This window comes from Watersipora subatra, chromosome 11 (assembly GCF_963576615.1).
Source record: "Watersipora subatra chromosome 11, tzWatSuba1.1, whole genome shotgun sequence".
Taxonomy (NCBI): domain Eukaryota; kingdom Metazoa; phylum Bryozoa; class Gymnolaemata; order Cheilostomatida; family Watersiporidae; genus Watersipora; species Watersipora subatra.
In genome coordinates this window covers 33,064,867-33,122,083 of record NC_088718.1, presented here as the reverse complement: position 1 = coordinate 33,122,083, position 57,217 = coordinate 33,064,867, and the positions used below count along the sequence as shown (strand labels likewise).

Genomic DNA, 57,217 nt, shown 5'->3' with positions numbered 1-57,217 from the left:
GAATGTGTGCTACATAAACCATGATGTTTTGTTTGAGTTTGTTGCAGTAGATGAATTTGTCTTATTGTATCAGCTAAAACTATGTGTGTGGCCACGGCTTGATGAATATTTTTAAGAAAAGCTGTATGCCGAGATGAAAATCTTTTTGCTTGTAAAAATTATATAATAAAATTATATTGTTGAAGATAATGCAAAACATGATTTGCAGAATATTGTAGTGAATTGAATACGGTATATGGATGTCCGCAGAACTGGAGAATGTGAGTTCAAATCCAGTTTGCAGCAGACTTCTCATCCTTAAAACTCTACCCCTTTGTATATTCTTTTCAAAGGCGCAGCTGCTTATTTTACTTACGGTAGTAAGAAACTAGTTTTCGGTGTGGGCAATGATATACAGCCCCGCCCCAAGGATAGGCGATGAGCATAATGTGGGCGGGGCTTTTTGGAGGCTGTATATCGTTAGTGTGGGTAGCGGCAGAACTGTGCTGATACAAAGACCTTATTCTACATAGTTTGCTTGACAGAATTACTTGTAGTCGGTAATTAATTTAATTTGTAGTCGGTACCAGGGCCGTATCCTCCTATACTGCAGTTACTGCCATGGCAGTACCATTTTTTGAGGCTCAAAATCCCGGAAATCACGTCATTTTTGCTTGATTTTAACACTTTGCCTGGGGAAACGACCAAACTGTTGTGTATCGGTTGCGTGGGGAAACGACATTCATGATGCTTTCGGCAGACGTTTATAAAGCCGCCATCTAGTAACCTTAAACAAAAGATATGAATGCTAGTAAGTTTTAAATATCATCAACAATATATTAGTTGATAAATCACAATATGAAACGATTATCTAAAAGGCGTAGCTTTGTGCTAAAAGCTAAAGAAATCGTGCCTCCTTGGAAAAGAATAAAAGTTGGAAAAACCAGTCAACATCGGCTCGACTTTCAAAACGGTAAAATAAAATATTATTTGATTATGCGATCGTTAGTGATTTTTGTGTGATCAGAATAAAAATAATTTAGATGATACAACTGATGTAAACTTTTTAGACTTTTATTATACTTGGAATATACTGAGAAAACAATCGTTGTGGTAGCTCGCACGGCAACGTTATAGCGTTTGACTCTACCGAAAGGAATGCTTCCAAGCATTTTATACAGAGACATATGTACATGGTAGTATTTTTGTAGTAGTAGATATGTAAATGAATGCTTATGTACAAAAGATTTTGTTCATAGAAATAAATTTAAGTTTGAGCTATGCATGTAACATCCATAGCTCAAACTTAAATCTACTACTACTTGCTCAGTATTATAGACTATAGTATAAGTGCATTATTTTTAACATGGTGCTCTATTAATTTTACTTTTTAACTCCACAATACTATTTAATTAAATTATTTCATAGGAGACTACTTGTCTCCTACACCATTCAGCATTGTACCTGATGATAATTCTACCTCATGCTAGCTGTGGTCAACCCCTTTAGCAGCTCTCATTCACATTGTATTTTAAATAAACGTTGTTAAAGACAATCTCAATAAACAGTTTTATATTTAGAAAACTGGATTATAATGTCAAATTTGCTGTTAGAACATGTGCCCCATGAGGAGCCAAGTGTGCTAGATTTGCACCATTTTGACTAGTTATACTAAAAAATTCCCGGGGGAGAGCGCCCAGACCCCCCCCCTCCCACCGAGAGGGCACTCGGCACCCGTCCCAGACTCTCCCCGCAGTACCATTTTCAAACAGGTAGATACGGCCCTGGTCGGTACTCAAATGTTTACACAGCATTTGGAGAAAGTGAGTAAGACAAATTTTCAATTTTCGTTATTTGAGGCCTTTGAAACATTCATAATAATGTAATAATAAAAATATTTAAAAACTAAATTTTTGAAAAGTGTTCAAAAATTCTATATAAGTTTTAGAACATTTCATGCAGTTCTTATAACCACCAGCTGCCAATGTTTATGTCCATTGTTCATAGTATAAACTAATTATGCAAGCATTGCTCACACTGACATTTTTTGGTGAGATAAAAACTAGTGTTCTCCGAGGGCAACCATGAACTCTTTGTACCAATCACAGAGTCTAGTTTCCGAGTCCTTCGCGATCATCTCATGGACCGTTTCTCTTAGCCTCTTCTTGCTTATCTATGTGAATAGATGAAAGTAGATCATTTTCACCAAAAATGCTAAGCGCAAAGTTTTAACGATAACTCTTTGTGAGCTAGAGTAACTTTATGCAGAGTAACTTTATGGAGAGTAGCTCTATGAAGTGTAGCTTTATGCAGAATTACTTTATGAAGAGTAAAGTTTATGTAGATTAACTTTATGGATAGTAACTCTATGGAAAGTAACTTAATAGAGAGTAGCTTTATGAAGAGTAACTTTATGTAGAAGTACTTTATGGGGAGTAAAATTTATGTAGAATAAGTTAATGGATAGTAACTCTATGAATAGTAACTCAAAGAATAGTGACTGTAAATAGAATAACTCTATGAAGAGCATTTTAATAAAAAAGAATTCTTGTTGATTAGTGTGATCAAGTTTAGCTCTTTCTTTATAATCATTAAGAATCAGAATGGTTTCATAAATAACACACTTGGCTTTAGAACACCATATAGAGAGAAGACAACTTGGATTTCAAACATAATCTCCTATTTAAAATAGTATTTGTCTTTTTATATAATTGCCTTTATTAACATATCACAGTCATAGACTTACCTTTATTAGTAGGTTGCTGACATAGACTTACCTTTATTAGTAGGTCTCTGACATAAACTTACCTTTATTAGTAGGTCGCTGACATAGTCTTGCCTCTATAGTAGATCACTGGAAAGACCTACCTTTGTTAGTAGATCACAGACAGACCTACTTTTATTAGTAAATCACATACATAGGTCTACCTTTATTAGTAAACAACAGACATAGGTCTACCTTAATTAGTAGATCACATTCATAGACCTGCTTTTATTAGTAGGTCACAGACATAGACCTACTTTTATTAGTAGGTCGCAGACATAGACCTGCTTTTATTAGTGGATCACAAAAATAAACTTGCCTTAATTATTAGGTCACATACATAGACTTACCTTAAGAGAATTTTCTGTATATGGAAGCTTTTCCATGTATATCAGTCCCCTGGTCTCTGCATCTCATTTAACTGTAATAGATAATGGAATTCAATCCAATAAAATGTAAAATATTATTTTATACATGAAACAATGTTCCCAAATACTTACAGCTGCACCGTATGTTTAATATTCAACTTTCAATGACACAAAGGGCAAAATTTGTGTCGTTTCGTTTCCCGAATCGTTTCGTCCAAATTTCGCCGATTTCTAGAGAATTTTGTCTCGTGTGGCCCTACCTTAAGACATGGTGAATCTTTTAATACCAAATAACTGTAATGTGAATGTTGTTGCAAGTCAACCTTTAAAGGTTGACTTGCAACGAAATTCCCATTACTGTTTTTTGGTATCAAAAGATTCACCATGTCTTATTCCAATGCGTTATAGGTGCAAAACAGGTGGAATATTGCAAGCTCAAAAACGAACAGTTAATCGCAGCCATCACGAAAACACCGTATTTTGGAATTCCACTGCAAAACGACTCAAATGTGACGTAGTTGAACACAATGTGCTTCTGTTTACACTTTCATGCAACCTCATTCGTCGAAATCTTTTCTCAATAATGCTTCACACATTCAATAAAATCATGTCTATTGTCCTTACGCGGTTATTTCATCATCATTGTGATACTGTCACTTTGAGCACTAGTATCTCAAAACCTAGCATAGAAGTTAGTTTTATTTTTTAACCCATCTCGAAAGAGTGCATATCATCCTCTGATAAACATGAGAAGCCTTGTGATAAACATGGTCACCTATGATAGTCAAAAAAATGCTGCAGAAACTGTTCGCGCTATTTGGCTGGAAGTGCGAGTCACATGATCAGACTACGACGAGATGATTAGACCAAACTGAAACGAAACTGTAAAGTAGTGAGCATCTATATTTGATGAGGGCTTTCCGGTAGAACCCGAAGTGTTTGTCATAAATTAGTACTATGAGACAATTTATATTGAGCCTTTTATTGGCTTTTCAATTTACATGATAACATCACATGTCAAAACAATAACCCCGTCAAGTTGAGTACGTTTTCGAAATAAAGGGATTCCAACCTACGGCTTTTCTGTGATGGCTGTGATTAACTGTTTGTTTGTTAGCTTTTAGAAGCTTTTAATCACATTTCCACATATTTTGAACCTACAACACAGCGGAGTAAGACAGGGTGAATCTTTTGATACCAAATAAGTGCGATGTGAATTTTGTTGCAAGTCAACCTTTAAGTTGCCTTGCTAAGTGTGGTTGCTAAGAGCTGTGGATGGAAGACTGTTTCAATAAAGCAAACTCCTATAAGAGTTGCCTGCACGCGCTGCATCCTGCGGTAAAAAAACAGCTCTTAAAGGTTGACGTGCAACAAAATTCATATAACAGTTGTTTGGTATCAAAAGGTTCACCATGTCCTACTCTGATGTATTGTAGGTTCAAATTATTTAGGAATAAGATTTCAAGCTCTTAAAAGCTAAAACGAACAGTTAATCACAGCCATCACAAAAATGCCGTAGGTTGGAGTCCCTTTATTTTGATAGCATACTCAACTCATAAATTGAATAAAGTAGAAGAAAAGTGAAACAACTGTAAAGGTGCTCAAATGTGAAATAAATTGCGAGTAAATAGTTTTTTTTGATACAATGTTTATGAGGAAAAATGATTTGATATTGATATAATTATTATTAACTGAGAAATCAAACTAAAGATCATGAATATGTTGAATTAATGTAATGTACGTAAAAGTATGTTTGTATAAAAAAGATTACTGTTCCAGCAGAAGATATCTATCCAAGCTTTAAATACGACGATACTGGTACCTCTTGATACCGATACAAACCTAAAAATGACTGTTTTTGTTGATGCTATGTCTGACCGAGTGGAGAGATAATGTTAATGATACTCTTACTTGAGATAATACAAGTTTCCACATGTAAAAGTTTTAAATTTAGTGGTTCTTAGCAATCGTGTTAAGGAAGGACCAGAAAATGGCGTCGGTAACAGGACATTTGAAATTGAAAAGGTCGCATTTGAAAATTACGAATTACAAAAATAGGTCATAAAAGTTTAAATAGCTTCTAAAATATTTTAAAAAGCAAAACAAAACAAATGCAAGAGGTGATATTAAATAATAATAAAATGTACATCGCCATTTAACGACAAAGATGCTGTGGATAAAATAGCTGACAACAATAAGAATGGTCTAGCTTTATCATTACGTGTGCGTGTTGGCAAACTTGCGGTTGCGATCTGTGAGTTCAAGTCTAATATAAATTGAATTTCTCATTCCTAAAATTTTATCGCTATAACGGACAGTCGACAAACATTGAAATCTTTATATATAGATTATATATCAGTTACTACTGTAATTTCATTCAATTATTTTAGACAGTTTAGTTCTCTTCTATAATTAGCAGCATGTCCCATTGAGTTAAACTGAGCAACTTGAGAAAGATTAAATATACATGCATAGCATATTTATTAGTCCAACTTTCCTTATTGCCTTTGTGTAAGTTATTCCTTAGAGCAAGTGGAATATGGTGAACTAGTCTGGTTGAGTAGTTTAAACCTCCTTACAGCATGAATGCTATGCTAGCTATGGGCATACTATAGCTATACTATATGTCCCATTGAGTTACACTGAGCAACTTGATAAAGTTTTAATATACATGTATATTTTTATTATATTATATATCTATAAATATATTTCTCAAAGTTGGTCATCATATGTGTATTCGTAGGTTGATTGTTCGGCTAATATACAGAGTGACTTAAAGTACTTTGTGTTATCAATCAATTTTCTAACCCAGAGAGTTCAAATTTTTGTGCTCTTTACAACTATTTGAGTGCAAGAAGGATATAAATTTTAGAGTTGCTGGAAGCTCTTACTGTGTTTGTATTATATGCAACCTGTTTTCAAAACAACCACCAAAGCATTCAACTTTGTAATTGATAATCTTTTTCAATCGAATTCAAAGTTGGAAATCCCCTATCATTTCAATACACAATTATGACTATTTGTTAAGTCTTTTTGTCATGTGACCGACCGTTAGACGTAATCAATAATTTTTGCTTTTTTTAACACGAATGAGTGAAGTTTCCCTGTTTTTTTCTGTGAAATTTTCCTTTTACATCTTTTAAAAACACACAAGAGAACCAAAGAGCATTCCTTTTTTATAAATATACACATATTTACATGTTTTGAAATTTCATACTATTACCAATCTAAGCTCAAGTTGATGAAACCAACGATAGTTTTTCTATTACCTTTTACAACTCATCAGTTTGTCAAAATTGAGTGTCTTTCAGAAAGCAATGATCTTGAAAGTTTCATGTTAAAAATATTAGGCAAATAATTATGATTCAGTTTAATAGGAACAACTTACAATTTATTATTTCACAAATCTTTAAAAACAAATGGTTTCTCATACTTAGTTGCGTCTTCATTCAGATGCTATTTTAAACCAGGAAATGCTTAAAGTAATTTGTATACCAGATCTATGATAATAGGTTTATGATACCAAGTCTAAGATAATAAGTCTATGGTAACAATTTTATGGTAACAAGTCAATTATGATAGTTTAATGATTGCATTTAAAATAATAGTAAATAATAACTAATAGTTTCATGTATTTTATGTGTATAGCAATTGTCATATAGAACAGCTTTTCTGATAATAAAAATATTTAAAAACTAAATTTTTGAAAAGTGTTCAAAAATTCTATAAGTTTTAGAACATTTCATGCAGTTCTTATAACCACCAGCGGCCAATGTTTATGTCCATTGTTCATAGTATAAACTAATTATGCAAGCATTGCCCACATTGACGTTTTTGGTGGGATAAAAACTAGTGTTCTCCGAGGGTAACCATGAACTCTTTGTACCAATCACAGAGTCCAGTTTTCGAGTCCTTCGCAATCATCTCATGGACCGTCTCTCTTAGCCTCTTCTTGCTTATCTATGTAAATAGATGAAAGTAGATCATTTTTCACCAAAAATGCTAAACGTAAAGTTTTAACAATAACTCTTTTTGAGCCGGTGTAACTTTATGCAGAGTAACTTTATGAAGAGTAGCTCGATGAAGTGTAGCTTTATGCTGAATTACTTTATGAAGAGTAAAGTTTGTGTAGATTAACTTTATGGATAGTAACTCTGTGGAAAGTAACTTAATGGAGAGTAGCTTTATGAAGAGTAACTTTATGTTGAAGTACTTTATGGGGAGTAAAATTTATGTAGAATAAGTTAATGGATAGTAACTCTATGAATAGTAACTCAAAGAATAGTGACTGTAAATAGAATAACTTTATGAAAAGCATTTTAATAAAAAGGAATTCTTGTTGATTAGTGTGATCAAGTTTAGCTCTTTTTTTATAATTATTAGGAATCAGAATGGTTTCATAAATAACACACTTGGCTTTAGAACACCATATAGAGAGAAGACAACTTGGATTTCAAACATAATCTCCTATTTAAAATAGTATTTGTCTTTTTATATAATTGCATTTATTAACATATCACAGTCATAGACTTACCTTTATTAGTAGGTTGCTGACATAGACTTACCTTTATTAGTAGGTCGCTGACATAGTCTTGCCTCTATAGTAGATCACTGGAAAGACCTACCTTTGTTAGTAGATCACAGACAAACCTACTTTTATTAGTAAATCACATACATATGTCTACCTTAATTAGTAGATCACATTCATAGACCTGCTTTTATTAGTAGGTCACAGACATAGATCTGCTTTTATAAGTAGGTCACAGAAATAAACTTGCCTTAATTATTAGGTCACATACATAGACTTACCTTAAGAGAATTGTCTGTATATGGAAGCTTTTCCATGTATATCAGTCTGCAGGGTCTCTGCATCTCATTTAACTGTAATAGATAATGAAATTCAATCCAATAAAATGTAAATTATCATTTTATACATGAAACAATGTTCCCAAATACTTACAGCTGCACCATATGTTCAATATTCAACTTTCAATGACACAAAGGGCAAAATTTGTGCTCATTTTGTGTGGCAAAAAGAGCTGATGCTGACAAAACCTGCGGTTAAAGAAATTTTTAAAGCTTTAATAATAGATGACTCAATTCAATTCAAGTCTCATCAATAAATTAACAATTCAATTTTTCATTCTTTTGCATGATAGATTGAGTAAGAACTGGCTCAAATCAGGATTTCAATAAGTTGATTGCAATTCAATTTTCATTTTTTAAAGCAATCCTAACTTCAATGAATCAATTCACTATCATTTTGACGCGTGTTCACTAGCTAGCCTAGATGTTGTTGCTAGTAATAGTTAAATATTGAATAAATTACTCAAGTCACCAAACTACTTAACAAGCAAGAAAAAATTTCACTAACAAAACTATAAATCTGAGAATGACTAAACAGGTGAACTAACTAACCAACTACTGACGGGTATAATTGAGACAACCGCGCAGGACGAGATCTGGTGCTCGAATGACGCTGTTACAATTGTTCGCATGGCAATCAAAACAGCATAGCTAAGCTTATTGCCAAGACAAAACATAAAACTATGCTTCAATGTAGATTGGTTAGTAGTTCACATTATCGACCAGTAAAATATACACAGTGATATCGAGGTCTATTGGAAACATGTGCAGCAGGCAACACTGCACTTACATTTTTGCTTCAGTGCGCATCCAATAGCATTGGTTTACTTAAGGTTTACTTAAGGTTTACTTAAGGTTTACTTAAGGTTTACTTAAGGTTTGCTCGGGGTTTACTCGAGGTTTACTCGAGATTTACTCGAGGTTTACTCGAGGTTTACTCGAGGTTTACTCGAGGTTTACTCGAGGTTTACTCGAGGTTTACTCGAGGTTTACTCGAGGTTTACTCGAGGTTTACTCGAGGTTTACTCGAGGTTTACTCGAGGTTTACTCGAGGTTTACTCGAGGTTTACTCGAGGTTTACTCGAGGTTTACTCGAGGTTTACTCGAGGTTTACTCGAGGTTTACTCGAGGTTTACTCGAGGTTTACTCGAGGTTTACTCGAGGTTTACTCGAGGTTTACTCGAGGTTTACTCGAGGTTTACTCGAGGTTTACTCGAGGTTTACTCGAGGTTTACTCGAGGTTTACTTAAGGTTTACTTAAGGTTTACTTAAGGTTTACTTAAAGTTTACTTAAGGTTTACTTAAGGTTTACTTAAGGTTTACTTAAGGTTTACTTAAGGTTTACTTAAAGTTTACTTAAGGTTTACTTAAGGTTTACTTAAGGTATAACTGTCTGTGATAGATAATAATAAGCATAGAGATAATATTAACAAAAGATGCATTGATGCATTTTGACTCGAGTCGTTTCGCTTTTTGAAAATAAAGAATCAAGTCAATTTGTGATGACAGTGAATAGCCGATTCAATTCAATTTTGCTGATGGGATGTGGCAAGCCAATTTAGCAGTAAATAAAAGATACCAGAGAATTGATTTAATTAATTTGTGAGTTGAGCCTTCCTCAAGCAAGCTGTTAACTCAAGTGACCAGCTCCACCTGTTGCAGGTACCTTTCTGACGGTAATCATAGATATTGTATTGTACTGTATTGTAACAGGTGCTTCTGGCACTTGCAGTAGGTGTTTTTCCTATTTTTAAAAATGAGAGATTTTAATATAATAGTATCAGTTAACTTTTTATGATTCATTCTATTTCCCTTCATCTCGACAACTTATAAGTTACATTTCTCTGCGTCATTTGAAACTTTTCATCTTTATTTCTCACAAAAAGTAATATGGTAAATTCTTCTGTGATCTGTCAAAAATGCTAAAAGATACACGCGTTGACAACCGAATCCGCCAATGAGATTAGAGAAGCAATTTGATCAAGCACCAACATGTCAGCGCTACTGAAAATATGTTGAGAAAACATTGATGAGTAAATTGTTGCAAAACATTTGCCTTTGTAGGTGGTAATACGTTGATGCATGATTTCTGGTCAAGACTGAGTGATTTTACACTGCAGTTACATGGCACCAAATGTGAAGCTTTTGAGGTCGCAAACTTCAGTTATGTAAAGCAGTCAAAGTGATCAAAGAGGAAAAACTTGCAACAGAAGGGCTTAGATAATGTTCCATTTGATTTACCCAATTACCACATATCTCCGGATATATGCCTATCGTGTATATAAGCCGACCCTCGGAAAACAGCCTTGAAATCGTGGAATTTCAAGAATTGGAATATAAGCCAACCCTATAAATCGTAACAGGTCATAAAATAACCTATAAAAGCAAAAAAGTTGTGAAAATGGAAGGTTGTGGAAATGGAGCATCTTTTGCACATGTGTGGTACAAAACGTTTCTGATGATCCGTTTGTATAATTAGCATATCAGGTTTCTACTTAATCGAGAGGAAACAATCATCTGTTTACATTGAGCCAATGGAAAACATGTTTGCATCTCACGCTGATTTTAGTTTCGCTTGTCAAAAGCACATATTCATAGCTATTTGTTCTTCGCGATGATTAGAAGCATTACAGCTATGTAGGTTTAACAAATTGTAGATCAAGGAACTTCTGATGATTATTTATTGAGCACTAGTAGTAGTGATAGTGAGTATTTATTTTTAACAGTGATAATAATGCCGTGGGCTATAGTAATAGTGGTAACTCGTCTGACTCAGAGCATGCTTAACTTGTCCACCATGATAGTATGAAGAGGACAAAAAAATGTCTAACTCATTTTGCAACACATTTGTCGCCTTTTTATGGCATCGGGTGATGTAAAAATATTTACTCAATAATTTGGTCAAATGTTATGGCAACATATATATGTGCCAATGTCAAATATATAGTTTCACCGAGTATTTAACTGTCTCCGTAAAAAAATTTATTTGGTAGTAAATGAGTTAATGGAAGTGTTAACCATTATTGTTATGTTACACATGTACTTTTTCAATAAAATTGAGTTAATAAAGGTTCAAGTTGTGGTTGTTAATATTAAGTTACCATAATATCATATTGTTTGTGTTTAACCAGAGTTAATCAAGAATAAGTTTAACTCCTTAGTTTGGTAACTTTTTGCGCTCTAGAATCGGCTTATATGCGGGGATATACAGTAGTTTATTTTCTTTATTTGCTTATATTAGCATTGGCTGGTAAGATAAGATGAAATAAATCAAAATTGAAATCAGGAATCTCATTTGGTTAGACTACTTGTTATTATTGACTGATAAATTACAATCCATCAATTTGACCACAATTTAGAACACAACAAAAGGAAATGTTAGAACAGGAAACAGTCACAATGACCTCAACTTAATGGCCTTGGTTTAGACTTGAGTAACTTTGCTTGGTTCAGCTAAAACATGTTTGAGAAACTCCAAATTGGCTGTCGAGTACTCATTTTTATATTCTACCAGCGATTGTTTAAGATAGGCTTTAAAAATTAGCACTATGTATTTGGTTTTTTCTCTATAATAAGGTGAGCTATAAAAACGAGAAACTATTGCCTGAGTTTTTACAAACCTCATGGGCTTCTCCGTATTCCAGCAAATCTTCTTCCGATGGCTTTTCTACACCAGCTTTCAACCTACAGTAAATATAAGTACTTATAACTTTACTCAACTTTCTGTCATGCAAATCTTTTTATGTAGAACCTTCTGTTTTATACCTATATACAAATATTTTACTGTCATGAGCCTTGTAGATATGAAAATTACTCTCATCAATTTTGTAGAACTCAGCCATTTGACATTAATTCATTCTAGTGTTAGTATCAAAAGGCAAAAATGTTGTACAGAGGGGTTTAAAAACACATAGTAATTATCTAATGCAAACATCCCCCTGGTAAAAGACATTAAAATTTTATATACGTACAGCACATATAAATGATTAGTAACAAAATAGTATATTAACCTACAGTAATTTTAGGGTATTTAGTGGTTATGATCTGCTTGTGATTATGGTTATGATTCTTACTTCCTCCTTAACTACGGTCATCAATTTTAGGGTCCTTAGGCTAATGAATTAAAGTTTAATGTATAGTTATCTTTGTATAATAAATTAAAGGTCATAAAAAATATTATATTAAACACTAAAATGCACAATAAATTTTCACTTTCGCTTAATTAATTCATTAATTAGTTAAATAATAAATTAGTTCATTAGTTCATTACTTAATAACTGCTTAATACAAATCAATCACTTTCGGATTAATTTGTATTTAGTCAGTTATATTGGAACTATTGCATTGAGATGCAAACACATTGACGTTCGAGCTAACGACTGTATAAGAGAATTTACTGATTCCCTTACCATTAAAGCCAGGTACAAACTAGCCCGGGCACATTAGCCGATGATCTCTTATTAGCTTTCTTTCAAGGTTGTGTCTGTCAACTCGCTTTTAAAACGAGCAGACCGACTGACCCACACTATTGATTGATATTATGGATCAAACATTTATATATAATGTATATACTAAGCATGCTTGTAATGCATGTATATTTAATATCATACTAGCTGTGCTACCTGGCATTGCCCGGGTATTAAAAATTAGCTTATAAACAATGAGAAGTAATGCGAGTTGCCTGCCACTTGCTATTAGCTTGGCACAATGCCAATGGATAGTTTGAGTAAGCTTACTAATAAGAGCTACAACTTCTCATGATGTTATGCCATGACTTTGTGTTGTGACGGATGGCAGTAGCGTATTTGCTCCCATATAGCGACATATACTGCCTAATGAATCCATCAAGGCCTGAGGTCTGAGGTCAAATCTTCTGCGATACGAATACTTTATTCTAAGACTTTAATAGCTATTAGTTGGAACTACACACTTACCTAAACACAAACTGGGAAATCTATACATAGATATACATAAATCTAAAATTTTGTCTCCAGTCATTCATCTTTCAGTCTGCCCAGTTATAGCTATTAGTAGCTTGCAATTTGAATTCTGTATCACAAACGATTTGCTCTCAGAAATTCCCTTGCATAAGGCAGTAACCTAACCAATTGAGCTACATGAGACACTACACACATGGGCAATATGAGTGATTGTTTTGGTTAAAACTCGCATAGCACCCTGCGTCAGACATCATCACTAAAGCTTGCTCTCACGGCTCTTATTAGTAAGTTCAGCAATACAGATACTAGCTTACTTGAATTAGCCATTGGCAGGGTGCCAAGTTAATGGCAAGTGGCAGGCAACTACATTACCTGCTACTGTTTATATAAATATATATATATATATAGCTGATTGCCCTATGTTGCACGAATGTATATATAAATATATATATATGCATATATATATATATATATATATGTATATATATGTATATATAGAATATATATATATATATATACATATATATACATATATATACATATATACATATATATACATATATATAGCACTATAATATATATATATATATATATATATATATATATATATATATATATATATATATATATATATATATATATATATATATATATATATATATATATATACATATATGTATATATATGTATATATATATAAACAGTAGCAGGTAATGTAGTTACCTGCTACTGTTTTAACAAAAACTACAAGTTTTGTTAAAACATTTTATTACTTAAAGTTTCGTGCGGTAGGCTTGCACTCTTCAGATAAAATGTTAAAAACAATAAATATTCCACTAGCAGTAAAGCTGTATAAGAGCTAAAAGCCTTTAAGACATTAAATGATAGGGGCTTTTAGCTCTTATACAGCTTTACTGCTAGTGGAATATTTATTGTTTTTAACATTTTATCTGAAGAGTGCAAGCCTACCGCACGAAACTTTAAGTAATAAAATGTTTTAACAAAACTTGTAGTTTTTTACTACACATAGTTTTATATCAGCTCTGTTTTTACTCAAAACATTGAGCACTCTTTTTACTAATGTGTATAAATATAACTTTTACCTATATATATATATATATATATATATATATATATATATATATATATATATATATATATATATATATATATATATTGAACCTTTTACCTATATATATATGTAAAAGGATTAAAGTTAAAAGGATTCCACACACACGCACGCGCGCGTGCGTGTGCGTGTGTGTGTGTATATACATATATGTATATATACATATCCACCAGACATACCAGACATATATGTGGCTGAACAGAGGAAACCTAATGGCCAATACAGAGTCGCTACTCATGGCAGCCCAGGAGCAAGTGCTCCCAACAAGGCAACTCCAAACAAAAATCTATTGCACTAGAGACTATCCTAGATGCAGACTGTACAATGATTCACCTCAGGCCATCCAACACATCATCAGTAGATGAAAGCAGCTCGCAGAAAGCATATACACTGAGCGGCATAATAATGTTGCAGGCGTTGTGTACAGAAGTCTATGTGATGAGTATGGCCTTAATAATCCACAACACTGGTGGGGTGCTCCTGATAAGGTCAATGAAAACGACCGTGCTAAAATCCTCTGGGACTTCTACATCCAGACTTACAAGCATGTCCTAGCAAACCAACCAGATATAGTAGTGGTGGACAAGGAAAACAATAGAGTTACTATAATTATAGATATAGCAGTACTCAATGGCTACAATATAGCCTGCAAAAAAAGAAAAAGTAAAGAAATAGCTCCCTCTTGGAGAAGAGATTAAGAATGCTGGAATGTAAGAACAGCTGTAATTCCAGTAGTCATTGGGGGCATGGGTGAAATAACACCTGCGCATAAAATGTGGCTTCCCCAGATACCGACAACAATCAACTCAAGTGAGTTGCAAAAGAGTGCGCTATTGGGAACAGCTAAGATCTCAAGGCAAGGGCTCAAACTCCCAGGACTCTGGTAGGAGACCCGATTTAGAGCAGAAATTACCACCCATACGGGTTAACCGGTGTGAGAAAACAATTTTATATATCTATATATACACACATATATACATGATATTAAATGACACTATTTATCAAGTATGTTAGACAATGTAGCTATTTTCGAAAATACTGTAAAAGTACTTATATTAGGGATAATAGCAAAATCTATTTGTAAGTGTAGATGTATACGTCAGTGTTACAAACTCAGCAGACATAAAAAATGTCACTTCCTTCTGCACAGACACAGAACTTACTTGATGCAATAAGTCAGTTCATCACCATAGTAGTCATTGGTATTCCCAGCTATCACCTGAAATAAATACACTGTGACCATGATTATGAGCGTGTATAATTTGTGCTGGTTGACATAGCCTAATTATTATTGCTTGTACGGAGGCTTCAAGTTATTTTAAAGGAAGTCTGACAAAGGTATCTACACGATAGATAACTTTGTTTCAAGCGAGACGATAACTCATAATTGTTTGGCATGACAAATATTGAAGTTCAATCACAAACAATATTTGTTGTCATTATTACCATGCCACAGAGCCCAAAAAGCATCATTCTACAGATAAGATATTATACTTTTCTTAGTGTAATTTTCTTTTCTCCACTGCTTTTTTATAACTCAGATTTATTCTGCGAACAAACCTATCGACTAATATCATGCATTCCTAATGCCACTGATACATAGCATAAATGCCTAACAATGCATCATGGATGATGCATTATTAGGCATTACATGCTAAGGAATATAGGTCGAGAGAATACTTCTATCATTCTAAGCAGTATTATATGGCTATTGCGATGTTTCATATATCAACAAACTTGTTACAATTTGATTCGTTTTCATCAAAATTTTAAAAAATTAAAAAATTGCAGAAGCAAATTACTTCAATTTAACTGGCTCTAAAAAGATGAAAACAGATGAGTTTTTCAAATGTTTGCTAGACAGGATATTTACTATAACAAAGGATTGTGTCTCTCTGACCTTCTGTTCTAAGTCATGGTTAGATGTGCAGCTCACAACACTCTACTTGGTAAACGTACACGCTACCCCTTGCACTAATCAACCCCCTTAAGATGTTTTCAATTAACTGTGCATATCATTATTCTTTCTCCTGCATCGGCACAACTGATGATCTCTCACAGCACACCTCACGATCTCTCACAGCACACCTCACGATCTCTCACAGCACACCTCACTATCTCTCACAGCACACCTCACAATCTTTCACAGCACACCTCACTATCTCTCACAGCACACCTCACTATCTCTCACAGCACACCACACGGTCTTCCACAGCACACCTCACTATTTCTCACTGCACACCTCACAATCTCTCACAGCACACCTCACTATCTCTCACAGCACACCTCACTATCTCTCACAGCACACCTCACTATCTCTCACAGTACACCTCACAATCTCTCACAGCACACCTCACTATCTCTCACAGCATACCTCACGATCTCTCACAGCACACCACACGGTCTTCCACAGCACACCTCACTATTTCTCACTGCACACCTCACAATCTCTCACAGCACACCTCACTATCTCTCACAGCACACCTCACGATCTCTCACAGCACACCTCACAATCTCTCACAGCACACCTCACTATCTCTCACAGTACACCTTACTATCTCTCACAGCACACCTCACGATCTCTCACAGCATACCTCACGATCTCTCACAGCACACCTCACTATCTCTCACAGCACACCTCACAATCTCTCACAGCACACATCACGATCTCTCACAGCACGCCACACTATCTCTCACAGCACACCTCGTAATCTCTCACAGCACTCCTCACAATCTCTCACAGTACACCTCACTATCTCTCACAGCACACCTCACTATCTCTCACAGTACACCTCACAATCTCTCACAGCACACCTCACTATCTCTCACAGCACACCTCACTATCTCTCACAGCACACCTCACTATCTCTCACAGCACACTAAACTACCAAGGTACTAATACATATTAAAAATTTCAATGTCCAAAAGGTAACTGTGAGATTTGAACATTTGTTCAGCAAATGTCTGAAGACTCCTCTAGACTGATGTCGTCATCATTTATTCTTATCCAAGCTGGATTGTAGTTGAAATTCATTTTATAGCTGATTTTGGAATGTTTCGAGCCCCATAACCTAACTATTGGCGGTGTAGGTAAGGCTAGGTGGTTTCAGATAGTCTGCAGTTTTACCAATGCTGAACTGACAGTCGATGCAGAACGGACAATGAGAGTGTTCTACTTTTGAAATGCCTAATTATGATTGGTCAATACAGTGGATACTCAATTTATTAGTTCTAGTTGGAATTCTCTCCCCACGGATTTACCTAAGCAGCATTTAACAAAGCCCTATAAGTAGCCCTTTAATTTAGTGTAATTGTACAGTTGTACAAGTTTTTATCAAATATGACAGCATAATTCTATTTTTGCTAGAAATCTTAATGCAGAATTTGTTATTACTGTTGATAGAAATATGAATTTATGCACTGCTGCCATAATATGTTAAAATGATTTGCACTTTGAAGTTTTCCAGCCAATTAACTTCCACTGACCAGCAACCACTTTCTTTGAAAAAGTTTGGGCTCGAAATTTAACCCATCTTTAGGTTAAAGCTGATTTAGGATTTGTCTCCTTTGGGCTGCTGTTTTACGCTAAAACATTCACAGCTGATTAGCAATTTTCAATTCTACCTATTCAATATTTTTAACTTGCTACAGAGAAAAAAACTTTTATAGTTTGGCTCGGCTAAAAGTCTTTAAGTGTGCATATAAAAAACGATGAACTTCAAAATGTAGCATCAGTTGTAGAGATCTGAGAAATGCAATACAATTTGATAAATATGAAACTGCAATTAGATTATTATAACATGAGGCATGTGATCTCTCTGTATTAACTGCTGATATAGAGAAAGGTATAACTGCGACGGTGATGTGAAACACTTGAAAGTACACTGGCTTACAGGAGCTGTTGAGTCTGCGATGTGAGAAGAAATATTTTTGGAATGTATTTGGTGACCACCAGATTGAGTGACTTGCCTAGCACAGAAAAAAACATAAATTTAGCTTTTAAGAATACAATGCCATTTTTTCAAAAACTACAAGTGAGTTTTTATATTCAAAAATGAAGGACCAAAAAGAATTGTACAACTAAAAAGGCTACCATTTTGTAATGGTAAAACAAAGTAAGGGGGTACAACTCTTCATTATATCATGCCAATTCATTGCTAAATTTCCACAGATTTTCTGATTTATTGAGTTTATTGGCAAGTAAAGTTGTATCACGGTTTCATAGTTATATTTTTTGCACCTACATTATATATAAGTTTGACCATTATTTGGTGACATAAACTCACCGATATGTCATCGATAGCAGGGTGTTGTGACATGGCTTCCTCTATTGGTCCAGGATAAACAACGCCTCCCAGAACTCTGAATCTAATAGCATCTACAGCTCTACCTTTGATGATGAATGTTCCATCCTCATACATCACTCCCATATCTCTACATGCAGGTTGTGTGCCTTCACAATAGCGGTTTGATAAAAATAGTTATTATTAGTAATACTAATTTTACAATATTTTTATCTGTTTTCACATCTTTAAATATAAACTTTATACATGAATAATAATAATGATTCTATGAAGCTGACATATTCTCAAGACTTTAAACAAAAATAGTGTGCACTGACAACAGCAATTCTATAGAAGTTCAAGTTATTGCTGTTTCTATATAACTCTTTAATCTCCTTAAATGCCTTCATATGTAATTCATTTCACTGCTCAATATTTTCTTCTAAATGCAAACTCAATACATCGGTTATAGTAATAATAATAATAACAACCATAATAATAGTATTAGTGATAATAATAGTAATAATAATAATGATAATTAATAATAGTAATATCTAACAGGAACGAAACAAAAAATAAATGTTCAATTCATGTGTTCTTCAAGAATTCAGCATGATAAAAACAACGATAGTAATATACCATCATTGGTCAAATAGTTTATCCTATGAAATAATTTGTTACTCTATTTTTTACCGGAGCAACTTTAATAGGAAATGTTTTCAACTGTAACAGTTTTGTATCTCTACAAGCCATACGTATATACATATGTGGTGTATGAATGTGAAGGACTAGGTTGGAGCAACCAATTTTAACCAAACGAATGTGTCATGTATGTTGGACTGCTTGGATTGTCTACAAGATGGAAACTGACCGGCCTCGAGTACTGTAATCACCCAAGTGTTGGGTAAATCGTGATTTCTCACACGCTCAAATATAACACTTCCCCAATTCATGATGTTAAAATTTGGGATGTAAAAAGGAGCACTATACTTGGGTAATTACGGTATTTTGTGGTGACTCACTTACAATCAATCATGGGAGTATTGTAAAAGAATAAAAACACAGACACTGATAAATTGAGAAAAGTAAGAATACCATCCTCACAAGCCAACCCTATACAAATGAATTTGACAAGCTCAAACAAGTTGGGAGGATAGACTATGATTATTCCCTGAAAACTTCTAGAGGCGACCATCAATATGTTTCCATCATGCGTATGCTGTAGATTTGGAATTGCGCGCACATATCAACTTACGGCGCGATAAGTTTGCGATAAATGTGTGAATGATACAGACTGGGAATTGTGTACACGTTGAGTTACTATGCAATAAGTGCTTCAATAGACATTGACATGTTGAGGATTAATGCGAGTACTTTGTTAAAAACGATAAGGACTTCCATGCCAGAGGTCATAGCAACGCACCCCTGCATCGTTAAATCGAAATAGGAACAACTGAATCATGGAAAATGTTTAAAATGAATAGCTTGCACAACATTTTCTTGTTGCATCATTCACCAGCACTGTTTCCAATTTTCACAAGGATTAAATATTCAATAAAAGTTAGCAAACTCGGTTGCCTTCCGAGTTTTGTTATTTCCATCTTGTGAATGACGAAGACTTGCAGATATTTACAGCGTCATGAAAACATGGTGTCTGTCATAAGATGTGAAGGCAAGTTGGGTTGTAATCATATGACCTCAGGCACTACTAACATTAGTTAGTAGCTTGTCAGTCATGCTCGGTCAGGGTGGAGATCAGGGTCAACCTTTTCATATATACTCTGAAACTTATGCTAAAGTTCAGTAGTAAAATAATTATTATTTTAATAATTACAGTAATTTGAAAAATTATAGAACCAGCTACAATAGTTTAGTATTTCTAAAATATAAAAACTAGTTAGAATTTGTCTTGACAAAAAGACATGAACACAGAAACTTGGTATCATTTTAATACTAAAAATCCCCGCTATCTGTTTTTCTTATCTACTAGTATTTGAAAACAATACTCCAGCGGTTATGTTGCTAAACAGTGTTAAATGTAAATATTTTTCTGCTAAATGCTATTTTGAGAAATGAGTGTTTAAACTGTCAAAAGTTACTAAATCTATACTACTAGGGAAGTAGGAGCGCCAAAAATCTAAATAAACTTCACCAAGTTTAAAGAAAAGGTTTGAAAGAATCACCGCCTATTAACTTTTGCTAACATTTGGTTAATACAGAGCAGATCTCATCGTATGAGATTATTATATAATTATTATATAATTAGGAAGAATAAATTTTAACTAGCAAACGATGCAATAACATTACAGGAAAATCTACAATTCAAGATTAACATGGTATATAACTTTCTTTTATTGGAGTTGTCTACACTTTTATTTGAGTTGTCTACACTTTTATTTGAGTTGTCTACACTTTTATTTGCGTAATCTACACTTTTATTTGAGTTGTCTACGCCGGGCTTATTGGGTGCTATAGTTAATATATATGAAAATTATTAGGAGGCCTTATGCTTTTGCCCATGCCTGTACTATGGCATAATTATTATGCCCTGTTCAGGGGGTAATAATCAAAAATTTCTGTAAGGACCTAATTGCAGTACCTATATGCACCATAAGAATTCCTACCCTGTTTTAAGAAATCCATCTTCAGTGAAGAGATCTTTTGTCAGTTGTTCCTGTTTCCTGTATTCTTTTAAGCGACTGTAGGTTTTCACATGCACCATACCATCCTTACCAATATCCACCACCTCATCATTGGAATCCACAATTCTCAGCTGTCATAAATCCGTTTTTCAATTCATTAATATTTTATTATGTTTATGGTATATATAGTATAATATAAAATATGAAGAGCACTTATCTGTTTGACAATCATTGCATTTTTCAAGCTGGTATAGATCTACTCTCATCAAACGGTGATTGAGAAAGGTGGAATTCAAGATATTACTAACGAGCATAAAAATGACTCACTAATTAATTCAATTTGTTAATATTTCATTACGTCTGTGATATATTTACTATAATATAAAACATAACAAGCACTTAGCTGTTAGTCAATAATTGCATATTGGTTTTAAGCAGATATAAATTTCAAGACCCTGTTCCATCAGCTGATAGATCGAGGAAGATAGAATTCAAGATGGCTACTACTGAGTATGAAAACAATTCTTTAATCACATTTCATTAGTCAGTGACATTCAACCAATGAGGATGGTCTATAAAGTTCCCCACTTTGAAATTTCTGAGCAGATAACTCTTAACATGCAGGCATGACAATGCAAAATCTTTTTTTTAAGGTTGGCTATTTTGTGGCTTGGCAGTATTTTGCAGATAATCACGGACTTTTGAAGTCAAAAAATGCATTTCTAACTTATGCTTGTAGGCTTTACATTGCTCAACTTTTTTCAACTCAACAGTGTAACTAATTTCAGTCCTTTAGACTTCAAATATGCTTGTTTAAGTTTGGTCTGGTTTGTTTTACTAATATGTTTGAATAACTCTTTTTGGTTGTTATACCTAGCCTTAATGTCCGTTTTGCAATGGCCAACAATAATATACATGTATATTATCAATTTTGTGTACACATGTATATATAATGCAGTATATTATACAACTTATACATATATGTATGTAATAATATGTATATATATATATATATATATATATATATATATATATCTGTTCTTCGACAGATTTAAAACATGTTCAAGAACTTTATTTATTGCATCAAATAAAAACTTTAAACTTTGAACATAATATTTTATATTCTAGTTTAGCAAAATGCAATGCAGATTGGGTAGGTTGACCCGTTATTCCAGAATATTCTAGAATAACAGGTCAACCTATACATGAGTAATCTCTATAATAAGGTAAACTTTGGTCTTAAAAATACCTATTGACTTACACATGAGTATATACATGTATGGTGATTGTTATTCATGTAACCGAGTCACTATTAGTCTAATTTTGTGGACACTTTTTTACTGATCACTTGCTATTATGTGTTCGTAAAGATCAAAGATTGTAAAAGTGCTGTTCAAACAAGGGTGGCGCTCTATTTTTCAACCCTTCTCCAAATCGAGTTTTTTCAGCAAGATATAAATGCAATAATTATTATAGAATTATGATTCAAATGCGATCTGATTATATTCTTAGACTAACAGTGTTCAGATAATTATTGCAATTAATGTGAAACGCAGGAGCTAAACGCAGTAACAAACCTGCGTATTAGACTTCACAATAAGCCTGGCCTGCATTCGGGCTTCTTCATCTTCCTCTGTATCACCAAAAGATGATGTTCCAATCACACCAGCTTCACTCATTCCATACAATGTCTATAAATTATCAACATCACCGTAACACATAATTTTGAGATCGAATGTTTTTAAAGTTAATGTTAAGTTTTTATGTTTTAGGTTCAATGTTTTAGTTTTTAAAAGTTAATGTTTTACAGTTACAATGCTGGCAATTATAAGATTGAGATATTGCTGTCAATCTTCTGTCAGCGATTTATGAAGGATTTAGAAAAACTGACATCAACACTTGATATATTTATTCTATGACACCATCACTTGCAGATTGGATTCCTCCAATTATCTATAACATATAAATATTACCTTCATAACAATTCTTCTATATCATTTATAACACATTTCATTGCTTTATTCCTAATACTCGTTGATCAAAATATTACTTTTGTAGTATTTTGTTTACTGCAGCGATGTACCAGTTAAATTGAACTGGGCAGACAATGGGGAAAACTTTATGTATAAAACAATGTAATACACAATGTAATACACAATGCAACACACAATGTAATACACAATGTAAAACACAATGTAATACACAATGTAATACACAATGTAATACACAATGTAATACACAATGTAATACACAATGTAAAACACAATGGTAATACACAATGTAATACACAATGTAATACACAATGTAATACACATTGTAATACACAATGTAATACACGATGTAATACACGATGTAATACACGATGTAATACACGATGTAATACACGATGTAATACACGATGTAATACACGATGTAATACACAAAGTAATACACAATGTAATATACAAGGGCAAAACTAAAACCATAACCATTACAATGAAATAGACACGTGTAGATTTATCATCTTTTCTTTTCATTAGGTGAAAATTAAATAAAATTCCCAACCACCACATAATTTACATGAGAATATTAAAAAACATGGATGGTTAGAGATTTTCCAGCGTGCTGAAGTATTATAACCAGAAATAACATACAGTAAAACCTCAACTCATGACCACCATTACGTACAAATTTTTAACATGCACAGTAAAATTTGAGCAAATATTTGCCTCCGCATGTGAAGTAATTTTCAACATATGATGTCTGAAATTTCTCAAAACAACAGTTCTGTAAGTACCTTGTGCGAAATAAACTGGACCTCTTTGTTAAAAAGTTAAAATTCTTATTTACGAAATTGTATATACATGTATGACTTGAAATAAGCAAATAAAATGTATTTAGTGCGATTATATCTGTACAGATTATTATTTTCAAACATTAAAAATTGAATTGTTCAGAATTTAGCCTACATAATATTTCAAAAACAAAATTTTACAGTGTTTGGTTAACATATTTAAAACCAGGACAAACCATGAATTAATATAATATACAATTTATGGCAGTTGCCTAAATTTACTACGCGTAACAACGATGTAAATTAAAATTTTAGTTTTCCAACAAAAGGGTCCAATAAAATTTGTACAAGTACAACAAGCTAGCAGAAAATAACAATAAAATGCAAACATCAAACCATATCTAGAGTAAGTTACCGTAAGTATCACTTACTCATTGTCATGCTTACACTCTTTTTAGATGTATTAAAAGTGGATTAACATTGAAATCCTCTTTTACCAATAATTATTACTTTATTATTGAATTAAGTTTTATAACTTTTGTTTTTAGATTCAGTGGTTCAGATAGTTTAACATACAAAATTAATTGTGAAGTAAAACAAGTTCATAGGTTTTTTGAATTTTGAAAAATTAGTTCCCAAAATATAATGTCTCCTCACATGAACGTTGTTCCAACATCTGACTGTTTTGCTATACGAAGCAAATATCTCTCATCAAAACTTTATATACAAACTGTACATATTAAAAATTAGCAACAAAATAGTATATTAACCGACAGTAACTTTAGTGTATTTAGTAGTTATGATCTGTTTATGATTATGGTTACAACTCTTACTTTTTCTTTTAATGTGGTTATCAATCTTAAAACTCATGGCTAACAAATTAAAGTGATATTGTTTGTTATATAATGATCTATGTATAATAAATTAAAGTTCATAATAAATATTATATCAAGCACTAAAGCGCATAATAAATTTTCACTTTCGTTTACTTTTCACTAATTTTCGTTTCACTCAAGCAATTTCAAGCATTCACGGAACACGAAGAATGCTGAACTGAGAGCGAGCATCATATCTCTTTCAGACATTGTGGAAAGGATTTTTGCAAATAGTATATTGACATCTTTGTTGCACTGATGCATGCAGCACACCTGCAGCCAACTTTGCATTTCGAGAGACATTTTTGTTGATTTTGTGCATTGAAAAAAAATCATATGGAAGGGATGAAAAAACATCGTGTTCCAGATTGGAATTTGGTTACAGGGATTTGGATATATATATTATATATATATAAATATATATATATCTATACATATATATATTATATATATACATATATATATGTGTGTGTAATAAGTATGTTCACAATATTTTATATCTTTGAAAACATTTCCTAATTTAATTGTAAAAGCTTTGTGTTTTTAACGATAAAATTGTCTATAAAGATGGCTGACAATGATAAATTGACGTCACGAAAAAAACGAACAATACCAAATGGCGTATGCACGCATTAAATGACGTAATAATTGAAACTCTATGAATTCTATTAACTATATGAAACACAATGCTTTTTTCGTGGTTTTTTGAACTTCTATTTTTGGTTTTGCATGAGGTTCAATTGCTATATAGCGGTCAAGGCCAATTTTTTTCACACGCACCATTATCTTCGTAGGTAGAGCCTTGACATTTTCTCTCCATTCGGTCAGACAAAGACAGTACCATATTTCATTTTTACATTTGTACAAGTATCGAGAAGTACCAGTATCGTCGTACTCAACATTTTGATGTATAGCTTCTGCTGGAACAGTAACCTTTTTTACACACACTCGCTTCTATGCAAAAATTGTTATTATTAATTCAAAATATTCAGGACTTTTCATTTGTTTTCTCAGTTCATACTAGTTGTATCATTATTATCATTACCAAATCATCATTGTAATCGCAGCAAAACAGACTCAATTTAGCTATTGAGTGCTAACTGTTTCACATTTACATTTAGACTCTTTTATAGTAGTTTTTTTTATTCGACCTGAACAAAACATTTTTCTCATGATATGAATTTTGTTACAGTTGTTTGACTAAGTTTGACAACTTTTACAGTTGGTTTTATGATCTCTTTTAATTTATTTCAACTACACAAAACACTTTTCTCATGATATGAAGTTTGAAAGTTAAAATGGCAAATGTTGTTATATGTTAAATACAAATAAACTTTCTGTCCAAAGACTTTTTTATCACACGGGCAACGCCGGGTAGTACAGCTAGTATATTATATATATATATATATATTTTTTTTTTATTTATCAAAGTATGTCTGTCCGTGGATCTTTCATTCCAGCTATAGCTATTAAAATCTTGGAAATACAATTCCACACTTTAAAGGACTTGAACTCACTACAAGTTGCATTTCTAGACGCTCTACCATTGAGTCATACCAGCCGTGATGTCATCAGACATTCTTATACACTCTACAACGTGCGCTATAATACGCTAATTATTTTAGCATTGCGCCCACGTGTTACGATGCCTCTGTTAAGAAATATTTTGGGGACTAAGTATATTGCAGCACAATGCTTCTTCGTCGTTTTTTCGTTAGGGAAAATTGGTTCCGCCCTATGTAATAATTTATCTCAAACCTAAAATTTGCTAATTTGTGTAAAGATCGTATAACGTATGCTATTAAAATATATACGTCGCTGAACTCGTCATTGGAAGTTATCCATAACCGTTATCCGGTATATTCGCTATCCATTATAATAAAAACGATCATTATAAAATATTTTAATAAAACTTTTGTTAAAAGTTTGAAGTTTACTAAAATACATACCAAAACTTTCTTCAAGTATGTGTTTAGTAAACTAAATTCTTTTATGTTAGATTCAGCGTTTATGTTACACACCTGTCTCAAAGTTAAAAACTCTCTACGTAGTACATTGTGATGTTATATTATCTTGCAGATCATAACCTACAAAATGCACTAACACCATTATAGGTACCTATAGTTACTAAGGTTAACAGTATTTTGGTACTAGTTTTAATGATGATGATTTGTACCAGGAGGTGATTGCATTGGATAAGACTATGGGTTTTTATACCACTCTACGTATGTCTATAATAGCCTACGATATTTTTGCATGCCAACACTGAAACGAGCTAAAACCATAATTGTATACCAAATAATTTATGATAGTAAACGTAGCAAAATACACTATATTTAGCCATTACTTGCTAATGATTTTATATTTAAACGCCTTTGCATTTTTATTTTTCCTTTTAGTCTATTTCAAAAAAACACTTCTTTCAAGTTATAAAATTTTTAACTTACAGTTCTTTTAAAACTATTGAAGTTGTTTTATTTATTTTTAATTTACTTATTCTGCACAAAACCTTTTTCTCATGAAGTTTAAAAGTTACAGTTGTTTGACAAAGTTTGAAAGCCTTTACAGTTGTTTTTATTTTCTCTTTTAATTTATTTCAATAACACTTTGCTCATAATATGTAGTTTGAAATTTAGAATGGCAAACTTTGGTATATATTAAATACAAGTCAATTTCTGTCCAAAGACTTATTTACTACCCGGGCAACGCCGGGTAGCACAGCTTGTGTATAAATATGTATGTATGTATGTGTATATATATGTATATATATTTGTATATGCATATATATATATATATATATATATATATATATATATATATAATCTATCACACTAGAGACGATCCTAGATGCAGACTGTGCAAAGATGCACCTGAGACCATCCAACACATCATCAGTGGATGCAGACAGCTAGCAGGGAACGCATACACTGAGCGGCATAATCATGTCGCAGGTATTGTGTATAGAAGTCTATGTGATGAGTATGGCCTTAATAAACCACAACACTGGTGGGAAGCTCCTGGTAAGTCAATGAAAATGATCGCGCTAAGATCCTCTGGGACTTCTACATCCAAACTGACAAGCATGTCCTAGCAAACCAACCAGATATAGTGGTAGTAGACAAGGAGAACAAGAGGGCTACTATAATAGATATAGCAGTACCCAATGACTACAATATAGCCAGCAAAGAAAAAGAAAAGGTAGAAAAATATCTCCCTCTTGGAGAACAAATTGAAAAATGCTGGAATGTAAGAACAACCGTAATCCCAGTAGTCATTGGGGCACTGGGCGCAATAACACCGGCGCATAAAATGTGGCTTGCCCAAATACCAACAACAATCAACTCAGATGAGTTGCAGAAAAGTGCGCTATTGGGAACAGCTAAGATCTTGAGACGAGTGCTTAAACTCCCAGGTCTCTGGTAGGAGACCCGAGTTAGAGCAGAATTTACCACCCATACGGGGTATCCGGGGTGAGGAAACAATTTATATATATATATATATATATATATATATATGCAGTATATATAGTGTATATATTCATATATATGTATATATAGTACATATATATAAGGTATATATAAATATATAATCGCTCACTAGCAAGTTATACATAAACATGTATATATGAATGTCTATGCATACATAAGTATATTTATTATAAGTATATATATTTATGTATGTATAAGTAGAAATAGACATGTATATATATTTGCATATGCATATATATATGCATATACAAATATATACTCATACACTCAATATACTCATACATACATAAATATATATACTTAAAATAATAAATATACTTATGTATGCATAGACATTCATATATACGTGTTTATATATAATTTGCTAGTAAGTGATTATATACTATCAATGTAGATCATAGGTAGATGCCACTAATATGTTGCTATTGCGTACTTACCAATGCTTTTCCAGAGAAGAGCCTCTTCAAATTCTCTTTATACCCTCGAGACACAATTTGTGCCCCGTTAAGGAAAATTTTCATAGCAGGAAAGTCGATTTTATTTTTACTCACGTAGGATTTGATCATGTTATTCATGGCACCTGGAACTGAAAGGTACTCCACTCTGCAACAAAATTATCACTATTAGATTTAAACTGCGAGCTGAATTAAACTGAATTGAAGCGATGACGGTGACTTAAACTGGATACAACATTTAACAATTATGTTGAAAATATTAACGCAAGCTGCTTCAGTAATCTTCCACCTAAGATCCATTCTCTGAGCAGAGAAACATATTTGAAACACTTTGCTAAACCATTTATTTAATTTTAGTGGCTCTTGCCTTTTTTTTCTTTTTTATGACATAATTTGTAGATCATTTGTTTGAAATGAACTTATTGCCAATAAAATAATGTATATAATTAACAAGTGAAGGAAACAATAAGGTTGTAAGGTAGAACAGTAGACGCTATTAGACTCAAAGATCTGGGAGACGTTATATATTTTGGACCTATAGAGGAGGCGATGCCACAACACTCTACTATTGATAAAATATCAGTAAGTTTATGAAAGCATGAAGTTAAAATTGTGTGGTTGTCCGTTCATGCACTTTACTGACTTACTGATTCACAGTAAACTTGAATTGGCTGTTGCCTATCAGCCAATCGAGTGTGGTTGTTACTACACTTACCGTAAAACCTTTTACGAGATGCAATTGAGAATATACACTTTTCGTGGAAATAAAGAGGAACCGCGTGTAATCAAAATAGTCTTAAAATTTTAGTCTCAAAATACTTAGTAGCACAGATTCTATCGTAAATGCGAAAACCTTTCTCACATTTCTTTTCTTTCGATTCATTTGTTTCAATGCTCTCAAGGTCCAAACACACTAGGCAATTTTATTGCGTGCATCATGAGGAGGGCGGAGATATGGCTGTCGTGTGCCTAAACACATTTGAATCATTCACTAGCAAACAATATAGTAGACAACCTCACAAACTGTCAATAAAATTCTGTAATATTAGTTTCTTGGATTCATGTTTCAGGAGTTGGTAATAAATTTAGGTAAGTCAATATGGTGTTGTCTAGGCCGCGACGTAAACAACTTCCGCTTCTGTTATTAGGACTATCTCACTCAAAACCAACCTATCGTAATGCATCTAGCTAGCGATATAGTTGGGATAGAGAATGTCTACCGTTATCGCTCTGCATGAGCTCACTGAGCGAGTTCTAGGGCAGACTAGCGCCACGCAGCGCCATGTCGCACTAAATATTGCCAAATGTGTTTTCATCTTTAGTGTGGCCTCCGATAGAGATGGCTCTTATTTCAGTAAGGAATAACAAGTCATATATACATATATTTACTTAAAAAATGACACACTGACTTACCCTTCCTTAATCACACCTTGAATGACGACCGTAGCAGTGTCATCTGAGGACATGTTTGCATTGATGTCTGGAATAAAAACACACTTGGAGACCTTACCAATGAGGGTCCAGGCCACACATGTGTAACCTGGCAACTCGTCAATATTTGGATTCAATGCCAGCATCGGCTACAAAACAAATTTTACCTAAAAGGAAGTTAACAAACTTGAAACATCAACCTTTAGTTGGTAACTTCTACATAGAGTAAACAAATTAATGTAATATAAGTAAAAGGAATGCTATTAAGTTTCTGTAACAGTGCTACAGTATTTACAATGGCTTCAACATCCTATATATGCTTAAAATTGATTTTATTGAGTTATTACAGATGAATTAACACAATATTTTAGTACACTGTATTAAAAAATCGTTGGTATTTTTCCAAAATTTGTGATTTTTTATGTCTGAGGTGATCTGACTGCAGGAGATTTCAAAATTGAAAACAACAAAACTTGATTGCAGTTAAAACATTCGGCGTTGTTTTCAATTTCTTTTAAAGTTAAAAATTCATCTTTAAAAGAAACTACATTGCTGTAGAGCAGTATGCCAACTGTCTGATTTCACAAAAAGGTATAAACATTGACATTGAGCATAGTTTGCTGAAATAGTTTGTTAAAATGATAAAAGTTGATAAAACTGATAAAATTTCTTTTAAAACTTCTCTCAGTGATAAGATAAAACAATATTTAGTAATAATTAACAAGTATATCAACGTATTATATAATATATAACTAATAATATATTAATTATTAATATATAATAATATTATTATATAATACACTGATAAACTTTTTTGAAAGAAGCATTTAAAACCGAACTTTTGAACATTTAAAAAGCAATTAAATTTGAATTAATTAAATGGTATTACAACTTTGCAACAATACAACATATATACAGTAATTTATTGTTGATATCCTACATATAGTTGAAGCAATGGTGTATGGAAACTTACTGCTAACCCAATAATCTATGTATATATTTCTCAAATTTGGTTGTGTCTGTATCTTTCATTGTGGTTCCTGATTAACTATAGGTATTAAACTCTTGGAATTAAGAATCCGTATCACAGAGGACTTGATCTCCGACCATCAGGTTTGCCATACCAATGCATTACCAATTCAGTCACACGAGCTTGATAGATTCATCAGGTGATATGTGTTGCTATATGGGAGCAAATACGCTACCACTTTCCGTCATGGCGCAACGTGTTGGCGTTACGTCATGAGAAGGGTAACTTTTATTAGTAAGCTTACTCAAATTATCTGTTGGAACTGTGCCAGACTAATAACAAGTGGCAGACAGCTCTCATTACCTCTCATTGTTTATAAGTAGATTTTTAATACTAGGGCAACACCGGGTAGCACAGTTAATATTCAAGATACCAGTAATAACTCTTTTCTTTGGTTCAGACTGTATCACCTTATGGTAAGCAATCTGAATGTGCTAGAATAGAGCTCTTGTGATTAGCAAACAATAATTATATTAATAAACAATGCGCTATTTATTATTAGTACTAATACCCTGGCAGTTTGGGACGCCGTAGCAGATCTTCAAGTATAATAAAACTGTACAATTATTTCCGCAACAGGTAGTAAACTGTCACTCTACTGAGCTGAAAGTCACAAGTTCGAATCCTGCTGAAAGGAGTCTTTTTCCTAACCTCTAAGCTTGGCTTCAGACAGACAAACATGACTCATATTATAGTAAAGACAAGCTGAATGCCCAGCGTTGCCCGGGTAATAAAATAATTACCTATTGAATTGAGAAAGTTACATGTACATGGAAAGCGAGATCTTTACTAAAACCATATCTAAGTATTGAGCTAGCTTAACAATCCTTATGTGTAAAGGTCAACAAAAAGTTAGCAATAGTGCTAGCTATTAACCTCAATAGCTTGTTTGGGTTTAATAACTAGCACTATCATTAATTTGCTGTGCCGTTTTCTTGATAAGTACACCTTCTTTTATCTCTAGTGAAATTAGTAGTAAGAAATGTATAATAGCACAAAATACAAATCTTATATCCACATATAGTTACAGTGGCTCAAATAGATTTATTTATTTGTTGACAGAACAGAAGGCTGCCTTGTGCTGCAGAACATTTGAAATAGCCTACAGTGCAGCTCCCTGTTACAACAACCCTGTTTTATGGGTTTTTTTGCCTTCTGATGTGAAAAACAATGTTTTGCGTAACGCAGAGTGCTATGGTATTTTAACTGACATAACCACTCATATCACCAATGGGAATTGTTTCAACTCAAATAGCTCAATTGGTAAGATTATGGTCTGGTGAGCAGCAAGTTCTAAGTTCAAATACAGCGCGCAGTGCATATTTTTATCCTAAATTTTAATAGGTATAGCTGGACACATCAAACAACAGACTGAGATTTATATATATAAGGTAGATAGTGAAAACAAAAGCAGAAGCAGGTAGGGGTAATGAAGATTTGGACAATGACAAAATTAAAGCTTAGTAAAATACATACTAAAACTTAGCTTCAAGTGCATCTTAGAAAGGTTAATTCCTTTAAGTTAAAATCAAAGTTTTTATGATATAAAACGGTCTCAAAGATAAGATTTCTATATGATATGTACTGTACATCGTGATGTTACATTTTATTGCAGATCATACCCACTAAATACACTAAATTTACTGTAGGTAACTGTAGTTACTAAGGTTAATATAGTATTTTGTTATTAATTTTTAATATGCACAGTACATACCATGTATAATATACTAGGTGAATGCCTGGTGTTATAGAAATAAAAAAGATTTTGCACAAAAAACTTATTTTTAATCAACATATACAACATTTACCATTCTAAGTATTAAATGAAGGCGTTTGTTTATTTCTTTTTACTGTGTTTATTTCTGTGTAATTCATACTGTACCGGCTGCGGTGCTTACTAAATCTTTAGGCTGATTGCAATAGTCTTGTTGTTATGTGAGTTTAAGCATTTTTCTTTATGTATGGGTACGTATTTTTCTTCTGGTATGGCTTCACGCTTGATGAAACGTGAAGCTAGGGTTTGTTACAAAAAATTGCAATGACAGTTGTAACTTTTTCAGTAATTTTACAAACTTAACTAGTGTATTTCAGTAACTATAAAATAACAGAGGATAGTGGGTGGAGAATAGTGAGTGGAGAATAGTAGATGAAGGCCAGTGGGTGGAGACGAGTAGGTGGAGACGAGTGGGTGGGATACTAGCGGGTAGGGTCTAGCGGGTGGAGATAGGTGGGTAGACCAGCGGGTGGAGACTAGTGGTTAGAAGCCAGTGGAGGGAGATTAGTAGATAGAGGCCGGTGAGTGAAGACGAATGGGTATATAGAGACCAGTGGATGAAATACCAGTGGGTAGCGTCTAATGGGTGGAGACAAGTAGGTTCAGATCAGTGGGCGAAAACCAAGGGATAGAGGCCAGTAAATGAAGGCTTGTAGGTAAAGGCCCGTGAGTGGAGACCCGTGGGTAGAAAAAACTAGTGTGTAACCACTAGATGTTGGATATTAGTGGCTGAGATTGTCAGAGTAGACTAGCATATACATGTAAATACAAGTGGGTAGTGAGAAGTAGACAAACTGTCTTTAGGGTGATTCAGCTATCAAAATTTCCTTATGTTTTGAAATACTTTTCTTTTGATCGGTATGTAAAGTCCTGTATTTTGAAGTCATAATAGTTCTGTAAAGACATCTGATTTAGAAGAAAATGTGCTAACTATAAACTTATAGAGAAAAAAACGCCAATCATGAAACCATGAAAGATTGGCAGGTGTAATAAGTATGTTCACAAGTTATTGCACAGTATAGCAAGGACAGCGTAGTGTATTGGATAGTACACCTGTCTGCAGAACTGTTGGTTCCAAGTTCATATCCAATGTGAAGCAAGTTTTTCATTCCCAGATTATAATCACTATATCTGGACACACGAATGGCAAACCGACCAACCTACACTAATATTTATATATATATATAAATATATATATATATATATATATATATATATATATATAGTATAAATATATATATATAAATATATATATATAAATATATATATATAAATATATATATATATATATATATATATATATATATATATATATATATATATATATATATATATATATATATATATATATATATATATATATATATATAGACTGTCTAATCAAGGTTAAATGCATAAACTGATGCTAATAAAATAGAATAACAAGAAGAGAAGATAACTTACAAATAAATACTAACAGAAAACAATACTTTTAACAGACCCATTTCTTACCTTTAAGTTGTCTGATCTTAGCAGCATGAGTTCATTGGTTAAGGAATAGTGGCTATGAGCAATGCACTTAGGCTTCCCTGTGCTTCCCTATAGCGCAAATATAATAACACACATGTAATAGCAATGAGTTGGTTTAACTTTAACGATTACGCTCTGGGTGGTGGAAAACTAAAACCATCAAAGGTTCTAACATAAAAATTTCATTATGCAACACAGTAATTTTTGGAAATCGTGAAGCCCTAATACCTACTTTATGGAAGAAAATTAGCTGTACAGTGTAATAATGAGTATCGTGAAAAATATTGGCTTGTTTTTAAAAATGTTTGACATAAAATTACCGTATATCCCTGCATATATGCCTAACTCACATATGAGCCGACCCTAAAAAAACAGCCCTGAAATCAGAGGATTTATAAGAACTTGCACAAAAGCCAACCCTATGAATCGTAATACGCCATACGTATCTATGGATCGGCTTTTGCAGGCTTAGTAAAAAAACGTTTCTGACTGGTGAGTATGATTTATCTATCGTGTTTTTACTTAATCGAAAGGAAACAATCATCTGGATGCATTGAGCTAGTAAAAAACATGTTTGCCTTTCACTCTGACTTTAGTTTCGCTTTTCAAAAGCACTTTTTTATAGCTATTTGTTTTTCGTGCTGATCAGAAGCATTACAGTCATGTAGGTTTTACAATTTGTAGATCAATGGACTTGCAATGATTATCTATTGAGCAATAGTGACAGTGAGAATTTATTTTTAACAGTAATAATAATGCCGTAAGCTATAATATTAGAAGTACCTTATCTGACTCAGAGCAGGCTTAACTTGTCAACCACGGTAGTATGAAGGCGACAAAAAAAAACGTACGAACTGCAACACATTTATGGCCTTTTTATGGTACCGTATGATGTAGAACTATATGCTAATTAATTTGGTCAAATGTTATGAACACTTAGATGCGTCCATGCCAAATATTTGGTTTTACCGAATATTCAATTGTCTCCATAAAAAGGTATATTTGGTAGCGAAAGAGTTAATGAAAGTGGTAACCATTATTGTTATGTTAAAAATGTATTTATTAATCATGTTGACTTAGTAAAGGTTTGAGTTGTAGTTGCTAATAGTAAGTTATCATAATATCATTTTGTTTGTTTTCAATCAGAGTTAATTAGTTTTGTGAAAAAAATCTGTGTTCTAGAATCAGCTTGAATGCAGGAGATACATTTCTTGCACATTCTACTTGTCAGTGTCTCATCTATGTGTCACCAATTGAACTTTAATATACAGTAGTTCAAATATTCACAAAAAATGTTTCATATTATAAGATACCTTTAGTTAACATTTGGAAAAAAAACTATGGAGGTCTGTAAGGGTCTAGCAAAGAAACTAGCTAACAAATAACATAAAACAGATTTCCATTGACAAAAAATCATGAAAAGCAATGAACTAGGAACATTGTAAAAACTTATTAAAGCTGTTTAAAAAAACTTTTAATTGTATTGGTTTAAATTTACAAGTCAAAGCTTTTACAAATATTCATTACTAAATAGTATCCTGTTTGTCTGTAGATACAGTTTAGTATTAGTTGAAAGATGAACTGTCAAAGTTGAGCAAGAATAACACCCGAATCTGTTCAACTGTACACTGCTGGAACACTGACAAAAGTTCAACAAAACACTTTTTAATGCATGGTAGATTCTTAAATGTTTAATGTGAATTTTTATGTCAGGCATATGCTTAGGGATGTTAAAACAAACAAATACTTACAGAAGAGAAGAGATGATGGAGTCTGTATTCTGGTTTGACCGACTTTTTTGCTTCTTTAAGTTGTTTATCTGATACAGATTTTCCTATTTCAGTAAGTTGGCTGAGAGGGTTTAGACACCTGTGCGCAGGTGCCCTGTCATTGTGGGAATTGTCATAAAATATATGCTCTATGAAGGGAAGTCTAAAAATAGTGTAACATACCTGGTAAAAACTATGTAAAAGGTAGTCAGAGTGTTAAGAAAACTACCACCTGATCTTAAGTACCAACGCGTTATATTAGCGAATTACAACAGTATATAAATAGTAAATGGTATCCTTCTATTAGGAATAGATAAAACGTAGAATAATACAGGTATATCACTAGTACCCTGACAGTCTAGAGTCTAGAGAGAAATTGTCAGATCATCGGGTGTGCAAAGGAAGCATAGAGAGAAACTATGTGTAAGGGAAGGCGGAGCAAGTAGGGTCAGGTGGGGCAAGTGGAGAAGGCAGGGCAAGTTGAGTCAGGTGGGGAAAGTGAGGAAGGCGGGGCAAGTTGGGTCAGGCCACGTATGTGGGGTTGCCTGTACTGTTGGTTTTCTTTAGTTAAGTCACTGAGAATATCTTAGGTCAACATCGTTCTCTACCATTATGTAATAAAGACCATTTAGCAAGTGAGAGTTTTATCCAACATTTAATAATATTTTATATTAAATGTAAACTTTATGAGTGATATTAGTCTATATAATTTTAGTAGAAAAACAGCATTATGCTTATTTAATATAGAATGAATGATGGCTGAAATATCGTCTCTGATTAATCACCTAACTATTTGCAGCTGCTAGAACCAATATTGAAAATAATTTAATTCTGTGAAAAAAGACAGTTCTGAAGTTGGGTCAACTTCGGCTGGAAAAAATGGGTCACTGGCCCAACATGCCCCATAAGCTGTTATTAATCTTGTACACTTGCTGACACCTATAAAAGGTAATAAATTGTAGATTCAACCAATATATAGATGAAAACAATAGATGGAAATAGATAAAAAGTTAATGCTACTACTAGCAGCCAAAAACTATTAGGAGCCAGTAACTATGTACTAGTCGTAGCTCAAAAAGCAAATATGCAACAAATTTAGCTGAATATCCTGTATCTACATATGAAATTACAACCTTAACTCATTTGCTAAGGATTTCTTTTCATTTTTTTGGCAAAAATTAGCACATGTCGAATAATTTTTTCTCATGTACACCTGGTATTTTTGCAGTACAAACTAGAGTTTCTGCTATTAAGCTTCAATCTGAACTTCTTTTTTAGGATCAGCAAAGGTTCTGAACAACAAAAAAATGTATTTGATAAGCAAATCAAATGTTTACTGTTTTTTTATTTTAGTGAAACCAGATGCAAAACTGGCCAACTGCAGGTTTTCAGTTGACTAAAATGCACACCCCCATTTTGTAATATAAAAGTCTATATATATAATTCTCAGTGTTGGTATGTGTGTCTCTTCAGCTATAGCTACTAAAATCACTACAATTTTCTTATCCGGACGCTCCACTACTGCGCTACAACGAAATATCAGTCAAACATGTTTATATATACTGCATACTCCAGGCGCATGCTAATTATTTGAGCATTGCGTCCACGCGGTACGATGCCTCCGTTCAGAAATATTTTGGGACATAAGTACATGTATATGCAACACGATGCTTCTTCGTCTTTTTTCACTCACGTTTTGTGTGTGGGTAACGATAATATACGTTACCAAAAGATATACGTAGCAACGACATTTCGTAGTTTACATACTTGCTATTTATTTTACATTTACATTTAGTTTGCTACTAATTTATTCCAGCTGCTCAGACTTTTACCAGCTACATTATGTTTGTTGGATTCTGACTTGTTACCTTGCATTCCACAATCATTAAATATGAACCAAAATCTTTTCTTTTATTTATTCACGGTTTTTATGTTATTTTTTTGAATTAAAATAACTTCTTCAATCAGTTTTGTTTAAAATTGATAAAAAATGATTTCGAATTTATTTTCATCAACAAAAATTAGTTAAGCAAAAGAAAAAAGCTGGAGAGTGATTAAGCCCATAATACGCAATAACATAGCTAGTCATGGCGTTGGGCTTGTCTTCATCATGTGATCAATGTCAATTTTTATGGGTATTTAAGTCTTATTCACCTGTTAAAAGATGCAACCTAAGTGCTCTCTTGAAACTGGCCACCTTTTTTATGCTTTTAATAGACTTAGGGAGTTGGTTTCAAAAAATGGCCTGCTGGAAATCCACCCTGCGACGGCCTGCACAGGAGGAAGATCGTGGAAGATTTAGACAGGAATTTGAGAATCGGGTTGGATATATTGTTTGAGCGATGTAATTACAATAAAATTCTTGATGGGCTAAAAGTATAATGCGGTATGAATATAGGGAACTGATAGATAGTATGGATGACGATTTGAAAAGAGGTTTGGTGTGGATGAGGCGGGGGTTTTTGTGAATGGTCCTTATCATGCGCTTTTGAAGTGTTATTAAATTTGTAAGACGGGTGGGAGGTGCATTGCCCCATGCCTCAATGCAATATGAAAGTTTGGCAAAAACCAATGAATTGTATAATAAAAGTAGAGCTTTGCGGGGTAAATATTCAGATGTGCGGTAGAGTAAACCTGATAAGAGTCAGTCTTTTTTAGTAAATATTTGATATGTTTTTTCCAAGTGAGATTAGAATCAATGAAAATACCTAAGAATTTAGTGTGATCTCTCTGACAAGTTGGTTTGTTGAAAATGAAAAAGGGTTGAGTGTTAGCTAGATGAAATTTATTTTGAGGGCTTTTTAGTAACATGAAATTAGTCTTATCAACATTTAAGGTGAGTCTGTTAGAAGTGCACCAGTTTTGAATAGCAAGAAGTTTGTTATTTAAACAATCTATATGCTCGTTGATGTTAGAGGATTCGAAAAAGAGATTAGTGTCATTTGCATAGAGCACAGGTGTGAAAAAGTTGGTGACATGTGGTAAATCATTTATGTAAAATTAAAAAAAGTTGGACCAAGGATGGAACCTTGAGGTCCACCACATGCTACATGTAAATCGAGTATGGAAGACAAAGTGTTACCAATAATAGTGTGTTGTTTACATTTGGTTAGATAGCTTTTGATCCAGTTAATTGCGGTGATGTCAAAATTAAAATTGTGGAGTTTTGAGTACAATATGTTATAGTCTATTGTGTCAAAAGGCTTTACTAAAATCTAGAAAGATGCCAAGAACACATTTACCATCGTTTAAGGATTTTAAAACATTGTTAGTCAATTTAATTAGTGCATCCTTGGTGTTGCAGTTTTTCCTAAAACCATATTGCCCATCGTTAAGCAGTAAATTACTTTCAAGGTATTCCATAGTCGGTTTATTTACAGCTTTTTCAATTATCTTACTTAGCAATAGTAGCAAACAGTGCTAAGTAAGATAAAATATATTAAGTGTTAATATGTTAAATATATTAGGTGTTTTTGTTTGTATGAGTATTTTTTTATTTTTTTATTTAACGTTTATTTTAATATCGATATAGTATATTAACATGCGGAGTTTCCTTTCCTCAACAGACAAATATTGCGTTCGTTACACACGCGTTTCACGAAAGTTTCTATCAGTGCTCGCTTTGTGTATTAGCTTACACATATTTCCTTCTAAACCTAACCAATAAGCAATCGGTAGCTAATTTCACATTTTAAAACAAACATGTGTAAGATTACTGTAAGATTAGCTGCTGGATTATCTGTTAGATTATCTGTAAGATTTACTGTAAGATTTTATTGTGTAAGATTACAAATATCTATTATTCCTCACTCTCTTATATTTACATTAATATATGGAGATTTACATTCTCTTATTACATTTATAAACTTCTTTATAACTTTTGAAGTTTATAATTTAACTTTTTAATGTTTGTTTTATTATCTTATTATTTCAATTTTCAATTCTTTAAGCATAATTAGATTATTGCATTTGAAGTTTAAATATTATTCATTTTTCTATCACTGTTATTATTACTGAGTTAGTTTCCAATCTATATATATATTTCTCAAAGTATGTGTGTGCGTGTCCAGCTATATCGCACGCTGATTATTTTACCAATTCGCCCACACCTTACAATGGATAGATGGATAGCTTCTGGTGGAACAGTAAACCTTTTTATACACACTCACTTCTATGCACAGATGTTTATTAATAATTCAATGTATTCAGGATTTTTATTTTGTTTTCTCAGATCGTATTAATTGTATTTTTACATAATCATCTTTTATTGTAATTGCAACAGACCGATGTAGTTTAGCTATTACTCGCTAGTTATTTTACATTTACATCTAAACCTTTTCATAGTTGTTTTTTTTTTTCTATTTGACCTGCACAAAACATTTTCATAATATAAAGTTTGGAAGTTGCAGTTGCTTGACAAAGCTTGAAAACCCTCACAGTTGTTTTTATTTTCTCTTAAATTATTTCAACTACACAAAACACTTTTCTCATGATATTTAGTTTGAATGTTAGAATTGCACATGCTGTTATATGTCAAATACCAATAAATTTTTTGTGCCAAGACTTTTTATTACCCAAGCAACGCCGGGTAGCACAGCTAGAATACATATAGTTATCAGAAATATCTGAGACTGAAAAGTTTTACAAACAGAAATATGTTGAAGTTGCTGTTTACAACTTTTACTTTGATCCATCACAAATCGAAAATGAAAAAGATTGAAAAGTATGATATTATGCTGTGAAATCTAAGTAAAAAGAGACCTAACAGGTTCATTTTTAGCAAAATTATAATCTAATATCCTAAATCTATTGCAGCAAAATTGTGGGTGGATCCGTTAACCCTGTAAACCGTGATCAATGTTTTTTATAGATACTAAGGTGAGCCGTTATAAAGACTTTCCATAGCCAAAGACTAAAAAACACTCACTTGTCTGACTTTGGACTTTCTTCAAACTCATTAAAGAATTTCAAAAAGCTTGTGAAAGTGGTTCCAGAGGCCCCCTCACCAACCATTACTGCTTTTGGTTCCATTAAAGGTAGAGTGTTTGTAATTGATACATCTTTAGGCATGTAGATGTACGGGTGCTGAAACCAAATAGATACCTGTGCATTTCAACAACAGGAAAGTCTTTTACTGCAATAACATCAGCATGCCAAATGATTTACTGATTGACACTTGACACGTTGATTGGCATAATGCTTGCCATGATGAAGACACGCACACGACTTTTGATTGACATATTTGTTACATATTAGCTGTGCAGTCAGCTTTCTTTTAGCTGTGCTATAATCGCATAATTGTCTAATAACCCATAGCTATGGGCTTGCTAACTAAGTGAGTTCCTTTATGTGCTTCTTACCTGTTAACTGTGTTTTCTGTGATACAAGACTTATCGTGATAATACAATACAACAACTACAATACAACAACTGGTGTCAGGAATGAACATTGTGGACTCACAGCCAGCATTTTTCTATTGTCTTGCTATGGATCCTAACATAAAAGCTTTGATCGATGCTATGCAGAAACAGCAACAACAGTTCCAGCAGCAAAACGCTGATCTACAGAAGCAGTTTATCTCCTTGTTTGAAGCTACCAAGAGTGATAGTGCTGCATCAATACCAGTAGCTGTCGCCATACCCAAGTTTGAAGCATACGACAGGGGTAAAGAAAAATGGAACCAGTACCTTCAACGTTTCAATCAGCACTTTAATGTGTATCGGGTGGTAGATGACAGTCAGAAACGAGCATGCTTACTATCTTGGGTAGGAGCTGAGACATACGACTTGTTGTCAAACTTATTTGGCGCAGAGGATATTACAAGCAAGTCTTTTACTGAGTTGTCGGAGAAACTTAATGAACACTTTGCAGATACCATACATGTTCAGGCAGCAAGATTTGAATTCTCTCAATGTAAGATGAAGACTGGTCAGTCCTATGTTGATTGGGCTGCAGAACTTCGTGGACTCGCAAGGCACTGTGCTTTCACGTGCAAAAGCACAGGCTGTGGCACTAGTTATGTTGATGAACAAATTCGTGACATAATCATTAAAGAGACGCCACATGCTGATGTACGTCGCCAGTGTCTACTTGATGCTGATCCCTCTCTTAATGATGTTCTTAAGAAGGCTGCAGCATTCATCAAGACAACGGAGACCGATAAAATTCTCAAGGGGGAGACAACTTCTCCAGCTATTGAGGACACAGTAAACAAAATGTCAGGTCAGTACAAGCAAAGATCACGCCGAGGTCAACAAACCATTAGAAAGCAACAAGCTAATGCACAGAACACAGGTATGTTGAAGTCTTGCCCTAGCTGTTACATTAAACATGACAGAAAAAATTGTCCCTGCAGAGCATTTGTCTGCAGGAAATGTGAGGTCAAAGGTCACATTGAGGCTGTCTGTATGGCTAAGACAGCAGCACAAAGTCAGACAGAACAGTCTTCTAGGACAGTTGAAAACTCTGTGTTAAGTGTGCTCACTGATGCAAGTGAACCTTATCATTCAGTACATGCAGTTTCAGATAATCTTTTCCAACGAGTCAATAGAAAAGTTTGAATCAAAACTGTTGTCAATGGACATGATGCAATGTTTCAATGGGACACAGGGGCTACTTGCTCTATAGTTGATTTGCTAGGCTACCAAAGTCTTGGATCACCCTCCCTCTTACCTGTCAGTACCCATCTTAAAGCGTATGGGCAGAGTGAGTTACAGATTAAAGGACAATGTTCAGTTAGTGTGAAGGTAGGAGATGTGAAAAAACAAAATCTCAAACTTTTTGTTGTAAACACAACACAAGGCTCAAACCTTTTTGGTCTAGATTGGAGTGACAAATTCGGTCTCTCGCAGCAGGGGCTAGCTATATTGACACAGGGTAGTTGTGATGTTACCTGTACTGTCACAGGAAGTAACCCTATTGGATTTAAAGACAAAATCGCTGCACTCTCATCTAAGTACTCTGATGTTTTTAAGACAGGTCTTGGCCGATGTAAAAAGGTAAAAGTACCAGTACGCTTGAAACCAGGAAGCACACCAAGCTTTTCTAAACCTCGTGTAGTGCCATTCTCTAGACGCCAAGCTGTAAAAGAAGAGCTAGATCGATTAGTTAAAGCTGGTGTTTTGGAACATGTAGACTTTAGTGATTATGCTGCTCCAATAGTAGCAGTTTCCAAACCAAATGAAAGAGTGCGTATATGTGGTGATTTCAAGATGTTGAACCAACAAATATCAATTGATCAACACCCATTACCAAGCCTTGAAGAGTTGCTAGAGAAGTCGAGAGGTGGGATACACTTTTCCAAGATAGACCTGGCAGATGCCTACTTGCAACTAGAGTTAGAAGATAATGCAAAAAAGTCGTGTGTCATCAACACTCAATGTGGTTTGTTTCGCTACAACAGGATGTGTTTTGGATTGGCATCAAGCCCTGCACAGTTTCAGCGATGCATGGACTCAATGATTGCTGACTTACCTGGAGTTGCAGCATACTTGGATGATCTGATTGTCACTGGTAGCAGTGAGAGTGAGCACTGGTCTAATCTCGACAAACTCTTAGCTAGACTACAGGAGTACGGGCTCCGCATACAGAGAGAGAAATGCGAGTTCTTTAAGAATGCTGTTGAATACCTAGGTCACATAATAGACAAGAACGGCAAGACTCCCTCGAATTCTGCAATAGAGGCTATTGAACAGCTTCCACGACCACAGAACTTACAACAGCTACAGGCGTTTTTGGGCAAGATCAACTACTATGGCTCATACATTGCTGACCTGTCTAGCAAAGCAGCTCTCCTCTACAAGTTTCTCCGTGAAAATGTCAAGTTTGACTGGACTGACGAGTGTGACAAGGCCTTCCATGTTCTTAAAGAAAGTGTCATCAAGGCTACCAAACTTACCCATTTTGACCAGAGTAAACCGCTGGTTCTAGCAACAGACGCATCTAACTATGGAATTGGGGCAGTACTCCTACAAGAGGAAAATGGAGCTGAGAGACCACTAGCACATGCATCAAAGACATTGAGCGTGCACCAAAAGAATTACTCACAGATAGAGAAAGAAGCGCTTTCTATCATATATGGAGTGACTAAGTTTAGACAGTATCTATATGGGAGACGTTTTACGCTCATTACTGATCATAAACCCCTGGTTGCCATGTTTTCACTAGAAAAGAATATCCCCGTTTTAACAGCTCAAAGACTGCAGAGATGGGCCCTCACACTGATGGCTTATCAGTATGATATCAGATACAAACCTACAGCACAGCAGGCAATGCAGATGGCTTGTCCAGGTTACCTATAGGGGCAGACCCGAAGTTTGACCATGATGAAGAGAAGGAGAGCATTGAGGTCTCACACACTATACAAGAGGAGCTCGATCATGGTCCCCTTGACGATGAGGCTGTTAAACAAGAAACCATGAAAGACACATCACTACAGATAGTGAAAGAGTGGATACTGAATGGCCTTTGGCCCAATCAGCTTACAGCTAGCTATGAACATTTGCGGCCATATTCGAATATGAGGGAGTCTCTTTTTGTTTATGGGGAGGCTGTGCTTTTGCAATGTGATGACACTACTAGAGTTGTCATTCCGCAGGCTCTGAAGAGTAAAGTGTTAGACTTGCTGCATACATCACACTGGGGTGTAGAAAGAGTGAAACAGCTTGCTCGTCGATACGCATGGTGGCCTAGCATCAATGCAGACATAGAACAGCTAATCAAAGCTTGTGAACCTTGCCGAATCTGTGCTAATGACCCAGCCAAGACTTACCAAAGTTGGCCGTCCACTCAACTACCATGGGAACGAATTCATTTGGATTATGCAAGACCTTTTAAAGGTCAGATGTGGTTGGTTTGTGTAAATGCACATTCCCGATATCCGTACGTTGCTATGCTAGATGTAGGAAAAACTACTTCTAAGGACACAATTGGCGTGCTACGACAGATCTTTGTACATGAAGGTCTTCCTCGGACTGTTGTTACGGATAACGGCCCACAATTCGTGTCAAATGAATTTGACCAGTTCTGCACCATGCATGGCATTAAACATATAACATCTCCCACATTCCATCCTGCATCGAATGGAAAAGCGGAGAGATTTGTCCAGACTCTCAAGCAATCTGTAGAGAAGAATTGTGCAGGAGGGGAGAAAATCAAGACTGCCCTACAACTGTTTTTAACCACTTACAGATGTTTGCCTCATCCCTCTTTGAACTGGAAATCACCTGCTGAAATTCTACATGGACGACAGCCGAGAAATACTCTGACCTTGCTGAAACCAATTCGAAACAAGAGGACTCTTTCACCAGGTCAGGCGTCTTCTACATCATCACGGTATGAAGTAGACTCCTTGGTTTATGCAAGGAACTATAGCTCTGGACCTAAGTGGATACCTGGAACAATAATTAACAAGCTGGGTAACATACTGTATGCTGTGCGAACAGACCGTGGTGTATGGAGACGACATGCCAATCAGCTACAAGCTAGACTTCAAGTTAATGATACATCGACCAATGACAATATCATCACAGCTTCAAATGATCTTAACATCCACCCTGCCCAATCTGTACCTGATGAGAGGCCAGTACAAAGTCCCAGATATCCTACTCGTAATAGAAGACGACGTGATTACTATGACAGTTCTAAGTTCTAACAAGGTCATGACTAACCATAAACTCAGAATAGTGAGGGAGATGTGTTGCATATTAGCTGTGCAGTCAGCTTTCTTTTAGCTATGCTATAATCGCATAATTGTCTAATAACCCATAGCTATGGGCTTGCTAACTAAGTGAGTTCCTTTATGTGCTTCTTACCTGTTAGCTGTGTTTTCTGTGATACAAGACTTATCGTGATAATACAATACAACAACTACAATACAACAATATTGATTGATGAAGTAAAGGGCCCTTGTCAGGGGAAGTGACACTTGACAGGAGAAATGACACTGTTCATGAGATTTGTCACTTGACAAATGAAGTGACACTTAACATGTGTAGCAGCACTAGTCATGTATAGTGACACTTTTCATGTATAGCGACCCTTGTTATGTGTAGTGACACTTGTCATGTGAAGTGACACTGGTCATGTGTAGTGACACTTTTCATGTATAGCGACCCTTGTTATGTGTAGTGACACTTGTCATGTGAAGTGACACTGGTCATGTGTAGTGACACTTGTCATAGGTAGTGACACTTGTCATGTGTAGTGACACGAGCCATGGGTTGTGACTCTTTCAATGAAACTTAAGTTGTATATTAAGGTGACATATTCAATAACGCTCTATTATATTTGTATTGACATTTTGATTGACAAGTTGACAGACGAACTAATGGTATGTTGGTAGGTAAAATGGCTGATGAATAAGCAATGATGATAGGCCAATGAGCACATTGACACTGTCAAGAAAAGCAAACTTGAGTTGTGTAACCCCACTTAGATCTATGCGACGCTCTCAAAATGAGACAAAATTGGTGGAACGGATTAAGAGCTGATTCTATGCCAATTGCATTTTTACCTTGGTGGCTTAAAGTGATGGTTAGTCTGTTAGTAAAAATTTTAGCCTGTTTTTGGCAACTAAACATGCTTATTGATCCTTTTTTTAAATCTCAGTGAATAACAGAACAATAATGCGCTACCGACTGATGCATAACAGATTATCATTTCTGTTTTTTTCAATACAGAATTTACTTTAATTTTTTTCTTTTTTTTATTTGTTTTATGGTATGATTTGCTTTAAAAGTTTAATATAAGTAAAGTTAATAGTTATTAAATGGTTTTAGCTAAGGCTTAATTTTTATAGAGGAAATAAATGAAAAGGAACTGTACTCACAGCAAAAGCCACACCAATAGCACTGCAGGCTGTGAACACATTAACTGCCTCTATCGTAGAACATCCGATTACAGCAAACGTATCTTCACCTGGGATAAGACCCAGGGCCAACATTCCTTTAGCATAGCCATCTGCCTGCGTGTGAACAATAAACCATGAACTAGGGTAGGACACAGAAGAGCGCATATAATCACAACACAATGTTCAACAATGAGAAGTAGATTTCATTAGATATCAGTGTATTATTTAAATAGCTTGGGGTAGTTCAACATGGGGTTCAGCATTGTAGTAGTTAAGTTCAGATGCCTTCTTGTGTGGTATGTTACTAAAGTTATTACAGCAATTAGTGTTTTGCAGCCAACTAAAATTGGGAATTGTCTTTGCTTTTGGAATGCTTCTCCAGCAAGAATATTTGTTCCATTCAGTCCGAGTTTTATCTGGGCAACTGTGTCCGACATTGTGGTCTGTAAGGATGATAGAAGGATAATTCTGCTGGCAAAGAGACAAAAAACTTTAGATGCATGTATTGTATAAAGTACATATGTGTGATATTCATATTTAACCTGTTGATTACGCCATCTGTAAATCCTTACACATTCTTTAATGTGTAAGGATTAAAGAAGGATTTCACCAGGTGACCTGCAATAATTAATGTTCCTTGACAAGTGCAGAAGCACAAAACTGACCTGTTGTGACCCCAGAGAAAAACACTAATCTGGAAAAAACATAAGTTACCTTAACCTATTCCAACACTCTAGTTAATTATGACACTTCATACTTTTCAGAGTGTAAAGTGCTGTTAGCAGTAGGCCTGACTAGTTATGATATTATACAAATAACTAGAAATATATCTATATGTTTCTCAAAGTTTGTGTAACTATAGCTAATATAGCATTGGAATAAAGAAATCGTAGCGCAGAAGATTTGATCTTGAACCCTCCCACTTGTCAATCCCACACCTTACCAATTAAGCCACCCGAGCTTGATGGATTCATTAGGCGATATTTGTCATTGTTTGGGTGAAAATACACTACTGCTCTCAATTATGGTGCAATGTCATTATTGGTATTAGCAAGAGCCATAAATAGCTTTCTCAAATTAGCCATTGGCAATGTGCCAAGCTAATGGCAAGTGGCAATGCTTATAGGCTGAGTTTCAAACTGCAGTTATAAAATGCTTATACGGGATTTGGTAATACCCTTGAAGCGCCAGGAATTTTGTTAGTATATCTATATACATGTGTATAAATCTCAAAGTTTGTGTGTCTGTATGTCATTCAGTATGTCCAGTTATAGCTATTAACCCTTTGAATGACAGTAAAAACAGTTTAGGTTTGCCTTATTTTAGACATTTGCAATTGTTTTCCGTGTAAAATAGATCTTATTAACGGAAAAAAGTTAAAAATTGGTTTAAGTTGACATTGAAATAGTGTGTTCCCCTAACATAAAATTACTGTAACAATGGACCCTAAGGCATGTGTAACTGTTAAGAAACAAAAAAAGAGTTGTCAATGCAAACCATTAATACCACAACTATTGTACAGTCATTAGAATATAAAAGTGAGTTTACTTTTATCCTCTTTATCCTCTATTTGAAAAGATCATAAATTTGATTGGGCAGATTACATATATTCTACGGTTCAAACAAAGTAAATTTACTAAAACATAAACGCTCTAGTATCATATTGTTTACATCATAGGAGTGGCTATTGTATAAGTAAAATACATTTATTTATATAATATGTCAAACAGGGTTAGTCGAAAATTCTCTTTATTTAAAAACAACAAACACTACACACTCTCTACCTTCACTAGTATCTCTGTGGTAGTGAACCTTCTATTTGTCTCCAAGTTGACCACCTCACCAACTACTCCCCTTTTTCTAGCTCTCTCAAACAGCTCATATAAGACCAGGTCTTCTTGGATTGGATGGCTAGGATCAGTGGCATTCACATAGCTTTTGGTTAAAGGTTTTGACATCTGCATAAGCAAAATCAATTTTAATTGTAGTGTTACTAATGGCATGACATAGTGAGAGAACGTTTCTGAACGCTGCTTTCTATGGTAGAACTTTTAGTCTGTCATTCAACCAGTCTAGAGCTGTCAAACGCAGATTGGCATTCCTAAAAATGGATGAAAACTGCTTTAAACTAATAAAAATCTCAATGTTATGCCACTAAAACCCCTAGCTCATTATGAATGGGTTTCTTTAGAATTCTACTAAATGTTGTTTTCTATAGTTGACATTCAACCTGTCTTGAGCTGGCAATTATAGATTGGCGTCAGAAGAGTGGGTAAAAATGCTTTGCAACTACCCGAAAACCTCAGGTCATGTCACTTAACCTCCTAGCTTATGACAAATGAGTTTCTACTGGACCGCTAACAGCTTAGAGGAGTTTGGCCGTTTGGGGCCTTCAAGACAATGGATGACAACTCTGAAAAGACGGTCATGTTTAATATGAAGCGTCATCAGCATTAGATTGAACCTAATATAGTTTGGTCTCTATCTTGCCTTTAATTGCTCCACAGTGAACTATCATTTATATAATTGCTACTCTTTTTACATTGCAGGATAGCCTTTTGACAACCAGACTGGAGCACTTCAGGTACTCATGGTTTAAGGTCTCTGTTGCTGAATAACCAATGATATTGAAAAACTATTGAAATTTAAATTGAATTTGCTACCAATAAATCATACCTTGTTACCAGTGACTAAGATGTAGTGCATCTACCAACTGTAGCCAGAGATGTTTTACATCTATGAACTGTAGCCTGAGATATAGTACAAGTATGAACAGTAACATGAAATATATTACATCTATGAACTGTAGCCTGAGATATAGTACAAGTATGAACAGTAACATGAAATATATTACATCTATGAACTGTAGCCTGAGATATAGTACAAGTATGAACAGTAACATGAAATATATTACATCTATGAACTGTAGCCTGAGATATAGTACAAGTATGAACAGTCACTTGAAATATATTACATCTATGAACATGGCTTGAGATATACTCATGTATGAACCGTAGCCTGAAATATATTACCTCCACAAACCTTAGCCTGAAAAATATTACATCAATGAACCATAGCCTGAGATATAATACTCGACCAGCATTTCCTGCGAGCCACCAAATCCCAGGCCTCACAAAGTTCGTCTAATGATATTTCTAGAAATTTCCAAACAACATGAATCCAATCTGTAGCATACCTCTACTTCCCAGCTGCACTCTGTTTGCCACTATTCACTGCGGACTGGCAAGGCTGTTCCCAAAAAAGTAACCTAATTGGTTGACCGCATTTCTGACCCATTCATATGGGTCAGACCTTATCTTTTGATCTTATTGATGTCGTTGCTGTTGTTGCAGTTAGACTTGCATTAAAATTAACTAATGATATTACCGGACCACAACAACCATCTAAGCAGCTCTGGCAGATCTCTTATCAAGGCTAGCCTATAGTCAAATGTTTACTGTTAGTCTTTAGTTTGAATATACAATATTCTTTAATTTGTGACATTTTAAAATTTGTAGTTTTGATTTGGTAAAAGGAAAATGTGTTGGCATTATTCGTTTCTATAGTAAGTTGAGAGCTGTTATAGTGTCTTCATAGAACTTATCTATGACTTCGAAATGCAAAACTTTTAATACCGATCGGAAGACAAGTCTTTCGACACAGAATAAAATTTTGTCAGTCGCATCAATGTAAGGAATGCATGTCTCCGTCTACTCATTTTCAACCACTTGCTTCCACATAATATTTTACTTTGACAATCTCAGCCACTAATATCCAACATCTGGTCATTACTCCCTAGTTTCCACCAATGGGCCTTTTGTTTTTCCTACCGCTAGTTTTCACGTGCTAGTCTCCATCCACGAGCCACCACCTACAAGTCTTCACGCATTGGCCTCTACCCATAGATTTCCACGCACTGATCTCTGCTCACAGGTCTCAACCCACTGATCTCTACTCACCGGTCTCCACCCACTGGCCGCCAACCACTAGAGTCTACTCACTGGTATTCAACCACAGGTCTCCAACCACTAATCTCAGCCCACTGGCTTCTACACACCAGTCTTCACCCACTATCCTCTACCCTCTGGTCGCCACCAACTAGTCTCCACCCACTAGTCTCCACCCTCTGGTTGCCACCCACTAGTCTCCACCCACCAGTCTCCATCCAACAGACCCACTAGTCTCCACCCACCAGTCTCCATCCAACAGACCCACTAGTCTCCACCCACCAGTCTCCACCCACCAGTCTCCATCCAACAGACCCACTAGTCTCCACCCATCAGTCTCTATCCAACAGACCCACTGGTCTTTATTGCAAAAATTTAAAAATGCTTAAAGTTTAGAAAGTCAGCAAACCTGGGCCTATAACTAACAGTAAATTATCATTATTAATGAGATACATTTAAAATCCTAGCAAAATACATGTAATTCCAAAATTACCAATTTTTCTCAGACTTGATTTGCAAAAACTGCCAGGTTTTTAAGTTATTTAATAGTTGTTCTAATACAATAGTTGAGTTAATAAAAATACTGGAAAAGATACAACTTGTCATTGCAATATTTTTCTCAGAAACCTTGGAAAGGTGTGCTTGAAACAGCCTTGAAAACAAAACTTTGTGGTCCACTAGATCCCTAACGCAGACGTAACCGAAAAGAAGTTATGCTTTTTGAAGTTGAGCTTTAATAGCTACTAGCGAATCAAAACGATGACAGCAGCTGAAAATCTGGGCCATAAAGCATCAGCCTCTGTAGCTATTCTCTACCTTCTTGATTCTTGTTTCAACAAATTTCTGGAAGCCTCAAACAGCACTAATTTTATGCTATATACAGTGGACTCCCCCCTATACAACATTAATTCGTTCCGGTGTTGGCATTGTAAGGTGAAATTGTTGCATAGAGGGGTATAGTAACCCATAGTAATTATCTAATGCATACATCCCCTGGTAAAAATCATCAAAGTATTATATACATATACTGTACATCTTAAAGATTAGTAACAAAATAATATGTTAACCTTAGTAACTATATTTACCTATTTGTAACTTAAGTGTATTCAGTGGTAATGATCTGCAATAAAATGTAGCATTACAATGTACTACGAGCAGAACGTACCTTGGATTGTTCTCACCTTTGAGACAGACATATAACATGAACGTTGAGTTTAACTTAACTGAATTTTGTTTACTAAACACATACTTGAAATTAAGTTTTAGCGTGCATTTTACTAAACTAAATTTCAGCTTTGTCATAGGCTAAAATCTTATAATTTATGTGTTTTTTGTTTCGTTTTTACTATAACTCAAAAAGAAGAATGCTGAACTAAAAGAAAGAGAGAGAGTAAGCGTCGGTGCTCTTTCGTGCGTTGTGGAAGAGAGTTCGGCGACTAGCATGCAGCATTTTCATTATTCTGACATATTCAGCAGACTGATTGCCAAACTTGAATTTTGAAAAATAATTTTGTTGATATCGTATGGCGAAGAAAAGTTGTATATCGGACAAAAAAGCGTGTGTGACATCTTGAAAATCCATATAACAGGGACATCATAACCTGAGAGTGCACTGTACTATAAATGTATAACTCGATGCACTTATATGCAGCTCAGCCAGTAAGAGAGCTCAATGTAAGACACACAGAGCAAAATATAAAATTAATAAAGTTGAGTTTGAACTAAAATATATGTGAAATCGGGCAGTTTACAGCCTGAGATTTATTCGGTACATCTATGGAGCTTAGCCTGAGATATATTATATCTATGAATCATAGCCTGAAATATTTTATACCTATTATTAACAATAGCTGAGATATTTACATCTAAGAACAGTAGCCTGAGATATATTAGGCCTACATGTATGAGCCATAGTCTCTCATATCTTACATCTATAGCCATAGCCTGAGATATATTACATCTAAGAATAATAGCTTGAGATATATTACAAGCATCCATCATGAGCTACAATTCCGACTTGAGCGTTTGTCGAATGCTATTAGGCAAAACCATTTGTAACAATTTACAACTGTTTTAGTTTAAATGCATATTTATCTTCTTTGTATTATTAATAATTATATTAGAATATTATGCTTGCTGAATGTAAAAGCCTATTCTTACCTTGTTACACGACACAACGTGCTTTTACCTTGTAATGCTAGATAAAAATGTTCAGTGTAAGGAAACTGGTCTGTCGCTTTACGCTCTATTGACTTACCGTATATCCCGTGTAAAGACAGGGCTTCCTTGCTCATCTTGTTTTGTTGTTCCACTCTAGTGATTCACCTATTATTACACATGTGGGCGCTGTGTGCTCACTGGGCATCAGTATGAGAGTTCTAATCCTGGTTTCATCGTTCAAAGTTGAAAACAATAATTAAAAATAGGTTAAAAGAGTCATTTTTGTACCAAAAATAAAATAAAATCGGAATCACGTTTCCAATTGCATACCAGTTGCAAGTTTTTAGTAAGCTGTTTTTTGATTATTTTTGCTTGTTTGCAAGATTGCCAAAGGTATATAAGAGGCAGCACTTCAAGATTCAACAGATAGTATAACACAAATTTTGCCAGAAGAACCAGGAATCTTCTACTTCAACATTTAAATGCTGACTATATGCAGTATACATAGTTTTATTATATTGTGGTCATCATTAGCAAAAGACCATGTTCTAAGCTCAGCATGATCTGTTACAGAGAGCACAAGGTATGATTTTTGTTGCATCATTATATTATAGCTTTTTATGACCATTATATGTCAATTTTTATAAAGCCTTAATCATTTGTAAGGCTTTGTTTCACTTATATTACGTATATTTTGTGTCAGTAGAATATCTATGTTGGACTTTAACCTTCAATTCATAAATGACATAACATGAATGTTTGCACTAGTATAGAGATTTCACATTATTTTCTTGTATTAGCCGATGTATGTTTCGTTAAGTGGCATAACATGTTATTAGCAGAAATGTTAGCTTTTCGAACAAATATTATGAATTAGTATTGCCTTCTGAATTATGCATCTGGTCTGTGTGTGCTTTTATTATATTATTAATTGTAGTAGTATAGTTAGTAGTGCTGCAACAAAGACTGTTGTTTGTAAAGTTTAGCCATAGAATTATTGTTTAAACTGTTCCATAAATGTTGCAGTTTTTACGGTGAGAACTGTGTGAGATGAAATAAAGTTCCATCAGTCACAACCACTCTTCCTTGTAACGGGTTAACGCTACATCTCAGATATAAACCAATTGTAGAATGGCTTACATGGAATGGCACAATTTCTAGAACGACAAATTTTTTTTCCCAACTCTGATCGATAGCAAGGGAAGTGACATAAGGATAATTTAATATAAACAACTGTAACTGGAATCTTTATCAAGTAAACACTATTAATAAAATTAAAACATAACAATAATGGTCACTACTAGCATTAACTCTTTCACTACCAAAAAGGTTTTATGGAGACAAATATTCGGTAAACCAAATATTTGATATTGGAGCGTATAAGTTGTCATAACATTTACCAAATAATTAGCATAAGTTTTACATCATCTTATGCCATAAAAAGCCACAAATATGTTGCACAACCAGTTCGAACACTTTTTGTCCTCTTCATACCATCTCGGTTGACAAGTTAAGCATGCTCCAAGTCAGATGAATTACCACTATTACTATAGCTAGTGGCATTATTATTATTACTGTTAAAAATAAATACTCAATGTCACCACTAATATTGTCCAATAAATAATCATCAGAAGTCCATTGTTCTACAGTTTGATTGTAACACGAATTTTCAACTATTTTAGTTTAAATGAATATTTATCTTCCTTGTATTATTAATAAATATAATAACATAGGGCCTATTATATTTGCTGAGTGTAAAAGCTTATTCTTACCTTGTTACACGACACAACGTGCTTTTACCTTGTGATGCTAAATAAATATTCTCAGCGCAAGGAAACTGGTCTGGTGCCTTATAGCAGTGGTTCCAAACCTTTTTCATTTAGTTACCTCCTTATGCCTTTTCATAAATTTGGTCCCTCACACATTTTTAACTCACATGGCTAAAAACAACCGATACAAATTATAACCCCATTTTATTGTACATATCTAAACATATAACAACATATTATTAATTTTTATACAGCACGCATACAACACACAACAATACAAGACCTTCGGAATGTCGGTGAGTTGGTTCATGACTAGATTAACTTACTCTTCAATCAAAATATGGATAGATGTGTTCACATATATCTGGGTTCTGATTAGTAGCTCATTATTAGCAAATAGTGTTATAGATAAACCAAAATGTTAAATGATAAGACCCAAACCCACATGGCACTGCAGGACATAAATTAAAAATTTATGAAATCAGACACCTCTCTGTTCCCCTTGTATATTCAAAATTCTCCCTGTGTGGGAATTCCTCCCTGGTTGGGAACCCCTGCCTTATAGCCTGGGGGCTACGGGGTATTTATGTGTCATTTTTTGCCAAAGAGGCACGACAATGGGGTATAACAAGTCTTAGGTTTAATAAATAGAATAAAGCATACCATACCTTATTTAACATACCTACCAGAAATATTGTTGTCAAGCTGTGATTATTTGCCATCAAAAAGTGAGTGAAATACATAAATAAGATTTTTTTGTGCTGTTATGTGGACAGTATTTAAGGATTGCGCAATATTTAAGGACTTTACTCACTTGAACACCACACTAACATCAATGATTAATAACTACTGTTTCACTTCCATCTAAACTATCTTTATATGGTTGGTTGCGTAAATGCAGCTGCCTTGTTTGTTATGGTTGTCAAGAGTGGAGATTTCAATTTATAGGACTTGACCCAGATTTTTACTGCAAGTCTAACTAGGCTGTCTCAGATGTATGATGTAGCAATAGAAATATCTTTTATTCTCATGAACCAAAACTCAAACATAAGTAGCAAAATTCTAGAATAGAAGAAATATAAGTAGTAAAAGCCAAGTGAGCTAAGTAATAAATACGTCTTACGCCAACAGCTGTATCTGCCCATAAACTCTGTCTTGTACGTCTACAAGGCGTGACCGTCAAAGGAGGATGAGCTAATGAAGTTGATCTCTTTTATAGGCATTTTGGATAGCCTGAGGACAGATATATAAATGTTCAGTATTATATCTTTATGTCATAGGAGTTAGTCCATAGGAGGAAACACTGTCTTTTGGTAGTCATCTGAAGACACTAATATTGAGGGTTGGATGCCATGATTGCATAACATTGCTTCTGTTGGTGCTGTGTATATGTCAGGGAAAAGAACTGGGTCAGGGGATGGTAGTTCAGTTATTCTTGGCTGTGCTTGGTAGTAGTTGGTAGATTTGATTGCTTTTACATTCCTTTGGTGGTTTCTGCAGATAGTGTTGACACAGTTTCTATGATTGATTTCTTCCAATTCTGAATTTTCTAATTTTTTTATGTTTCCAAATATCAAATAGTTTGATGTCTTTCAGGTGTCTTGCTGTTTGTAGGTATGATATGCTTATCCTGTGGTCTGGCTGCATACTTTGTCGGTATCTTGTTTTTGTAGTTTCTCCATACAACCGCGCCATGCGCAATTAGCCAAATCAGTCAATCAGCTTCGTAAACATAAATCTATGCCTTTTTTAATACGGAGCTTATCTGAGTGAAAAGTGAGAGTGGATGCATCGACTTCTGGTAAAGCACTGGCAGCAAATACTCAGTTACAACATTAAAGCTAATACAAATTGTTGTAATTATGGTCTCTGAAATATCAAACTCCTTAGAAGCAAAGGCTCTAGCAAAGCGCAAGAGTAACTAATGAAAAGCCCAGAATGTGTCCTATTTACTCACATACCTTTTCCTAGAAAATTACTCATCAGAATGAATACATGAGTGCACAATATATGAGTCCCCTCATATTATGCCATACATTATCCAGGTTACATGGTATAACGTACATGGTACATGATATCATTTTATCATGTATGCAACTAATGTGTATAAGTAAATATGTACATAAAAGAAAGTTCTATATTCTAAATATGCAGCCAGAAGGAGTTTAATCTCAAAATAACAAACCTGCATGTATAGTAGTAAATGGAAGTTTAATCAAATAACATAATATATTTTGTAATTGACTAGAAGTAGAATGCTTATTTTATAATTATTAAATATAATTGCAGTCATAGATAAGATTACAAAATATAGTTGATTTCATAGGCTATCTCTCTGTAACATCTAGTATAAATGTTCAACTAAAGTTGCTATAACAAGTTTAGCATTTAGAAATTCTATATAAACTTTCAAGGAA

At 34.2% G+C, this 57,217-nt stretch overlaps 1 protein-coding gene across 2 annotated transcripts; it reads right to left on the bottom strand.

The window, feature by feature from the left end:
• Window positions 1–6,542: 6,542 nt before the first annotated feature.
• On the bottom strand, window positions 6,543–53,079 carry LOC137408747 (putative acyl-CoA synthetase YngI). 2 transcript variants are annotated; one of them, XM_068095327.1, is made up of 15 exons: window positions 53,032–53,079; window positions 48,709–48,882; window positions 46,904–47,038; window positions 41,003–41,160; window positions 36,058–36,238; window positions 34,289–34,375; window positions 29,976–30,142; window positions 28,545–28,710; window positions 22,549–22,662; window positions 20,954–21,102; window positions 18,333–18,480; window positions 15,210–15,265; window positions 11,598–11,661; window positions 7,921–7,992; window positions 6,543–7,071 (listed from the first exon to the last, which is right to left on the bottom strand). In XM_068095327.1, exons 2-15 carry the CDS (start codon window positions 48,880–48,882, stop codon window positions 6,961–6,963), a joined length of 1,782 nt encoding a protein of 593 aa, XP_067951428.1. In that variant the 5' UTR covers window positions 53,032–53,079; the 3' UTR covers window positions 6,543–6,960. The 2 variants fall into 2 exon arrangements, with proteins under 2 accessions (XP_067951428.1, XP_067951429.1); XM_068095328.1 differs by lacking the exon at window positions 53,032–53,079 and adding an exon at window positions 49,967–50,139.
• Window positions 53,080–57,217: the final 4,138 nt, after the last annotated feature.

Coding starts and splice junctions, on each gene's coding strand:
- LOC137408747 (XM_068095327.1), bottom strand. CDS start 48,882: ATGTCAAAACCTTTAACCAAAAGCTATGTGAATGCCACTGATCCTAGC. Junction 41,161..46,903: donor CTATTGGTGTGGCTTTTGCT/GTGAGTACAGTT, acceptor ATTTGGTTTCAG/CACCCGTACATCTACATGCC. Junction 22,663..28,544: donor TCTTCTCTGGAAAAGCATTG/GTAAGTACGCAA, acceptor GATAATTTATAG/ACATTGTATGGAATGAGTGA.